General features: G+C 37.8%; 2 pseudogenes; both read right to left on the bottom strand.

Annotated features, from left to right (window-relative positions):
* Positions 1-33,168: 33,168 nt before the first annotated feature.
* Positions 33,169-37,162, bottom strand: LOC107772930 (uncharacterized; annotated as a pseudogene).
* Positions 37,163-59,823: 22,661 nt separating this feature from the next.
* LOC142169088 (uncharacterized) overlaps positions 59,824-72,089 on the bottom strand; it is a 15,638-nt pseudogene continuing 3,372 nt past the window's right edge.

Here is a 72,089-nt window from a genome sequence, read left to right on the forward strand (position 1 = left end):
TTCTCTACGTTCGCGATGCACAAAACCCTTGGGCAGAATATAAAGTCCTCTATTCCGAGGGTTTGCCATTTTTCACCATTTTTGGAGTTCTAGAGCTCGGTTTTGAGCGTTTCCTTGTGGGTTTTTCATATAAATCGATTGGATTTGGGCCATTCAGAGTCGGATAATTGAAAAAAAGGCATTCTTACAGACTGGTTGAGCTTGGTTTGAGGTAAGTATCTTGCCTAACCTTGTGTGAGCGAATTTTCCCTTAGGAATGAGTCTTCTATGTTGATTGTAGTCCATGCACGCGAGGTGACGAGTGCGTGCTCGGACTTATTTGTGAAAAGTTGGACTCTTAGGATTCTTAGATCCTTATATTCACTGAGTATGAAGTTGTTCTTGATATGATTAAGTTCCTATTTACTAGTTTCACCTCTACATGCTTTAATTAGAATTAATTGCTTTCAGGATTCACTCTTATTGCCTATTTCACTCTTACTTGACTTAACTGAAGATTTTACCTCCTCCATTTTCATGCTATCTTTTCATAACTGCTTATCATTATTTGAAATTATTATTATATCATCTTATAATTTGTTCAATTTTAATTGAAGTTATGATTATCTTTCCGCTGTTTATCCTTAATTAAATTGTTGAAAATCCTTAGTAATTCCTCAACATTAAAAGAAGTTTTAGATATCCTATATATTCGTCGACTTGTTTTATTTGGAATTATTTGACTCGTGTTAGTTTCCCTGTTGTTGAAATGTATATTATGGGATCATTGATACACATTAATTTTCCTTTGTTGAGTTGTTCTCTTTACGCCTTGCATTCTTTACAGTGGTTATTCCTTGTGATTTGGTCCCACATTTTCTTGTAATTTAATAGTTCTTGAGTTGATTTACTTGTCGTACTTTGTATTATTGTCATTGTTGTTGTGGTACTAGTTGTGGTGATGCACGAGGTTTTTGCCGTGCGATTTTTACTATGGGGTTGCACGAGGTTTCTGTCGTGATAACGTTGCCATTGATATTTGCACATGCGGCGTGAAAATGCGGGATATGTATATATATTTATGGGTTGCGCATGTGGCAAGACAAGGTTGGAACATTATTATGCACGTGTGGCGAGACAAGGCGGGCATTATGTTACTATTGCATACATGGCGAGACAAGGTGGGCTGTGTCAGGGATTGATTTGTGATGATTTATGGCCTGGGGGCATTCTTGTTGTTGATATTTATGTAGTGGTATACGTACCTGTGTGAGCTTTATCTTGTGAAAGCTGTGAGAAAATATTCTACGTGTTATCCGTTCTTCTTCTTCCTTATGCTTATTTGCTGGTATGGACTATGTTAGGACACTTGCACAAGCATACACGTAGTTAAGCACTCTTATCAGATAAGAGGTGTTCTTGATATTGTTGAGCATAGATGCTCACCCTTATTTACTTGTCTTCTATATGAGAATGGCTCTATTGGCACGTAAGTCGTCAGTGTGGTTATGAGTTTTTATGAGGGCACAGGATGCCAAGTGTTAGGGTTCAGGTATTGAGACCCGTGACTTGTAAATTGTCCGAGGTTCGGTACCTCGTGGAGTTATTGACAAAAACCTGATGTAAAGGCGGTTGTAATTACTGAGTTATTACTTGTCCTTGCTGTATACGTGATTCCAGATTTAGGTTGTGTTCCATTCACTTTGTCTATGTCATTTTCATGATATTCCGCTGATACTTGTTGTTTCTTGCTTTAATGCCATTACTGTATTCTGAGCCATATTTCATAGTCTTTATGTATACATTATACTTCTGTTATTCATGTACTTATATATGTTCAGTTTATTAGACCAGTGGGCGTCTTGACTGTTATTCATCACTACTCCACCGATGTTAGTCTTGATACTTACTGGGCACCACTGTGGTGTGCTCATGCTACTCTTCTGCACATGTTTGTGCAGATCCAAGTACTTGCTTGTTAGCTAGCTGTGTGAACTGTTGCTATGGAGACTCAAGGTAAACCTGCTGCTGCATTCGCAGGCTTTAGAGTCACCTTCCAGTTTTCATTTTGCACTGTTTATTCTTATTTCTGGACAATTGTATTTAGAAGTTTTTTAGCAAACACTATGTAGAGCTTATGACTTGTACTACTGGTTTTGGGAATTTTAAGAGATTCTATTTAAATAATGTTGTTGTTTTAATTATTGTTAGGCTTACCTAGTCCCTAAGACTAGGTGTCATCACGATACCCAACGGAGGGAAAATTGGGTCGTGACAAGTTGGTATAAGAGCTCTAGGTTCATAGGTGCTACAAGTCATAAGCGAGTTCAGTAGAGTCTTGTGGATCAGTACGGAGACGTCTGTACTTATCTTCGAGAGGCTACAGAATTATTAGACAATTTCACTTCTTTCATTCCTATCGTGTGAGCTTATTGATCTAGGAGTTTGAACTTTTATCATTCCATTCTCTCACAGATTGTGAGGACACGAGCTGTAATTATCGATGACGCTACTCCCGAAGTAGGTATCGCTAGGGGCAGAGGCAGAGGTCGATGAGGAGTACGTGCCGCAGCTAGAGCACCTACTAGAGCAGCAGTTGAGGTGCCGCCAGTAGTTCTAGTTAGGGAACAGGTACCGGAGGCGCCTGTTGTTACCCCCGGACTTCAGGAGACCTTAGCACAGTTCCTGAGCATGATTGGTACATTGGCTCAGGCGGGGTTGATTCCAGTTGCACTAGCTATTTCACAGACCGGGGGAGGAGCCCAGACTCCCGCCGCCCATACCCCATAGCAGCGAGTTCATGTTGGTCAGGTTCCAAGTGTCATGGCGACATAGCCTGTGGTCCCTGTTCAGCCCGTGGTCAGGGCAGCAGCATCTGAGAAAGAGCAACTTAGACTTGCAAGGTTCAAGAAATATGACCCTCCTACATTTAGTGTTTTGGCTTCAAAGAGTGCACAGGGTTTTCTGGAGGAGTGTCACCGCATTCTCCGTATTATGGGTATTGTGGAGACGAGCGGGGTTGCTTTTACTATGTTCCAACTTAGGGGAGCAGCTTACCAGTGGTAGCGGGCATATGAGTTGGGTAGCCCAGCCGAGTTAGCTTCACTTACATGGGTTCAGTTTTCAGAGATGTTCCTGAGAGAGTTTGTACCTCAGTCCCTTCGAGAAGCATGGCGTGCGGAGTTTGAGCAACTGCGTCAGGGAACTATGTCAGTGTCAGAGTATGCCGTGAGATTCAGTGATTTGGCTAGGCATGCACCTTCTTTGGTCGCCACAGTTAGAGAGCGTGTCCATAGATTCATTGAGGTACTCAGACATAATATTCGGTTCAGCATGGCTCGGGAGTTAGAGTCAGATGTTTCATTTTAGCAGGTGGTAGGGATCGCTCGCCGAGTAGATGACATGTGGGATCAGGAGAGAGGAGATGGGCGAGGCCACGAGAGAGAGTACAGGCGAGATCAGGAGAGAGGGGACAGGGAGGTGAGGAGACCTCGTAGACCGGAGAGATCTACTGGTCCTTATTTTGGAGGCAGGGTACGACATGGTAGAGGTTTTGTGGGTCAGCCAGTTCAGTTTGCACTTCAGGCTTCGCATAGTGCTTCAGGTGCTCATGGGTCTCAGAGTACCTGTACCGCACAGTTCCCACAGCCATGTCAGCAGAGAGGTTACTTCGAGTGTGGAGATACCAGCCACAGGGTGAGAGATTGTCCTAGACTCCGGACAGGTGTGTCACATCGGAGTATTTAGGCGAGCAGAGGGTGCCCAAGAGGGGAAGGACCTGCCCGTTGATTTGTTTCATATAGTAGGCTTGAGGTCATTTCTCCAGATGATGTCATACAGGTATGCTTTTGATTTGTTACAAAGGGGCACTATTTGTATTTGATTCGGTTCTGTTTATCAGGGCGAGCTTTCCCTATTTGTTGTTCCACCTATGGGTGAGTTTATGACTTAGTATTATGCTTAGATGTTTACCCCGTTGGGAGATTCTATGAGTGATAGCCATGTCTATCATTTGTTTTCTATCTATTATTGAACGTTACGAGGCTATAAGTGAATTCATGTTGTCCATTATGGCAGGTCTGATGTGATTCCTAAGTAAATTGGTTATATTTGTGATTTGATACTCTACCGGGGTGAGAATTTAGCAAGTGTTGAGATTTTTATTGACAGAATTGAGTTAGTGGAAGATTTCCATTGTTATGATGTGTATTCGACTTGTGATTCAGAGTAGAGGGCGAGACCCTCGCGATTCTATGTGATTTGATATGAGTCGGGATATGTGCCGCGGTGGAGGATGATACCAGGATGAGATCCTTATGATTTGTTCATGTACTTTGATTTTTCCTTTTGAATTGATTCGTAGTAGGGTATTGTTAGAAAGTTGTTCCTGTCAGACTCGTTTGATATTTATCTTATGTGTTTCCCTTTACATACTTAGTCAATTTCGTTATGTGCTTCTTGAGTTTTGGCTGCGGGGTGTGTGCCCGATGGTGTTAGTTGTGACTTGTTGAATTGGGTGTATAGTTATGAGGTCTTCGTGTTTCTTGCATCATTATCAATGTTGTGGAGGTTTGAAATGGGTTGCTAACGGATATGGGTCTATTTGTCGATGCTGGTTTTGATTTCGGGCAGCTATTGTGATCAGAAATGTGATTATGGGCCTATGTGTGGTGTTTTGCTGTGTGGTCGTACCTTGTGGGTGTAGGCATGAGTTGTTACAGCTGGTTGAGACTATTATCGGTTATGGATTTAGAATCGGGTTTTTTGAAGACAAATGGAGGTGAGAATTTTGACTCTAAGGCTCATCGGTGTTGGCAGAAAGGACGAATTACAGTTGGGATGGTGTCGTCAAGCTTATGTGGATTGGGGTGACGTGGAGTCGCCCGTAGGTGTGTGTTGGATATGTACCTTCAGTGATTTGAAGACTTCGAGGTGATTCTTAGCACGTTCGAGGACGAATGTTTGTTTAAGAGGGGAAGGATGTAACGACCCGGCCGATCGTTTTGAGACTTATGTCTCGTTAGGCGACATAAAGCCCTGAGCAGCTTCATATTATGTGTATTGACTTGCGTGCGTGATTGAATTCAGTTACCAGGTGATTCAGAGTGATTTGGGACACTTAGTCCCTAAAACGGAAGCTTAAGTCTTACGATTTTGACCGTAGTCGGAACTATGTGAAGACGACTCCGGAATGGAGTTTCGTCGGTTCCATTAACTCCGTTGGGTGATTTTGGACGTAGGAGCGTGTCTGGACTGTAAATCCGAGGTTTGTAGCTGATTTAGGCTTGAAATGGCGAAAGTCGAATTTTTGGAGATTTGGACCGGAAGTGGACTTTTTGATATCGGGGTCGAAATGCAGTTCCGAGAGTTGGAACAGCTCCGTTATGTTATTTGGGACTTGCCTGCAAAATTTGACGTCATTCCGGGTTGATTTGATAGGTTTCGGCACGGGTTTTAGAAGTTGAAATATTTAAAATTTATAAGTTCGATTCATAGTGCGATTCGTAGTTTTGACGTTGTTTGATGTGATTTGAGACCTCGAGCGAGTCTGTGTTAGGTAATGGGACTTGTTGGTATGTTTAGACGGGGTCCCGGGGGCCTCAGGTGAGTTTCGGATGGGCTACGAGTCTTTTTCCCCTATTTTTGAACTATTGTTATCTGTCATCTGGTTTCCTTCATCGCGTTCGTATCCTTGCCTTCGCGTTCGCATAGTGTTATTTTGGAGGGTGAAATATTTCCTCTTCGTGTACGCAGTCACCCTCTCGCGTTCGCGAAGTTCTGCCACCCCCCTTCTTCGCGTTCGCATTCCCTATCTCGCGTTCGCGAAGTGCAAACCAGGCCCTGGGCATTGGTGATCATTTTCCTCTTCGCGTTCGCGTGTCACTTACGCATTCTCGTAGTTATTCCATTACACTCTTTGTGTTCGCGTACTACTTCACGCATTTGCGAAGAGTAGTCGTTGGGCCATCATATTTTTCCTCTTCGCGAACGTGTTGTCGCGTTCGCGAAGAACAACTGGGCAGCTTTGTTTCTCTTCTTCGCGAACGCGTCCCTTTCTCCGCGTTCGCGATGCACAAAACCCTGGGCAGAATATAAAGTCCTCTATTCCGAGGGTTTGTCATTTTTCACCATTTTTGGAGTTCTAGAGCTCGGTTTTGAGCATTTCCTTGTGTGTTTTTCATACAAATCGATTGGATTTGGGCCATTCGGAGTCGGATAATTGAAAAAAAAGGCATTCTTACAGACTGGTTGAGCTTGGTTTGAGGTAAGTATCTTGCCTAACCTTGTGTGAGCAATTTTCCCCTTAGGATTGAGTCTTCTATGTTGATTGTAGTCCATGCACGCGAGGTGACGAGTGCGTGCTCGGACTTATTTGTGAAAAGTTGGCCTCTTAGGATTCTTAGGTCCTTATATTCACTGAGTATGAAGTTGTTCTTGATATGATTAAGTTCTTATTTACTAGTTTCACCTCTACATGCTTTAATTAGAATTAATTGCTTTCAGGATTCATTCTTATTGCCTATTTGACTCTTATTTGACTTAACTGAAGATTTTACCTCCTTTATTGTCATGCTATCTTTTCATAACTGCTTATCTTTATTTGAAATTATTATTATATCATCTTATAATTTGTTCAGCCTTAATTAAGGTTATGATTATCTTTCCGCTGCTTATCCTTAATTAAATTGTTGAAAATCCTTAGTAATTCCTCAACCTTAAAAGAAGTTTTAGATATCCTATATCTTCGTCGACTTGTTTTATTTGGAATTATTTGACTCATGTTAGTTTCCCTGTTGTTAAAACGTATATTATGGGATCATTGATACACATTAGTTTCCCTTTGTTGAGTTGTTCTCTTTACACCTTGCATTCTTTACAGTGGTTATTCCTTGTGATTTGGTCCCACATTTTCCTGCGATTTAATAGTTCTTGAGTTGATTTACTTGTCGTACTTTGTATTATTGTCATTGTTGTTGTGGTACTAGTTGTGGTGATGCACGGGGTTTTTGCCGTGCGATTTTTACTATGGGGTTGCACGAGGTTTCTGTCGTGCTAACATTACCATTGATATTTGCACATGCGGCGTGAAAATGCGGGATATGTATATATATTTATGGGTTGCGCATGTGGCAAGACAAGGTTGGAACATTATTATGCACGTGTGGCGAGACAAGGCGGGCATTATGTTACTATTGCACACATGGCGAGACAAGGTGGGCTGTGTCAGGGATTGATTTGTGATGATTTATGGCCTGGGGGCATTCTTGTTGTTGATATTTATGTAGTGGTATACGTATCTGTGTGAGCTTTATCTTGTGAAAGCTGTGAGAATATATTCTACGTGTTATCCGTTCTTCTTCTTCCTTATGCTTATTTGCTGGTATGGACTATGTTAGGACACTTGCACAAGTATACACGTAGTTAAGCACTCTTATCAGATAAGAGGTGTTCTTGATATTGTTGAGCATAGATGCTCACCCTTGTTTACTTTCCTTCTATGTGAGAATGACTTTATTGGCACATGAGTCATCAGTATAGTTATAACAAAGTACCATTTGTTATTCCTCGATTTGTGTGCGTAGTCCGTACAATTTTCCGGAAAGTTTTTATGTAAAAAATGGATTAAAATGTGAAATAGAGCTTTAAAACTCAATTGAGTTGACTTTGGTCAACAATTTTAGCAAACGGATCCGGATCAGTAATTTGATAGTTTCAGTAGCTCCGTATCGTGATTTGGGACTTGAGCGTATGCCCGTAATTTAATTTGGAGGTCCCTAGCTCTAGTTATGACCATTTAACGGAACTAGCAATTTAAAGGCTAAAGATTCCTAGTTTGACCACGGGGTTGACTTTATGATATCGGAGCCGGACTCCGATTCTGGAAATTTGAATAGCTCAGTTATGTCATTTATGACTTGTGTGATAAATTTGAAGTTATTCCGGATTCATTTAATATGTTTTGGCACGAGGTTTGCAAATTGAAAAGTTTAAAACTCAAAGTTTGAATCGGGGTGTGAATTATAATTTTAGCATTTTTTGACGTGATAGGAGACCCCGAGTAAGTCTGTATTATGTTATTGGACTTGTTGGTATATTCGTACGGGGTCCCAAGTACCCCGAGAATGATACGGATTGAAACGGATCAAGAATTGGACTTAAGCAAAATCTGAATTTTTTTCCTTCTGTTGTAATCGCACCTGCGGATTTTTGCCCGCAGGTGCGAGCTCGCAGATGTGCCCAGGCATGTCAAGGCTTCGATCGCAGAAGCGTGTCCGCAGATGCGCACCAAATCACGCAGATGCGGGACTGGGCTGGCCTGGGGTCTTCGCAGGTGCGGCCATTTTGCGCAGAAGCGGATGTCGCGGGTGCGACAGGACTGTCCGTAGATGCGAAACTTCACCTGGCAGCCTGGCATCACAAATGTGAGCTTTGTCTCAAATATGCGAGTACGCAAATGCGGAACTTTTATCCGCAGATGCAAAATTGAATGGGCAGAGCTCATAAACTAGGAAGTCGCCATTTTTACTCATTTTTGAGTTTCAAGTCACGGATTTGGGCGATTTCAAGAGGGATTTTCACGACTTTGAATTGGGTAAGTATTCTTTAACCAAAAGTAATTATATTTCACAAATCCATGTCTATATTCATCATTTATTTCGAATTTAGATGGAAGAAATTGGACTTTTAATAAAAATTTTCAAAAACGAAAAATTAAGATTTGAAGGTCCATTTGATATCGGAATTGGACAATTTTTGTATGGTTGAACTCGTAGCGGAACGGGTGTTCAGATTTCGCGAGTTTTTTCGGGATTTGAGATGTGGGTTGCACTGTCAAATATTTTAATGAATTTCGGATTTTTATCCGGAAAATTAGTAAATTCATATGGAATTAATTCCTATGAAGCTTTCAGAGACAAATTTAAAAGGAAAAGTTGTGGTCGAGTAATTGATTGAAATTTGCAAAGCGAGGTAAGTGTCGTGGTTAACCTTGACTTGAGGGAATAGAATCCTTAAATTAATTGTTATGTGAATTGTATGTGAACAACTTATGGGCGAGGTGACGAGTGTCTATACGTCGTCAAATTAATTGTTTGCCTGCTTACTTGAAAAATCATAAATTGTTTTAAATCATTAATTAATTACTATAATAATTATTTCTCTCCTATTCTTTGTCAAATATTAATTCTTGAATTCCTGCATTAATTGTTACATACTATTTGAATTATGTGCCTTAATTGTTATTTGACATTTAGCATATTAAATATTAAACTGCATATTTTCTCTCTGATTTCCATAATAACTTGTTATTTGCCTTTGTTTGTTTCATAATTAAATCATAATTATTGTATTCTTGTTGTCTTATAATTTTATATTAATTGTTGCATTTATTGGGGAATAAGAATTGGTAAATGAATATGTTGGAGGATCGGGTTGCATGCCGCAATAGAATTGATTATAATGAATATATTGGAGGATCGGGTTGCACGCCGCAACAGACTTATTAAAATGTCCATATTGGAGGATCGGGTTGCACGCCGCAACAGACTTGATTAAAATAAATATATTGTGAGAGCGGGTTGCACGCTGCAACAGAACCGAATGTGAATATATTGTGAGAGCGGGTTTCACGCTGCAACAGAACTGAATGTGAATATATTGTGAGAGCGAGTTGCATGCTACAACAGAACTAAATATGAATATATTGTGTGAGCGGGTTGCACGCTGCAACAGAATTGATGGAAATGATAATTGGTTATGACTGCTGCGTTGGCTTCAATTATTATAAACGAGTTACCTGATTTATTTCTATTATTGTTGTTGTTACTAATATTGCGTACAGGTAATGTAAGTGACCCGCCTTAGCCTCGTCACTACTTCGTCGAGGTTAGGCTCAGCACTTACCAGTACATGGGGTCGGTTGTACTGATACTACACTCTGCACTTCTTGTGCAGATTTTGGAGTTGGTCCCAGCGACGTAAAATAGACTTGCTCGGATTTCAGCTACTCAAAGGAGACTTGAGGTATAACTGCACGACGTTCGCAGTTCTGAAGTCCCCGTCTACTTAACCTTAGCTGTGTGTTTGTTTCTAGACATCTTTCTTTTATTCAGACCTTTATTTGTATTTATTCTAGAAGCTCGTGCACTTGTGACACCAATTCTGGGATGGTTATTAGACACCGTAATTTATTTATGGATTATTCACTATACTTTAGACTTTACTTCCGCATTTGTTCTTTGTTATTAACAAATTCAAAAATTATTTTAAAAATGGATAATATTATTCTAACGTTGGCTTGCCTAGCAAGTGAAATGTTAGGCGCCATCACGGTCCGAAGGTGGGAATTTCGGGTCGTGACAGTTGGTATCAAAGCACTAGGTTACATAGGTCTCACGAGTCACGAGCAAGCTTAGTAGAGTCTGAAGGATCGGTACAGAGACGTTTGTACTTATCTCTCAGAGGCTATGGAGTTTAGGAACAATTTCACTTCTTTCATTCCTTATCGTGCGGTATTGATTTATCTTGAAACATATATCTCATATTCCTTTATATCCACTTGTGTATGATATTGCGCACTCGGTATCAGTTGTGCGTCAACGGTTCGTAATGCCGCAGATGGATTACGAGAGAGCCATAGATGCTCAACATTGCCTCAACGTGTGGTTCTGACTGAAGATGCGGACGTATTGAGAGATCAACCAGTGAATCATGTGAGGGGTGCAACGGACCTTGGCATCTGATTGATTTATACGAGTTGTGAAGGTTATTGTTGTGGATCATCGGACGTGGTGAACTATGACTTCGCGCCGAGTGGGGGAAAATCCACTATCAATGGATCGATTGCGGGGTCATGAGTTATATCAGTTTTGGCCTGAAATGTATATATGTGGTACTGAAAGGTTCCTCAAAAATTTACACATGTTTAAGGCCTAAGATTTTATGGAGGATAAGGTTGGGACTTGCGGTATGTCCGCCTACTTAATAATCCTATACTTCAGTACCAAAGGAGTTAGAGAAACAACTTTAAATTTACAGAATTTCTACTCAACATGGACGTCATGGTTGCAGATTTTGGGGTGCTTCGGAGGAAGTACAGTGGTTGAGGAGGTTCTGGACTATGTGGTTCGTGCTAAGATTTGCCTGTATGGAGCTCTAATTTTGTGACCTTTGTGCATAAATAGGGGTAAGAGATAACCCCAAAGAAGATTCAAAGAGTATGTTAAGAAATGGGTCAGCTGAACAGTGGTGACTCAGCATAACAAAAGAAGAAATTGGCCTTGGGAGAGATAATTCTCCATAGGTGTCTGTGGCAAGCCTTTGAAGAGGGCAGACCAGCCAATGCAACACCGCCCACTTGGCTCAGTTCTCAGAATGCTTTTGAAAGAGTTTGTTTCCCGGACTCTCCGTAATGCGTGGACCATAGGGTTTGAATGGATGCATCAAGTCACCATGACAGTGTCATAATATGCCATCGGGTTCAATATGTTAGCCTGTCATATTCCTACTTTGCTTCCTATAGCCAGAGAGCGAGTCCACGGACTCATTAAAGGACACAATTATGATCGTAAAATTTTATGACTCAGGAGCTATAGCCTGATACTTCATTTCCACTAGTGGTAGAAATTGCCAAGATATTATAACGTGCTCGGGGTGAGGAAAAAGGAAACTAAGGAGGCCAAGACGTCTTGAGGTTTTGGGGGATTCAGTGGATTATACTCTGCGAGTATAAATCATTATGGCGGGGGCTCGGGCAGTCAGCTAGCCCAGTTCGCACATCGGATTAATCGAGGTGCTACAGTAATTTGTTTTTAATTCACCACTTACATGTGTTTCCTATAATGGTTATTCCAGTTATCTGGCATAGACTTAATATGAGCAGCCAAACCCGCGAAGGGGTTGTTATGAATACAGTGATACTAGGCACATCATGAGAAAATTGTCCCAGACTTGGGAGAGATTTCATCAAAGCACTCAGTCTACGTGCCCCATTGTAGTTACTACACCATCCACACTACCAGTTAGGGGTGGAGGACAGGCAGGTAGAAGGCGTCCTAGAGGTGGAGACCCAACTATTAGTATATTTGTTTTATGTTATGGCGGAGGTCATTACATCAGATGGTATCGTTATGGGTACGACCTCGATTTAAAATAAAGGAATAATTTCCTTAACTTGATTCGGTTTTGAGTATCAAGACGAGTCCTCTTATTGTGCTCCACTTATGAGAAAGCTTCGTAATTCTAATATCTACTTATGTGTTTACTCCTGTTGGGAGATTCTATGGAGATAACTATGCCTATCATTCCATGTTGGTCACTAATAAGAGTTGTGAGGCTAAATGTGGCTTCTGTTACATATTTCGGTAAGTTTTGATGTAATTTATGGATAATTAATTACAAATTATGAATTATATGCCCTATTGGTGTGAGGTTCATTATGTGTTGTGATTTTGTTTAACGAAAGTTATTTAAAAGGAGAAAATGGAAAGTTTCGATTGACAAGATGTGCATATTACTTATGTTTCAGAACTGAGGCCGAGGTCCTCGTATTTTAAAATAAATTGATATGTTTAAACCGGGCAATGCGCTGCGGTGGAAGTTATATAAGGACGAGATCCTTGTGATAAAAGTCCTTGTGTTTAAATCCTCCCTTGTGAAATTAAATTTGTACTATAGTACTAATAGGGAGTCCTGCCTGCTAGGCTTATTCAAAAATATTTGAATGAAATTCACTGTGCATACTTGCCAAATTCGTGTTGTAATATTGAGTTGTAACCTACGAGGTAGGTGCCCGCCCAGGTGGCGTTAAATGTGACTCATTTATTTGGGTAAACAATTATGAGGTCTTCATTCCTCGCATCTCGTTATTAGTATTGTGAAGGTTTGAAACAATATTTTTGTTAACATGAAGTTAATTGAAGATTCTGTAATTGATTATGAACAACTATTAAGACAAGATTGACCCAGAAGGGTGTCCCATTCAGATGGTCAAACGAGTGTGAGTTGATCATTCAGAAGCTCAAGACCGCTTTGACTACAGCGCCAGTGTTGGTATTACCCACAGGTTCAGGATCGTATACGGTATATTGTGACGCATCTCACATTGGGCTTGGTGCAGTATTAATGCAAGATGGCAAGGTAATTGTATATGCCTCGTGGCAGTTGAAAGTTCACGAGGAGAATTATCCTGTTCATGACTTAGAATTGGCAGCCATTGTTCATGCGCTGAAGATTTGGAGGCATTAACTCTACGGTGTCTCGTGTGAAGTATTTACTGATCATCGTAGCCTTCAGCACCTGTTCAAAAAAAAAGATCTTAATTTGAGTTAGAGAATATGGTTGGAGTTGTTGAAAGACTATGATATCACCATTTTGTATCACCCCGGAAAGGCCAATGTGGTGGCCGATACTTTGAGTAGGAAGGCTGTGAGTATAGGCAGTCTTGCGTATATTCCGGTTGGTGAGAGGCCATTAGTTGCAGATGTTTAGACTTTGGCTAATCAGTTCGTGAGGTTAGATGTTTTGGAACACAGTCGGGTTCTAGCTTGCACAGTCGCTCGGTCTTCCTTATATGAGCGCATCAGAGAGAGGCAGTATGATGATCTTCAATTACTTGTCCTTAAGGACACGGTGATTCCAAACAGGTTGTTGTGGGGGAAGATGGGGTTATGCAAATGCAGGGTCGTATTTGTGTGCCTAATGTAGATGGGCTTCGTGAATTAATTCTTGAAGAATCACACAGTTCCAGGTATTCTATTCGTCCAGGTACCGCCAAAATGTATCAAGATTTGCGGCAACATTATTGGTGGAGGAGAATGAAAAAGGATATAGTTGCATATGTAGCTCGGTGTCTGAATTGTCACCAAGTTAAGTACGAGCATCAGAGACATGGTGGTTTGCTTCAGAAGTTAGAAATTCCTGAGTGGAAGTGGGAGCGTATCACTATGGATTTTGTTGTTGGGCTCCCACGAACTCAGAGAAAATTTGATGTTGTTTGGGTCATTGTGGACAGGTTGACCAAGTCAGCACATTTCATTCTAGTGGCAGTTGTCTATTCTTCAGAGAGGTTAGCTGAAATTTACATTTGTGAGATTGTCCGTCTTCACGGTGTGCCCGTGTCTATTATTTCAGATCGAAGTATGCAGTTAACCTCATATTTCTGGAGGGCTGTACAGTGTGAGTTAGGCACGCGGGTGGAGTTGAGTACAACATTTCATCCACAGATAGACGGACAGTCAGAGCGCACTATTCAGATATTGGAAGATATGCTCTGTGCTTGTGTTATAGACTTTGGAGTTTTATGGGATCATTTCCTTCCACTTGCGGAGTTTGCTTATAATAATAGGTACAGTCCGAGCATTCAGATGGCTCCATATGAGGCATTATACGGAAGGTGATGCCGATCTCCAGTTGGTTGGTTTGAACCGGGAGAGGCTCGGTTGTTGGGTACCCATTTGGTACAGGATGCCTTGGATAAGGTCAAAATTATTCAGGATCGACTTCGCACAACTCAGTCTAGGCAAAAGAGTTATGCCGACCGAAAAGTTCGTGATATTGCATTCATGGTTGGAGAAAGAATATTGCTCCGGGTTTCACCTATGAAAGGGGTAATGCGGTTCAGAAAGAAGGGCAAGTTGAGCCTTAGGTATATCGGACCCTTTGAAATTCTTGTAAGGGTGAGTGAAGTAGCCTACAGGCTTGCATTACCACCTAGTTTATCAGCGGTTCATCCGGTGTCCCATGTGTCTATGCTCTGAAAATATCATGGTGATCCGTCCCATGTGTTAGATTTTAGCTCAGTCCAATTGGACAAAGATTTAACTTACGAGGAGGAGCCGGTGGCTATTCTAGCTCGGCAGGTCCGACAAATGAGGTCTAAGAGTTATCCTTTAGTTCGGGTGCAATGGAGAGGTCAGCCGGTAGAGGCATCTACCTGGGAGTCCCAGTCAGACATGCAGAGTAAATATCCACACTTATTCACCAGCTCAGGTACTTTTTTTTTCTAACTCCGTTCGAGGACGAACGTTTGTTTTAGAGGTGGAAAATGTGATGACCCAAAATGTCATCTTTAAATTTAATAAGTAATTTTGTGTTCTAAGACCTCGAAAAGCACCATTTGTCATTCCTCGACTTGAGTGCGCAATCCGTATAATTTTTCAGAAAGTTTTTATGTGAAAAATGGATTAAAATGTGAAATAGAGCTTTAAAACTCAATTGAGTTGACTTTGGTCAACATTTTTAGCAAACGGATCTGGATCAGTATTTTGATAGTTCTGGTAGCTCCGTATCGTGATTTGGGACTTGGGCGTATGTCCGAAATTTAATTTGGAGGTCCCTAGCTCTAGTTATGACCATTAAACGGAACTAGCAATTTAAAGGCTAAAGATTCCAAGTTTGACCACGGGGTTGACTTTTTTATATCGGAGCCGGACTCCGATTTTAGAAATTTGAACAGCTCTGTTATGTCATTTATGACTTGTGTGCCAAATTTGAAGTCATTCCGAATTCATTTAATATGTTTTGGCACGAGGTTTGCAAATTGAAAAGTTTAAAACTCAAAGTTTGAATCGGGGTATGAATTATAATTTCAGCGTTGTTTGACATGATACGAGACCCCGAGTACGTCCGTATTATGTTATTGGACTTGGTGGTATATTGGTACGGGGTCCCGAGTACCCCGAGAATGATACGGATTGAAATAGGATCAAGAATAGGACTTAAGAAAAATCTGAATTTTTTTCCTTCTATTGTAATCGCACCTGCGGATTTTTGCCCGCAGGTGCAAGCTCGCAGATGCGAGCCTTCCATCGCAAATGCACCCATGCATGTCAAGGCTTCGATCGCAGAAGTGGACAGCTTCTCGAAGAAGCGTGTCCGCAGATGCGCACCAAATCACGCAGATGCGGGACTGAGCTGGCCTGGGGTTTTCGCAGGTGCGGCCATTTTGCGCAGAAGCAAATGTCGCAGGTGCGACAGGAGTGTCCGCAGATGCGAAACTTCTCCTGGCAGCCTGGCATCGCAAATGCGAGCTTTGTCTCGCAAATGTGAGTCCGCAAATGCGGAACTTTCATCCGCAGATGCGAAAATGACTAGGCAGAGCCCATAAATTCGGAAGTCACCATTTTTACTCATTTTTGAGTTTCAAGTCTCGGACTTGGGCGATTTCAAGGGGGATTTTCACGACTTTGAATTGGGTAAGTATTCTTTAACCAAAAGTGATTATATTTCATAAATCCATATCTATATTCATCATTTATTTCGGATTTAGATAGAAGAAATTGGACTTTTTATAAAATCTTTCAAAAACGAAAAATTAAGATTTGAAGGTCCATTTGATATCAGAATTGGACCTTTTTTGTATGGTTGAACTCGTAGAGGAACGGGTGTTTGGAGGATCAGGTTGCACACCGTAATAGACTTGATTAAAATAAATATATTGTGAGAGCGGGTTGCACGCTGCAATAGAACCGAATGTGAATATGTTGTGAGAGCGGGTTGCACGCTGCAATAGAACTGAATGTGAATATATTGTGAGAGCGGGTTGCACGCTGCAACAAAACTAAATGTGAATATAATGTGAGAGAGGGTTGCACGCTGCAACAAAACTAAATGTGAATATATTGTGAGAGTGAGTTGCACGCTGCAATAGAATTGATGGAAATGATAATTGGTTATGACTGCTGTGTTGGTTTCAATTATTATAAACGAGTTACCTGATTTATTTCTGTTATTGTTGTTGTTACTAATATTGCGTACAGGTAATGTAAGTGACCCGCCTTAGCCTCGTCACTACTTCGTCAAGGTTAGGCTCAGCACTTACCAGTACATGAGGTCGGTTATACTAATATTACACTATGCACTTCTTGTGCAGATTTTGGAGTTGGTCCTAGTTGCGTACCATAGACTTGCTCGGATTTCAGCTACTCAGATGAGACTTGAGGTATAACTGCACGGCGTTCGCAGTTCTGAAGTCCCCGTCTACTTTACCTTAGCTGTGTGTTTGTTTCCAGACAACTTTATTTTATTCAGACCATTATTTGTATTTATTCTAGAAGCTCGTGCACTTGTGACACCAATTCTGGGATGGTATTTAGACACCGTCGTTTTTGTATTATGGATTATTCACTATATTTTAGACTTTATTTCCGCATTTGTTCTTTGTTATAATAAAATTCAAAAATTGTTTTAAAAATGGATAATATTATTCTAACGTTGGCTTGCCTAGCAAGTGAAATGTTAGGCGCCATCACGGTCCGAAGGTGGAAATTTCGGGTCGTGACATTAGGAGATACTTGTGATGACCCGATAGGTCATTTACAGTTTTAAACCTTAATTCTATATTTCAAAACCTCAAATATCTTATTTAAACCTTTTTCGATTTGCGTGTACAGTCCGTGTCTTTTTTCGGAAGGCTTTTATGTTCAAAAGTGATAAAAAGTGAATTTTTGCCTTAAAAGTCTATTTGAGTTGACTTCGATCAACGTTTTGAGCAAACAGACCTGTATCCATATTTTGATTGTCCCTGTGGGTTTGTATCGTGATTTGGGACCTAGGCATATGCTCATAATCTAATTCGGAGGTCCCTAGGTCGAGTTATCGCTTTTTGTCGAAATATGAAGTTTAAAGGTTTAAACAGTTTAAAGATTTGACCAAGGTTTGAATTTATTGCTACCGGGTGTGGATTTTTACTTTCGGAGCTTGGTATAGGTTCATTACTATATTTATGTTTGTCTGCAAAATTTGGTGAAAACGGAGTTGGTTTTACGTGTTTCGGACGTCCAGTTGTTAAAATAGATTTTCTTAAGTTTCATTGAAAATTTTATTTTATTTGGTATCGTAGTTCTAGGTGTAATTTTGGCGATTTGATCACGCGAGAGAGTTCGTATGATATTTTTGGACTGGTGTGCATATTTTGGTTTGGAGCTCCGAGGGCTCGGGTGAGTTTCGGATTGGCTACAGAGTGATTTTTGAACTTTAAGGAATGTTGGTGCATCAGGTTTGCGAGGTCTGGCTCGCAAATGTGAGCCTTGCATTTGCGAAGAAGTCTTCGCATTTGCGAGCAGGGGCTGGGGGGTTGGCTTTCGCATTTACGAGATCTGGGGTCGTATATGCGATCCCATCTGGTTCATATTTGCGAATATATTGTTCGCATTTGCGAAGGCAGCATGAATGTGAAAACTTCGCATTTGCGAAGGATTATTCGCAATTTTGGGGTTCGCAATTGCGAACCCTAGGTCGCAATTGCGACATTTGTGCCGGTCAAAATCTGAGTTAGACGGGATTTTCCTCATTCTTTCAAATTTTCAACCCTAGAAACCTTAGAGGCGATTTTTCCAAGAACTCTTCTTCCCCAATTCATTGGTAAGTGATTCTAACCTACTTTCTTTAAATAACCTAAAATCTAGGATTTTTATGGTAGAAATTGGGATTTGGGTAGAATTAGGGATTTTTGTAAAATTAGAATTTAGACGTTAAATTGAGGCCAGATTTCGAAATAAATTACATAACCGGGCTCATGGGTGAATGGGTAATTAGATTTTGGTCCGAATTTTCATTTTGGACCAAGCGGGCCCGGGAGTTGACTTTTGATGACTTTTTCAATAGTGACCTAAATTGAACATCTTTCATTCGTGGGTAGTTCCTAAGCCTTATTTTGAATTGTTTGGTTGATAAATTGCTAGATTTGATTGGTTCGGAGGTTTATTCGAAAGGCAAAGCCGAGGTTGAGCTTTGAGTCAGTTTTGGAGCGAGGTAAGTGTTGCGTTTAACCTTGATTTGAGGGAGCTAGGAACCCTCAGACTATGTGCTATGTGAAATTCATGTGTTGCGGCATATATGCGAGGTGGTGAGTGCTTATACGCCGCCGAATTACTTGTTTCCCTGATTTTTTGCTTTTCCTTAGTTATTTACTTCCATGCCTTAATTGTTATATACTTAATTGCCTCCCTTGTTAATCATTGTTTCTTGTGTTAAGGATGTTAGATCTTTCCATGTTTTTCATGACTCACTGCTATTTGCCCTAATTGACCTACTTGCACCTTTTAACTGTCATCTACTGGACTTGTCTTGCCGTGTAATATTACATATGTGAATTCCCAAGTTTGTACGAGGCTTCCTTTCTAATTCAGCTTCATATTCATCAATCGTAGAGGTTCTTGTGATTTGAGTTATTGATTTAATTGTACTCATTGAATATTTGATACTAATATGATGGGATTGAGTTGCATGCCGCAACAGGTGAAATAAGGGTGGATTGATATGGTAGAATAAGGGTGAATTTGTACTGTTATGGTGGGATCGGGTTGCACGCCACAACATTTGAAATAAGGGTGGATTGATATATTGAAATAAGGATGAATTATGATATTGATTTTGTTATATGGTGGGATCTGGTTGCATGCCGTAACATATATTTATTTATGATTGTTGATATTGTTACGATGGAATAAGGGAGGATTGAGTTGTACGGTGGGATCGGGTTGCGCACCGCAACAATCTATGTGTTTCTATTTCCTTGTGCTGTGTTGGTTTTCGGTATTTTTCGTACGAAACTCTTAGGATTGCTAATTCTCATTGTCACTGGTTTTCTTCGAGGATTTAGCTATTTTCTTAAGTTAACTGCCTTATTTTGCTCCGTATTTTCTTTTCCTGTATTTATTTTATACTACGTACAAGTTATAGTGTAAGTGACCCGCCTTAGCCTCATCACTACTTCGTCGAGGTTAGGCTCGACACTTACAGAGTACATGGGGTCGGTTGTACTCATACTATACTCTACACTTCTTGTGCAGATTTTGGATTTGGTCCCAACAGCGGTTATTAGCTTGCTCGGGTTGGCTAGCCTTGTGGATACTTGAGGTATATCTGCTCAGCGTCCGCATCCCCTAGAGTCCCCTGTCCTTTTTATTGGTTGTGTATCTTTCATCAGACAATTTTATGTTTTATTCAAACCTTTATTTGTACTATTCTAGTAGCTCGTGACACCGGATCCAGGGTTGTATTAGATATTTCAGTTGTTATGATTTGTTTGCACTATATTTCAGATTATTATAGTTATTTCCGCTTCTCTCTTATCATTTAATTTGAATTGTTAAAAATGGATGAAATGCTCTAACGTTGGCTTGCCTAGCAAGTGAAATGTTAGGCGCCATCACGATCCCGAAGGTGAACATTCCGAGTCGTGAGAAGTTGGTATCAGAGCACTAGGTTACTTATGTCTCACGAGTCACGAGCAAGCTTAGTAGAGTCTGGAGGATCGGTATGGTGACGTATTTACTTATCTTCCAGAGGCTATGGAGTTTAGGAATAATTTCACTTCTATTCTTCTCTGTCATGCGATTTTATTCTATCATTCATGATTGAACTCTTTTATTCTTGTTCTCTCGCATATGTCGAGAACACGTACTGCATCCTCAACTGAACAGCAGCTGGAGCCCCCAGTGGCAGCTTCTATGAGGGGCAGATATCGAGGCCGAGGTCACGCTACAGGCCGAGGCAGAGGCAGAGCTCTGCCTAGAGCTCGATCAGCAGCATCGGCAGTGGAGCCTCATGTGGATTTTGATGAGGAGGTTCCAGCTTAGGCTGTACCTGTTCGACCAGCTCAGGTTCCGGAGGGTTTCATCAGCACCTCAGTACTTCAGGATGCTCTAATCCGTTTGGTAGACCTTATAGAAAGTGTGGGTCAGGCTGGTACAATTCCTATGGCACCAGCCGTCTCTCAGGGTGGGGGAAGAGCACAGACTCCCGCTGAGAGAGAGAGACGGTGAGGAGGTTTATTGATGGACTCACTCACCCTATTAGGCTATAGATAGCCAAGGAGACCGGGGTGATATTTCTTTTTAAATAGATACAAATGTTGATTTGCGGATCTAGATGGTTCTTACACAGGATAGAGGGTAGGGGTCTGATAAGAGGCCTTGTCATTCCGATGGTTTCAGCGGTCCTCATCTGGAGGCAGGGGTACTTTTGGTAGGGGCCATCCTCCCAGGCTATTTCAGTCGGCGCTTCAGGCATCCCACAGTGCTTCAGGGAGTCGTGGTCCTTATTGCCTTATTCATGGTAGCCAGCCTACAGTGCACCATCAGCTCTTATCAGTGCACCTCCAATTAGGAGTTATCACCGTGGTTATTCGGCCCGTTTGGATCAGCCTTAATTTCAACAGCCCCAGCAGTAGAATGGATGTTTTGAGTGTGGTAGTTTTGCGCATATCAGGAGGACTTGTCCAAGATTATTAGGCGGCACGTGATAAGTGGGGATTTCGATTGCTTTTTAGAGCCTTTTAGTTTTTGTTTTATCCTAAAAGCATTGAATTGTATTTCCGAAACTGATGAAATTGTGCAAATTTGCAGGAATGATGGAAGTTGAGCTCCATAGATGAAATCCGACTCAAAAATGAGTTTCCAAAGCACAAGGAAATGAAAGGCACAGAAGCATAAATGTGCGGTGTGCAGAAGGAATTCTGCGGCCGCAAAAGAAATTGCGGACTGCAGAATTCCATTTGCAGCCGCAAACCAAGAAGACAAGTTTAGCAGACATTTGCGCAAAGTGCGTACCGCACATGATTTGTGCGGCGGTAAAGCTTGGCTAAGAGTTGAAGATCAGAGAGTATGCAAAAAGACCAAGTCTAAAGCTTCTGAAAATTGTGGACCACACAAGAATTCTATGGCCACAGTCCTACTTGTACGGACCGCAAAAGAATTGCCTTGCGGCTGCATTCCAGAATTGTGCGGCTGTAGAGCTTCAGTTCCTGTCAGATGAAGATATCTGATGACCGCACATGGAATTTTGTGGCTGCAGAACCTCTCGAGGGGCATTTTTGTCCGAGATTTTCAGCCTTGTATAAATAGATGAGTTTTACAAATTTAGGTCAAGTTTGAACATATGAAAGTACTGCAGCCGTTTTTCTGAAGTTTTACATTATTTTGGTGTCTTAACATTAGATTTCTTTATTTTAATATTCCAATATGAGTTTAATTAGTTCCTTTCTCTATTTTCTGTACTTTCTATCATGAGTAGCTAGATTTCTACTAAGGTTGTGACCCAACCCTAGTGTGTAAAACTTATGGGTGATTAATTTAGTACTTGTTTATGATTGGATATTTATTATTTAGCCTAAATTCTTGCTTCAACTGTAGAATTGATGGTTGAAAACAATGATTCATGCGTATTTGACTTAGTCTATACTTGAGAAAGAGGTACTTGGTCTATGATATCTTAGCTAACAAGGAATTGGGTCAATTGAGAGATTGATTAACCTAGTTAAAGGGTTCAACTCAGAGATAGTAATAACCCGACTTGAGCTCTTATCAACCGTTTTGGTAGATACCCATTTGGTCTTGAGAAAGCCAAAAATAGGCAAAACCACTCTTTGATCGAGAAGTATTAAGTGGGTAACATATAGTTGTGAGCTATAATACACCCCAATCATCTACACGAGCACTAAAGTCTTTACCCTATTAGGCAAACACCTAGGTCATGGTCACAACCCTAGGCTTTTTATATACTTGGAAAAACCTCAAAAATAATTATCTCTAGTCTTCTATCTTTAATTTGCAATCGTTAGATTAATATTAGATGTAGAAATAAAAACCTTATTGTGGAAGTATAATCTAGATACTTCACTTGTTCATTCTGAATATATACTCCTAGCTCCCATCTTAGCTCCATGTGGATTCGACCCCAATTCTTAGTTGGATTTTATTATTGCATACGACCGTGTAATATCTCTTTTGAGGTGTGCATTTGGATGTGATCATTTTTTGGCGCAATTGTCGGGGAGTTAAAAATGGTATTAGCTATATGGCGGCGAACAATGAACTCAGAAACATGCTTTTGGGGGATGTGGACATTGATGATGACCAAGTTGAAGAGGTTCCTCTTGAACCTCATGCCAATAGAAGAGGTCGGGCGCCTCATGACAATGTCCCGGTTCCACCCCCACCTCCACCACGAGAAGCTCCACACCGGGTGTTACCCAATGAAGGGTATGCAAGTGTAATAATCCCTCCGCGTATTAGGGCGGGCAACTTTCAAATCACCAATGTGATGCTCACTTTGCTAGAGCAACGATGTTTCTTCACCAGAGCTCCAAGTCAAAATGTGTATAAACACTTGAAAGGATTTGTGGACACTTGTTGGGGGAGCAAACAAACAAATGTCTCCGAGGATGCATTGAGGCTAAGGCTTTTTCTCTTCTCTATACGGGGGAAAGCTTTAGATTGGTTGGAACGATTACCGAACGATTCCATTCGTACTTCGGATAAGTTGGCGGAGAATTTTATTGCTAAGTTCTTCTCTCCCGGCCATATGGCTATACTTCGAGATGAGATTTTAGCATTCAAGCAAGAGCCCTATGAACCACTACACGAGATATGGGAGCGGTATAGAGCAATGGTCAAGGAATGTCCAAATAACAATATGATAGAGAATATGATTCAACAAACTTTCTATCATGGGATTAACACGACCAACCAATGTATAGTGAATCAACTTACCGGTGGAAGTTTTATGACTATGCTTTATGTAGAGGCTTCTGAGATTTTGGATGAAATGGCGGAAACATCATCGGCATGGCAATCCCGGGCTAATGTTCCACAAGGTGATTTGAACATGATTCACCTCCATAAAGCGTTGCATGGCCATGGGCAAGCCATTGCCGAATTAACTACTACCATGAATCAACTAGAACAGGCGCAACTTCATCAAGTGCAAAATCCTAAGCAAGTTAATTCCATGGAAGGGGTGAACATGATAGTGAACAAGAGAAGAACAAAGGGTCCACAAGTGCAAAATCGAGTGGAGAATTATGTGCAAGAGGATAGTTGGTTTGATCAAGATGACTTTTATAATGAACAAGAAGAGGAGGTATAATATGTGAACAACTTTCAAAGGCAAAGAAACAACTTCCAAGGCTCGAATCAACAACAATGGCGACCTCAAAACAATCAAGGTAATTGGAACTCTAACAATCAAGTAAATTGGAGTGGTGGCAACAACTAAGGTAATTGGAGTAGTGGAAAAAATCAAGGGAATTGTCATAACAACAACAATCATGGAAATTGGAATGGCAATAATCAAGGAAATTGGGGGGGGGGTAACAATCAAGGCGGATGGAACAATAATCAAGGAAACCGGAGGTCGGGTTTTCAAAGGCCCCCGAAGAATCAACAACCAAGCAACCCACCTCCTTATCCTTCCTGTGGTCCAAGTTCTTCCAACAAAGAAATAGAGCGTGTTGAGAATATGTTCAAGCAAATGATGGAAAAAAATTCCAATTTGGATTCCCAACTTGCCTCACACAATACATCAATCCGCAACTTAGAAGTTCAAATGGGGAAAATCTCCCAAGCTCTAAATACTCGTTCTAAAGGGGAACTACCAAGTGACATGATGGTAAACCCAAAGGGTGGTAACAACACGGGGCATGCCATGGCTATTACTACAAGAAGTGAAAAGGGTGGGAATGCACCTACCTCGAGCCAAAGGCAACTTGTGGACGAAGAGAAAGTGGTGCAAGAAAAAGAGATCCCGAACAATGTAGAACAATCTAATGATGAGGTTCGGACTGATATTGATGATAGTGTGAAAGCGACTCAAGAGGAGGTGAACTCGTCTAGGGATCACATTATTGACATATCGGAACCGGTAGTGCAAAGGGCTAAGGCACCATTGCCTAAGCCTCCACCTCCATACCCTCAAAGACTTGCAAAGAAAAATGGTGAAAACCAATTCAAGAAGTTTATCAATAAATGTGCAATTAGTTGAAGCTTTGGAACAAATTTCCGGTTATACAAAGTTCATGAAGGATCTCGTGACCAAGAAGTGGTCGAATGAATTTTGAAACTATCAAAGTCACTAATCAAGTGAGTGCAATTGTGCATTCAATGGCTCCCAAGTTGGAGGATTCCGGTGCTTTCACGATTCCTTGTACAATTGGAATTGTCGAGTTTTCTAAATCTCTTTGTGATCTTGGGGCAAGTATCAATTTGATGCCCTATTCGGTTTTCAAGACATTGGGAATTGGGAAACCGAGGCCCACCTCTATGAGATTGCAATTAACTTATTATACTATGAAGAGACCTTTGGGAGTGGTTGAAGATGTCTTTGTTCGTGTTGTTAAATTCATTCTTCTGGTAGATTTTGTCATCCTAGATTGTGAAGTTGATTATGAGGTGCCAATTATACTTGGAAGACCTTCCTTTCTACGGGGAAGGCTCTTTGTGATGTTGAAGCCGGAGAACTTACTTTCCGGGTTGGTGATGAAAAAGTGGTTTTCCATGTGTGTAAGTCCATGCGGCAACCCAATAGCAATGAGGTGTTCTCTTTGGTGGACTTGGTGACCGATGTTATTGTCGATGAAACAAGTGCGGTGATCAATGATACTCAATGAGGCTATGCAAGAGGTCAAAAAGAAGATTATCAAGTGGTTGGATGTCGGGGTTGTCTACCCCATCTCTAATAGTTCATGGACTTCTCCGGTTCAATATGTCTCGAAGAAGGGTGGCATGACGGTGGTCACCAATGACAACAATGAGTTGATTCCTACAAGAACGGTGACCGGTTGGAGAGTGTGTATGGACTATCGTAAGCTCAACAAAGTCACAAAAAAGGATCATTTTCCACTTCCCTTACTAGATGAAATGCTTGATAGATTGGCCGGTCGTGCTTTCTATTACTTTCTTGATGGGTATTTGGGATACAAACAAATTCTTATTGCTCTGAAGGATCAAGAGAAAACAACCTTTACATATCCCTATGGTACTTTTGCCTTCAAGCGGATGCCATTTGGTTTATGCAATGCACCGACGATTTTTCAAAGGTGTATGATGGCTATTTTTACGGACATGGTGGAGGATTACCTTGAAGTTTTCATGGATGATTTCTCGGTGGTTGGAGATTCTTTTGATGACTGTCTTGCAAATTTGGATAAAGTGTTGGCAAGATGTGAAGAGACTAATTTGGTGCTGAATTGGGAGAAATGTCATTTCATGGTCAAGGAAGGCATTGTCCTTGGCCACAAAATCTCAAAGAATGGAATTGAAGTTTTCAAGTGAAAGATTGAGGTGATTTTTAAACTTCCACTTCAAACTTTAGTAAAGGGCGTGCAGAGTTTCTTAGGTCACACGGGCTTTTACCGACGCTTCATCAAAGAGTTTTCTAAGTTGGTGAACCCGTTGTGCAAGCTTCTAGAAAAGGATGCTAAGTTTAACTTCAATGATGATTATATGAGAGATTTTGAATTGTTAAAGTTCAAGCTGACAACTACTCCCATCATCACCGCTCCAAATTGGAGTGTCCCTTTTGAGCTCATGTGCGATGCAAGTGACGTAGTGGTAGGGGATGTTTTGGGGCAACGTATCAACAAGATTTTTCACCTGGTCTACTTTGCTAGTAAGACCATGAATAGTTCCCAAGTCAACTATAGCGTTACGGAGAAAGAACTCCTTGTTATTATGTTTGCAATTAAGAAGTTATGCCCGTACTTGATGGGTGCAAAGTCCATTGTCCACACGAATCATGTGGCACTTCATTATCTTATGAGCAAGGAAGATTTTAAAGTTTTATTGATGATATGGGTGATTTTATTGCAAGAGTTTGATATTGACATCCAAGATAGAAAAGGGAGTGAAAATCAAGTGGCGGACCACTTGTCTCATTTCGAAGAGGAGGGGAGGCCGCATGATGGCCTTTAAATCAATGACTCCTACCCCGTTGAGCAACTATTGGCTATTTCAATGAAAGAGGTTCCATGGTTCGCGGATCTAGAAAATTTCCTTGTATGTGGTATCATCCCGGATGAGTTTTCTTTAAACTAGAGGAAGAATCTCAAACGGGATTGTCAAGATTATTATTGGGATGAACCATACCTTTTCTGGATTTGTACGGATGGGGTAATGAGAAAATGTGTACCAGAAGAAGAGTAAGGTGAAATTCTTAGGTCTTGTTATTCTTTGCCTTATGGTGGTCATCATGGTTGAGCTAGAACGGAAACCAAAGTGCTTAGTTGTGGTTTTTATTTGCCCACTTTCTACAAGGATGCAAGTGATTTAGTGAAAAGGTGTAATGAATGTCATCGGACCGGTGGAATCTCAAAGAAAAATGAAATGCCTCTCACTACCATTTTAGAGATTGATATTTTTGATGTGTGGGGTATTGACTTCATGAGTTCTTTTGTGAGTTCTTGTGGAAACACCTACATCTTGGTCGCGGTTGATTACGTGTCCAAATGTGTTGAGGCAATTGCTCTACCCAATAATGAGGCGAGAAGTGTGGTGGCGTTCTTGAAGAAGAATATTTTCATACGATTTGGTACTCCGCGGGCTATCATAAGCGATGGGGGTCACATTTTTGCAACAAGGCTTTCGACACCTTACTTACCAAGTATGGTGTTACTCATAAAGTCACGACTCCCTATAATCCACAATCTAGTGGTCAAGTGGAAGTCCAATACAGTGAATGCTAACCGGACGGATTGGTCTAAGAACCTTGATGATGCATTATGATCTTATCGGACGGCTTACAAAATGCCTATCGAAATATTTCCATACAGGTTAGTGTTCGAAAAAGCTTGTCATCTTCTAGTATAACTTGAGCATAAAGCCATATGGGCTCTAAAGAAGCTGAATCTTGATTGGGATGTAGCCGCATACTTTAGGGTTGCACATTTGAATGAATTGGATGAGTTCCTGTATCATGCTTATGCAAGTTCATTATTTTACAAAGAAAAGATGAAATATATTCATGACAAATACATTTGGAACAAAGATTTCAAGGTGGGTGATCTTGTGTTATTATTTAACTCGCGGTTGAGGATGTTTCATGAGAAGTTAAAGTCTAAATGGAGTGGCAATTTTGAATTTGTAGGTGTAACACCTTTTGGTGCATTGGATTTGAAGAACAAAAACAATGAGATATTCTGAGTCAATGGTCACCGAGTGAAGCACTATTTGGGAAAAGTTGGAGATAGCCATGTCATGGCGGTCATTCATTTCAATTGATGGTATTCTGCATCGTGCCGCGACGTTAAATCAGGCGCTTCTTGGGAGGCAACCCATGTTTCTTTTTCCTTCTTTTTTTTGTTTCTTTTGTAGTTAGGTGTTACTTTTGTGTTAACTTGATTTGAAGTGTGATGCAGGGATGAGTATGCCTTACAGGAATTATGGATAAAAAACTAGTTAAGTGTTGTAAGAATTGCAGACCGCAGTTGCATTGTGTGGACCACACAATTATGGTTGCTGCAACAACAAGTACTCTATGTCCGCACAATTAACTTGTGGACCGCACAAATGGAAGATGGAAAATGACAACTCTCTGAAGTTCGTCTGTCAAAAAAATGGTCGATCCACGGCCGCAACAAGAGATGTGCGGACCACACTTCACATATGTGGCCGCACACAAAATCCTGCGGACCGCAGACAAAATGACACCTTAAGCTCACAAGGTAACAGAGTGCAGACCGCAACTGGAATTGTGCGGCCGCACTCGCTCCTTCTTCCCATAGAAAATCGATGAGTATAAATAAGAGGACTAGGGATACTATTACAATTTTCCCTCTCTCAGCACATACACAACACAAAAATTGAAATCTCTTGGTGACTCATCAGCCCACACGCCTAGCAATTGTTGATCACTCATTCCTTGCACTCATTCATATCTGGTATGCTTTAATTACCTTGCATTTTTGGAGGGCCGTACAATGTGAGTTGGGCATGCAGGTTGAGTTGAGCACAACATTTCATCCTCAGACGGACGGACAATCAACGCACTTTTCAGATATTGAAGGATATGCTCTGTCCTTGTGTTATAGATTTTGGGGGTTCTTGGGATCAGTTCTTTCCACTTGCGGAGTTTTCCTACAATAATAACTACTAGTCGAGCATTCAGATGGCTCCTTATGAGGTATTATACGGGAGGCGGTGTCGTTCACCAGTTGGGTGGTTTGAGCCGAGTGAGGCTCGATTATTGGGTACAGATTTGGTACATCATGCCTTGGATAAGGTCAAGATTATTCAAGCTCGACTTCGCACAGCTTAGTCCAGACAGAAGAGTTATGCCGACCGTAGAGTTCGTGATGTTGCATTCATGGTCGGAGAGAGGGTGTTGCTTCGGGTTTCACCCATGAAGGGTCTGATGAGGTTCGAAAAGAAGGGAAATTTAATCCCTAGGTATATCAGACCCTTTTAGATTCTTGAGAGAGTGGGCGAGGTGGCTTACAGGATCGCATTGCCACCTAGTTTATCAGCGGTCCATCCAGTGTTCCATGTGTCTATGCTCCGGAAGTATCACGGTGATCCGTCCCATCTGTTAGATTTTAGCTCAGTCCAGTTGGACAAGGATTTGACTTATGAGGAGGAGTCGGTGGCTATTCTAGCCCGCCAGGTTTGACAGTTAAGGTTAAAGAGTTATCATTCAGTTCGAGTGTAGTGGAGAGGTCGGCCAATCGAGGTAGCTACTTGGGAGTCCGAGTCAGACATGCGGAGTAGATATCCACACCTTTTTACAGTCCAAGTACTTTTCTATGTTCGTTCGAGGACGAACGACTGTTTTAGAGGTGGAGAATGTGATGTTCCAATAGGACATCTAGAGTATTTAACCTTAATTAGGTGTTTCGAAACCTCAAATATCTCATTTTAGCCTTCCTCAATTTGTGTGCGCAGTCCGTGTCTTTTTCGGAAGGCTTTTATGTTAAAACTTGATAAAAATGGTGTGCCTTAAAAGTCCATTTTAGTTGACTTCGGTCAATATTTTGAAAAACAATTGACCCGGATCCATGTTTTGACAATCCCGGTGGGTCCGTATCGTAATTTGGGACCTGACCGTATGCCCGGAATCAACTTCGGAGGTCCCTAGCTCGAGTTATCATTTTTTGTCAAAATTTAAAGTTTAAAGGTTTAAAGAGTTTAAAGATTTGACTAAGGTTTGACTTTATTTCTACCGGTCCGGATTTTAGTTCCAGAGCTTGGTATAGATTCATTACTATATTTATGACTTGCCTGCAAAATTTGGTGAAAAACGGGGTTGGTTTGACATGATTCGGAAGTCCGACTGTTAAAATAGAAATTCTTAAGTTTCATTGAAAATTTCATTTTATTTGGTATCTAATTCGTAGTTCTAGATGTTATTTTGGTGATTTGATCGTGCGAGCGAGTTCGTATGATATTTTTGGACTTGTGTGCATATTTGGTTTGGAGCCCCGAGGGCTCGGGTGAGTTTAGGATATGCTACGGAGTGATTTTTGAACTTTAAGGAATGTTGGTACATCAGGTCTTCATACTTTGCATTTGCTAGGTCTGGCTTGCAAATGCAAGTCTCACATTTGCGAAGAAGACTTCGCATTTTCGAGCACGGGCTAGGGCGTTGGCTTTCGCATTTGCAAGATCTAGGGTCGCATTTGCGAAGGCAACAGGAATGTGAAGACTTCGCATTTGCGAAGGATTATTCGCATTTGCATGAGAACCCCAGGTCGCAATTGCGATATCTGCGCCTGGTCAAAATCTGAGTTAGACGGGATTTTCCACATTCTTTCAAATTTTCAACCATTGAAACCTTAGAGGCGATTTTTCCAAGAACTTTTCTTCCCCAATTCATTGTTAAGTGATTCTAACCTACTTTCTTTCAATTACCCATTACTTTTCATAAGATTTCAACCTAAAAGCTAGGATTTTTATGGTAGAATGGGGATTTGGGTAGAATTAGGAATTTTTATAAAATTGGAATTTAGAACTCAAATTGAGGTCAAATTGCAAAACAAATTATATAACCGGGCTCGGAGTGAATGGGTAATCAGTTTTTGGTCCGAATTTTGGGTTTGGACCAAGCAAGCCCGGGAGTTGAGTTTTGTTGATTTTTTTAATAATGACCTAATTTGAACCTCTTTCATTTGTGGGTAGTCCTAAGACTTATTTTGAATCGTTTGGATGTTAAATTTCTAGATTTGATTGGTTCGGAGTCTTATTCGAAAGCCAAAGCCGAGGTTGAGCTTTGAGTAGGTTTTGGAGCGAGGTAAGTATTGAGTTTAACCTTGATTTGAGGGAACTAGGAACCCTCGGACTATGTGCTATGTGAAATTCATGTATTGCAGCGTATATGCTAGGTGACGAGTGCATATACACCGTCGAATTACTTGTTTCCCTGATGTTTCGCTTTTTCTTAGTTATTTCCTTCCATGCCTTAATTGTTATGTGCTTAATTGCCTCCCATGCTTTATTTTCTACTTGTTAATAATTGTTTCTCGTGTTAAGGATGTTAGACCTTTCCATGTTTTTCATGGCTCGCTGCTATTTTCCTTAATTGACCTACTTGCACCTTTTAACTGTCATCTACTGGACTTGTCTTGCCGTGTAATATTACATATGTGAATTCCCAAGTTGGTACGAGGCTTCCTTTCTGATTCAGCTTCATATTCATCAATCGTAGAGGTTCTTGTGATTTGAGTTATTGATTTGATTGTACTCATTGAATATTTGATAGTGATATAATAGGATCGGGTTGCACACTACAACAGGTAAAATAAGGGTGGATTGATATGGTAGAATAAAGGTGAATTTGTACTGATATGGTGGGATCGGGTTGCACGCCACAACAGGTGAAATAAGGGTGGATTGATACGGTGAAATAAGGGTGAATTATGATATTGATTTTCTTATATGGTGGGGTAGGGTTGCGCGCCGCAACATATATTTATTTATGATTATTGATATTGTTACGGTGAAATAAGGGAGGATTGAGTTGTACGGCGGGATCGGGTTGCGCGCCGTAACAATCTATGTGTCTCTATTTCCTTGTGCTGTGTTGGTTTTTGGTATTTTTAGTACGAAACTCTAAGGATTGGTAATTCTGATCGTCACTGGTTTTCTTCGAAGATTTAGCTATTTTCTTCAGTTAACTGTCTTATTTCGCTCTGTATTTTTCTTTCCTGTCTTTATTTTATATTGCTTACAGGTTATAGTGTAAGTTACCCGCCTTAGCCTCATCACTACTTCGTCGAGGTTAGGCTCGGCACTTACAGAGTACATGGGGTCGGTTGTACTCATACTACACTCTGCACTTCTTGTTCAGTTTTTGGAGTCGGTCCCAGCGGCGATCATTAGCGTGCTCGGGTTGGCTAGCCTTGTGGAGACTTGAGGTACAACTGCTTAGTGTCCGCAGCTCCTAGAGTCCCTTGTCCTTTTTATTAGCTGTGTATCTTCCCTCAAACAACTTTATGTTTTATTAAGACCATTATTTGTATTATTCTAATATCTCGTGCACTTGTGACACCAGGTTCAGGGTTGTATTAGATATTTCAGTTGTTATGATTTTTCCGCACTATATTTCAGATTATTACAGTTATTTCAGCTTCTCTATTATCATTTAATTTGAATTGTAAAAAACAGATGAATTGTTCCAACGTTGGCTTGCCTAGCAAGAGAAATATTAGGCGCCATCATGGTTCCGAAGGTAAAAATTTCGGGTCGTGAAAATACTGTAGAATATAGGAAGTTCTGTGATCAAGGCTTAAAGCCTTCTTTAAAAGATATAGTTCGGACATGGCAGGACTGTTTGCAGCAGAAGTGTAAAATCAAGAAATTAAATCTTAGAGGTAAAGAAAATAAAAAATAAAAATTGATGCTGCATTTATTTTCTTTACTGCAGTTTTTTTTTTCTAACATAAATCTTCTTTTTTTTAAAGGGGAGCCTTTGAGCAACGGTCAAATTGTTTCCGTGTGACCTATAGGTCACGGGTTTGAGCCGTGGAATCATCACTAATGCTTGCATCAGGGTAAACTGCCTACATCACACCCTTGGATGCGGCCCTTCCCGAACTCTACGTGAACGTGGGATACTTTCTGCATCGGGCTGCCTTTATATAAATCTTCATCTTTGTTTTTTTGAACTTTTGAGGGAGCTAATATTTTTCTAGTCTTATTGGTTGAAGTTTGGTGGCTGATTTTCTGCTTCATTAGAGTATTAATTTGATTAGACAATATATATTATGGCCACTAAGTTGATCAAATATATCTTTCTATAACTAAATTACTTGTTCTTGTATTTAATGGTAATCATAGTAATATTCAAATGGTTGGTTTGTTCCATACTGGTTTATATCACTAACGTCGTCAGTTTCCAATTATTTGGTTTAGATTGATATTATTATATAATTATTTCCCTTTGTGGATTGTGTTCCACCGTTTTACAATATTAGTAAGATTTATTGCAAAGCTAAAACAGAATCTTGCACAACGTAACTCAAGTACTAAAACATATGCAACAAACAAGTGATTTGGATCAAGAGTTTCCAAGAACATGCTCAACATGCAAGAAATTGAATCTTGATCTTCTGTAGCATCCCCATGACACTTTTCATGTTGATCCTTCTTGCAGGAGATTCAACACAGCAATCTAGTGCCACTTTCATGATCGATGCCACACAATCTAGCTTCTTATTTAAGTGATTATCCTGTGGTGTTACTAAGTTGGCATCTACAACATTTACTATTGCCTCTGGGAGTGAATAACTCACCCATTGCTTCAAACTAAGATTTCCCTCGAACATTTCATCATTAGGCTTTCTCCTTGTAAACGTTTCCATCAACATGATCCCGTAACTATAGACATCACATTTTGTTGACACCAATCCATCCAGTCCATACTCTACTCTCAAACAAATTAAAAATGTTAACATTTATATTGGTGGAAAAAGTAAAGGAAATCAACGTTCAAAGCATAAAAAAACGCACCTGGTGCAATATAACCCAATGTTGCTAAGGTTTTAGTGTATAAATCACTCTCATCCTCACCAAGCAGTTTTGAAATACCAAAGTCGCTAAGGTGGGCTACCATATTCTCATCCAACAAGACGTTACTAGGCTTCAGATCACAATGAATCACGGGCGATGAGCACTCATGGTGGAGATATTCCAATGCACATGCCACGTCTATCATTATGTTCAGTCTCTGCTTGATGTCTAAGAAGTAGTTGTGTGAATACAACCACTTATCGAGGCTTCCATTGGGCATGTACTCTAGTACTAAAGCCTTAAAATCAAGGTTGGAACAACTAGTGATGATTTTCATGAGATTCCTATGGCGGAGGTTACACCAAACTTCACATTCTGTATCAAAACTCTTGAATGCCTCTTCCAATTGCAGATTGAACACCTTAACTGCAATAGGAGTCCTACTTCTGAGAATGCCTTTATAGACAGAGCCAAAACTCCCAGAACCAATTAGATTACTCTCGCTAAGCGCATCAGTTGCTTGGAGCAGTTCATAATATGAAATTCTTCCTCTTGTTGCAATAGACAATGAATTCGTTTGTTGAGGAGCTCTTTTCCCTTTTCTATACCTTATCCATACAAACACAAAAGTGATAGGAACATATACCAGTGCAATTCCCAGTGAAAGAAATAGAAGTAGCATTCTATTCCTATTTGATCTATGCTTTGAAGAAGTGGGGCATGGCGGGACACTAAATCCTTTCGAACCACATAAAGCTTCGTTGAAGAGAAAAAACTGACTTGAGAGGTTCTTGAAAGGACCCCCAGAGGGGATTTCACCATACAACTTGTTATAAGAGACATTGAAATACTTCAGGTATTGAAGTTTCTCAAAAGACTTAGGAATGGTTCCTGATATATTATTATGAGAAAGGTCTAGGAGTTCTAAACCTACCATATTGCTCATTGAGTCAGGTATAGATCCGTGCAACTTGTTGTGTCTCAAAGAAAGGTTCACCAGATTTTGCAAGCCTCCGATTTCTCTAGGAATGCTATTTGAAAATTGATTCATTGACATATCAATCTGTATCAAAGCCTTTAGATTTCCAATTTCTGGAGGTAAAGAACCGCCCATGTTATTTGACGATAAGTCAAGAACTATTAGATCCTTAAGGTTCCCTAAGCTTGTTGGTACATTGGAACTCAATTTATTAGAACCCAGACATATCTCCCTAAGGGAAGTGTTCCCTAAACAATTAGGAAGTGATCCTGAAAGGTGATTTTGGCTCAAGTGTATGCTACCCAATCGCGGCAATTTATAGAGGTTATCACCAATAAATCCTGTAAGTTTGTTGTCATTCAAGAACAAGCGTTGAAGGTTTCTCAAGTTGCCAATTGATGTGGAAATTGATCCAACCAAGTCATTTCCAGAAATATCAAAGTCAAATAAGCTGCTTAAGTTCCCAACTTCATTTGGAATTCTCCCTTTAAATTTGCAACCACTTGCCAAAAATATTGTAAGAGATGTGGAAAGGTTACCTATGGAAAGTGGAAGCATGCCATTTAGAGGGTTCTAATTTAGAGAAAGAATTGTCAAATTTCTACAATTGGTTAAGGAAGTGAGGAAGCTTAGAGATGAGTCGCAAGTTAAATTGTTTTCCTGCAAGTTTAGGTACTGTAGATGAGTCAAACATCCAAGAGAGTTGGGAATAAAGCCACTGAGTTTATTGCTAGAAAGCTCTAAAATAGTAAGTTTTGAACAATTGGAGATTGAATGAGGAATAGTCCCAACAAGATTGGCCAATTCACCCAGATAAAGACATTCAATATTAGGTAAGATCGAACCTATGTTTGATGGGAGGGTTCCTGATATATCATTGTCTGCAAGATTAATAATTCTTAACCCTGATATGTTGAAAATCATCATTTGAAGTAAGCCACTAAAACTGTTTTCCCCTAGACTTAATTCCTCCAAGTCAACGAGATTGCTTATCTCTTTGGGTATTTCACCTGGCAACACATGACAAAAGAAGGATTATTGCTAACGAGTTTAACTAGTTAGTTAAATCTAGTTTAAGTTGTACTTTTTGCTATCACTTTGAATACGTACCAGTAAACATATTTTTCTCAAGATCTAGAACCTGCAGCTTGGTTAAGTTGCCAATCTCTTGTGATAAGGATCCATTGAGATTGTTCTTCCATAGTGCCAAAAGTTGCAATGAGGAGGTATTGAATATGGAGATTGGAACAGATCCGGTAATCTGGTTTTTCTCCATGCCTAAATCCACCAAATTAACAAGATTTCCGATTTCCTGTGGAATTATCCCTGCAATTCATGTGTAATAAAAATTTTGTGGAAGTAATTAGATACAATACTATTAATATTAAAAAGATAATGCAGCAGGAACACACCTGTGAAATGGTTAGATCCTAGATACAAGACCTGCAAATTACGTAGACTTCCAATTTCTCTATGTATTGCTCCATCAAACTCATTTCCAGATAAAGACAACATTTGTAGTTCTGAACAATTTGATAAGCTTGTAGGCATTTGACCATGAAGCTTGTTTTGGGATAGATAAAGCCCTTTGAGTATTGGGAGACGACTGCATAAACCATTGGGAAGACTTCCTAATAAGCTATTATTTGTTAATGCAATGACTTCAATTCTGGAAACGTTGAAAACTGACAATGGTATAGAACCCGTAAGCTGATTAAATTCTATCGCCAAAATGTTCAAGTTGTGAAGATTGCCTATCCCTTCTGGGATGTTTCCTTGAAGGAAATTGCGAGAGAGTGTTAAAGTCTCCAACATTGAGGCATTCGAGAGTGACACAGAGATAGAACCTATGAGTTTGTTTCTGGTCAAGTCTAAAATCTTCAAATTTTCAACATTTCCAATCTCTTTTGGGATTTGACCAACTAAGGAGTTGGATCTCAAACTCAAAGTTTCGAGTTTTGAAAGATTAGAAAATGAAGAAGGGATGGATCCAATGAAACTATTATTCCTAAGAGTTACAACTTGAAGTTGGTTTAAAACCCCAAACCAAGAAGGAACCTCCCCGCTGAAGTTGTTAATACTTAAATCAAGAAACCTTAGTCGACTCAAACGTGCCATTTCTTGAGGCAATTTTCCATAGAAATTGTTGCTTCCCAAGTCAAGAGTAACAAGAAATGTGAGGTTTCCAAAATCTTGTGGAATTCTTCCCATAAGAGCCATGTTGGAAAGATTCAACGACTTAACTCTGTGATGGCGAGAACCACAAATGACTCCAACCCAATGGCAAACAGAAGTAGTTGAAAACCAGTTTTCATCAAAGAAGTGAAAAGGGTCTGAAATGATTTGGGATTTTAAAGAAAGAAGAGCTAATTGATCAGTGCTAATGTTGGTATGAGTCATGGCTGAAGTAGCCATAACATAGTAAAGCAACAAGAGTGTTGAGATAAAAGAGGTAAATGCTTTCTCCATAATTGCATAAAATTGCAGGAAATGGTATGGCTATTAACGTTGTTGTTTGAGACTTTAAATAGCCATGAGATCTTGCTTTTTGGTCTTCATGATATTTAAAATGTCTTTTTAGGAGATTTTTTTCATTTAAATCTCTTTTTTAAAGAAAAAGGAAAATTTACTTTTCTTTAATCATTAGGCATATCAGTAAGCAATGAGCTATATGTGCTAAAACTATGTACACTAGCTATAACTATCGAGTTTTTACGTGATAATAGTTTAATTGATCGTACGTAATATGTTTATTATCCTCCTTTCTTATTGTTTAGTCAAGTTTTTAGTCTCTCAATGTGCGATTTTGTTTTTCCAAATTCGGTTGTTAATGTTGCAGTTAGGGCTGCTTATCGGGCGGATTGGGCGGTTATTTATTCCTAACGGTTTGGCTTATCGATTATCGTCTTTTAAATGTATTAATCCGCTAGCCACCCGATAAGATATCGGGCGGATTGGTATCGGTTTAGCTCTTATCGGGCGGTTATCAGAGCGGTTATCGGATTGTTTGCTGACCGCTGTGACTCAATAAAATTTCTATGCTCGGCAAACTACATTCCAGTCTATAGAATATGGTACCTAAGAAGAGAGCTAAATAGAAGAAATAAAGAGCTACATTCCAGCGTATTTCCCAGTAGAATCATCTCTGGGGATGAACCTATTAACAACTTATAACTATCAGAAGAAATAGAATAGAACACTGGGTATAACACATGACATCAAAATTATCTAATAGTAACTAACTTGAATAGTAAATTATAACTAAATATCTAATAATAAATTAGTAATAGATAGAGTATTGGAAGTGGAAGAAGGGTTTTTGATTATTTAATATATATATATATGAATAAAATTAATTATATTATATATATAATCTTCTTATATATATATATTCTTAACGGGTTAACAGATTATCCAATAAGAAAATTGAATAATCCGCCCCCAAACCGATAAGCCGTTAATAAAAAAAATTTAATCCGTTCCCCGTCCGTTAAACCATTAAACCGATATCAATAAGCCATTAAGCTTCGGTTTCGGTTCGGTTTTCGGTTTCGGTTTGGTTTTGAACACCCCTAGTTGCAGTAGCATTCTTTGAACATTTGAGTCTCGTTATGCATTACCCCTTTTATCTCATTTTATGTGGCATACTTATTTTTAGTATTTTCAAAAGAATGACATATTTTTATATTTAAAAATAATTTAATTTAAACTTTTCATTTCACTCTTACAGCTTGTTTGAATGTTTCATAATATATCGTATTGTATTATATTATATTATATTATTTTAATTTTTAAAATATTTGGATAGATTGTATTGTTTGTCGACGTTTCATAATGGCATGCACCAATAATATGAAGAATAAACCTGCAATAGTACAAAGAAAAAGTAAGGTACAAGTTAGAATTATTAAATAAGAATATAGAATAAATAATAAAATAGGATTATTTTGTAATAAGGAAGGAGAAGATGAGAAAAAAAAAAGGTAACTATGCAACCACACAAATCGGTCGTTATATAAAGGGGCACTTTTCGTCATTACATAATGACAGATTTAATAATATGATACAATAAAATAATTAACAATCAAAACAAATTAAAGTAACAATATAATACGATACAATACAATAGTTGATAATCATCCAAACAAGTTGTTAATTACATACTTTTAATAGACAATAAAATAAGGAAAAACTAGGTGGGCTTAACCCAAAGTGAATAATATCATGCCTTGTTAATAGTGTCTTTGGACCATTTTAACCTTATACGTTTTTTAGCTTGAGCTCGTAGTATGGACACTACTGTTGACGAATAATAGACCAATAAGTCTTCTTGTGTAAACTATAAATGTCATTTTTCTAGATGCTTTCTTTGCGAAAATTGCGGCAAATGTGAAAGAAGAGTAAAAGACGATCCAATTTCTAAAAGCTAAAGGAACTTGTTTTGGAATTCGTGAAGCAATTTCGTTCTTATATATACCTCCCCTTTTAACCACCCTTAGAGGGTGACTAAAAGATAGACAGCTATCAGCATCTAACATTATTGGAGAAGATATAACAATTCATGGGCTAGTTATATTAGTGGGAACTTGTGGAATTAGTATCTAATAGATAGGGTATGAATCTGATTCTCACATAAACAAATTTCTTAAGCGATAGTTTAAATAATAAGTCAATGGTCTATAGTAAATAACATCTTTATTTCAAACAAGGTACAAGCAAAGTTTGCGTAGATTTCATCTTTCTCAGACCTACTTATAGGATTACACTAGATATATTATTATTGTTATTATAGCTTAAATAATATAAGGTGAAGGAACGTGTATTAGAAATGTTGAAGCAACTTAGTTCTTATGCTACTCTTTTTAACCACCATTGGAAGTGGAAGGGAGTAGATTCACGTGCACCCATGCTTCACTTATTAAACTATATATAGCAATATTATATATCTTCAAAATACTTAATATATGTGAATATGCCCTAGCTCAAAGACTCCAATATTGCAGTTAGTGTTTACAGTGGAAATTGGTATATCTGCTTTAATAGTTATTTTAATAAAGGCAAGTGAATCACGAACGATCCAAAAAAAAATTATTTTAGAATGATCCGTAGAACACGTATGAAATCTAAGATAGTAATTATGACACAAGAATGCAAGATAATACAACAGTTAGCTTTGTGTATCTGCTAGTGTTCTTTGTTCCACAGATAATAACAAAGTAACAAATGCTGAAATAAAATGATTAATCTATATTAATAGCGATGTCTAAAAATCATTGCAGAACTGGTATCACAAGTGCACGAGCTGTACTAGAATAATACAAATAAAGGTCTGAATGAAAATAAAGTTGTCTGAAAGAAATGCACAGTTATGATAAACTGGAAGGGGACTTCAGAGTTGCGAACGCCGTCCAGCTATACCTCAAGTCTTCTGCGAATAGCTGAATTCGAGCAAGTCTATTGTGCGCCGCTAGGACCAACTCCGGTATCTGCACAAGAAGTGTAAGTGTAGTATGAGTACAACCAACCCCATGTACTGAGTAAGTGCTAAGCCTGACCTCGACGAAGTAGTGACGAGGCTAAGGCAGGTCACTTACATTAACCTATATGCAATAATAATAATAACAATAATAGGAAGACATGCACTACAACAAATGTGATATTTAGCTACGAAATTATTAGCTACAACACAAAATTCGTCATTAATTGTTCATTTTTTATGACAAAAAATATAATTCGTCTTTAAATACATGAACTACATACTTTTAGTAGCTAAGTTTCGTCCACTAAAGTTTCCCACCAAAAAATGAGTTGGCGCCATTTATTGAGTAATATTAGTGACAAATTTAAAGTTATCATTGACACATTATTTTGTCAATAATGATGTACCTAATTAGCGACGAACCATTATTTGTCTTAGAAATAGGTAAAGTTTGGAGACAAAAAAGTTTCGTCACAAAAAATATGCTGTTGCAATGGCGACGAATTAGAATTAGTAGTTAAAAATTGTAAACTTTAGCCATAAAATTTTACATTTAATTGTGACCTTCATTTTTGTCACTAATAGTGCAAACAATTAGTGACAATTATTGTACTATCTCTAATTACCCTACAATTTAGTTACAACAAAATTTTGTCACAAAATATACAATTTTAAATGGTGACGACTTAACTTTGTAGTTGAATCATGCGATTATTGGCGACGGAAAAGATTTGTAGTTAAAAACTAAATGATCATACTTTATGTTTAACTATGAATCTGAAGTTTTGTTCATGCAAGATACATATACTTACTTTTAGACTAATTGAACTTGTGATTAAAACAACCATTTTTTGAAAAACCTATCGAGTTCGAGAAACTAAAATCCCATTTTCACTTATATTAGAAATTTTAGGAATATTTTTCTTTCTACTTAGCTTTGAGCACAATTCACTTTCTTATTGAAAGGTATTAAGTTTATTTATATTCATATCGGAGACGAGCCATTTACTTTGGTTCTTTATAAAATTATTTATGCCATAAATTTGATGCTAAGTTTCAAAATTAGTGTACCTTTTATCTGATTTCGTCCGAACAGTTACTTTTTAAAGCAAATAAAAATTTACTTGTTGAAAACAATTGTACATATGTCCTTCATTATTTTACCAATTTAAAGTATATGTCATATCGAACAAAATTATAATTCCAACTAATATTTGTTTAATATTTTTATATTAGAGATTATTACGAACAAGGGTGGATGCAGAATTTCGAGAAGATGGTTGCACTATTATGAAGAGGTGTATCTAGCTAGGATATAAATTTGACGGGTTCAACTTTTAAATTCTTACCGTTGAGTCTATTCTATACTTTTTTTTAAAATTATACGTTCAAATCAATTTTCTTTTTAAAATAGAATTTTTTTATTATTTACATATATCTATATTCCATGTCGAAGAAGTTTGGACCATTCAAAACTCATTAATTATATGTTGCATCCTCCATTTTTACTTATTTTCATATACACAGTTGATTTAATTATATAAAATTTTAAGGTGACAAAATGAGAATAGGAATTTCATGTGTTAGACTTGAAAAATTTGAAAGAATAAACAAAAGAAAGAAAGAAAAATAAAAATAAAAAGTAAATTTCAAAATGCAAGAAGGGACAACAAAAAGATTAACATAAAGTTCAAGAATGAAGAACAAATCAAGATTCTAAGAGTATGAGTCCAAATTATCTGCTCGTTGAATTCGAAATAATTTTTCGTGGCAGCCATAAAGATTTACGATTAAGATCAAAAGGCCCTTAATTTGTTTTTGAAAAGAATAAACGAGTGGAATAATAGATATTGTAACATTAATAATTTTGAAATAAATTACTACACTTCTTACAGTATTTTCTAGTCTAGATTATGTTTTTGATGCAAATTTATTGTACAACTAGTCTATACTATATTAAAAGTACAAACACCTTTAGCGAAATGTTATTCGCCTTTTTGCCCCTTAAAAATAAATTTCACACTAGATAAAATAATTATTTTATTATTTTCCTATTATTTAGGACTTTAATAATTTGTCTAGTATTTAGGGCTTTAATTATTTCCCTAATATTTAAGACTTTAACTATTTTTCTAATATTTAGGACTTATAAATTTACTAAATTTTGTGTATTAGTTTTTCCTTATTTTTTTTATATAACATATACAATATTTAAAAAAGAAATCGTGTTTCTAGGTTTAGAAGCTTAAAAGGCCATTGCAAATTCACATAATCAGTACTTCCAAGACATAAAAAATCACGTTTCAAGACATATAGGACATTCGCCTTTTTTACCCTTAAACAATAAATTTTACAATTGATAAAATAACTATTTTCCTAGTATTTAGGAATTTAATTATTTTTCTAGTATTTAGGCTTTGATTATTTAACTAATGTTTAAGACTTTAATTATTTTTCTAATATTTAGAACATATAAATTTACAAAATTGTGTGGATTGGTTTTTCCTTATTTGATTTATATAATATATACCAAATTTATAAAAGAAATCGTGTTTCTAGATTTAGAAGCTTAAAAAGCCATCGTAAATTCACATAAGCAGCATTTCCAAGACATTAAAATCACGTTTAGAAATATTTTTGTAGGTTTAGCAGTCTATGTTGTTTATTTTTGTTTTTATAATTTTAGAACTTTCAAAACATATAGGACATTCGTCTTTTTTACCCTTAAAAAATAAATGTTATACTCGATAAAATATTATTTTATTATTTTCCTAGTATTTAGGATTTTAATTATTTTTTTAGTATTTAGGGATTTAATTATTTCCCTAATGTTTAAGACTTTAATTATTTTTCTAATATTTAGGACATATAAATTTGTTAAAGTTTGCGTATTAGTTTTTCCTTATTTGATTTATATAATATATATACCAAATTTGTAAAAGAAATCTTTTTTCTAGATTTAGAATCTTAAAAAGCCATCGCAAATTCACATAATCGGTACTTCCAAGACATTAAAAATCATGTTTCGAAATATTTTTGTAGGTTTAGAAGTCTATGTTTTATTTAAAAAAATGTTATAATTGACATTCGCCTTTTTTAACCTTAAAAAAATTTCACACTCGTTGAAATAATCATTTTATTATTTTCCTAGTATTTAGGACTTTAATGATTTTTCTAGTATTTAGGGCTTTAATTATTTCTCTAACGTTTAAGACTTTAATTATTTTTTAATATTTAGAACTTATAATTTACTAAATTTTGTGTATTAGTTTTTCCTTATTTGATTTATATAATATATACAAACTTTATAATAGAAACAATGTTTCTAGGTTTAGAAGCTTAAAAAGCCATCGCAAATTCACATAATCAGTACTTCCAAGACATTAAAATTTACGTTTTCAAATATTTGGGTAGGTTTAGAAATCTATGTTTTTTTTAAATGTTATAATTTTAGAACTTTCAAGACATATAGGACATTTGTCTTTTTTACCCTTAAAAAATAAATAATTATTTTATTATTTTTCTAGTATTTAGGACTTTAATTATTTTTCTAGTATTTAGGGCTTTAGTTATTTCCTTAATGTATAAGAATTTAATTTTTTCAAATATTAAGAACTTATAAATTTACTAAATTTTTTGTATTAGTTTTTCCTTATTATATAATATATACAAAATTTATAAAAGACATCGTGTGATGACCCAAAATGTCATCTTTAAATTTAATAATTAATTATGTGTTCTAAGACCTCGAAAAGCACTATTTATCATTTCTCGACTTGCGTGCGCAACCCGTAAAATTTTTCAAAAATTAGAACTTTAAAACTCAACTGAGTTGACTTTGGTCAATATTTTTAACAAACGGACTCGGATCAGTATTTTGATAGTTCCGATAGGTCCGTATCGTGATTTGGGACTTGAGCGTATGCCCGGAATCAAATTCCGAGGTCCCTATCCCGAGATATGGAATTTTGATAAAACATAAATGTTTAAGTTCAAATAGTGATCGGATGTCGAATTATATGCAAACGATCCCGGAATAGAATTTTAATGATTCTAACAGCTCCGTATGGTGATTTTGGACTTAGGAGCGTGATCAGAATTTTATTTCGAAGTCCGTAGTGAAATTAGGCTTGAAATGGCTAAAACAAGAATTTAAGTTTGGAAGTTTGACCGGGGAGTTGACTTTTTGATACCAAAACTTTTCATAGCTCCGTTATATCATTTATAACTTGTGTGCAGAATTTGAGGTCAATCGGACTTGATTTGATAGGTTTCGACCTCGAATGTAAAAGTTGAAAAGTTTAAGTTTCATTAAGCTTGAATTGGAGCATAATTCTTGGTTTTAGCGTCGTTTTATGTGATTTGAGGATTCAAATAAGTTCGTATGATATTTTAGGACTTGTTGGTATATTTGATTGAGGTCCCGAGGGCCTCGGGTGAGTTTCGGATGGTTAACGGATCAAAAGTTGGACTTAAAACAGTTGCTGCAATTTTTCTCTTCTGCTGGAAATTCTGGGTTGTGATCGGACTCCACATGATCGGACTCCACATGATCGGACTCCATGATCGAGGTCCAGGATCGAGGTCAGCCTAGACAGATCTGTAAGTTATAAAAACAGGGGCATTCGTCCTATTTGCCATTTTGACGAACTTGAGCTTGAGCAGAGGCGACTTCTGACAGATTTTCAAGGAAACGATATTGGGGTAAGTGATTCCAACTCGTATTTGGTCTATATAAACAAATATATCATTATTTTTACTATTTAATTAGTGTTTTGAGATTGAAATTTGGAAAATTTTTGAAATCTCGTAGAAACGAATTTTCGAGATTTCGGTATCGATTCGGAGTCGGATTTGAGTGAAATTGGTATGGTTGGACTCGTAATTGAATGGGTTATCTGATTTCTTAACTTTCGTCGGATTCCGAGATGTAGGCCCCACAGACGAATGTTTAATTAATTTTGGGATTTTTATTAAAAATGTAGTATTTTCTTATAGAATTAATTCCTATAAATTTTAGTGATTTTATCGAATTATTTTTAGTTAGATTCGAGCCAATCAAAGTTGGATAATCGAGGAAAGGGCCTTCTAGTGGATTAAATTGGAGCAAATTGAGGTAAGTCTCTTGTCTAATCTTGTGAGAGGGAAAATTACCCCATAGGTGATTAAATTAAATAATTGTTGCTAATTGTGGGGGCTACGTACGTACGAGGTGACGAGACCGTGCGTAGCTACTATTAATGCTAAATTCCAGGTAGTTTAGGACTCATAAGCATGAATTACTTATGTAAATTGTAGTCTTTTTACTTAATTAAATTATATATAAATTATATATATATATATATATATAGAAGATATTAAAGGATGGAAATCTCATATGCTTAAATTTTCTGTTTAAATTAATTAATTGTTAAGAGAAATTGTTCTTCCTCCTGAATTTATCTTATAATAAATATACTCTTGTGATGACCCAAAATGTCATCTTTAAAGTTAATAATTAATTCTGTATTCTAAGACCTCGAAAAGAACTATTTATCATTACTCGACTTGCGTGCGCAGTCCGTAAAATTTTTCGAAAAGTTTTTATGTGAAAAATAGATTAAAATATGAATTAGAGTTTTAAAACTCAAATGAGTTGACCTTGGTCAACAGTTTGAGCAAGTGGACTCGGATCAGTGTTCTGACAGATTCAGTAGGTCCGTATCGTGATTTGGGACTTTGGCGTAGGCCCGGAATCAAATTCCGAGGTCCCTAGCCCGAGATATGGAATTTTGATGAAAAATTAAAAGTTTAAGTTCAAATAGTGACCAGATGTCGAATTATGTGCAAACGACCCCGGAATAGAATTTTGATGATTCCAACAGCTCCTTATGGTGATTTTGGACTTAGGAGCGTGATCAGAATTTTATTTGAAAGTCCGTAGTGAAATTAGGCTAAAAATAGCTAAAATAGGAATTTAAAGTATGGAAGTTTGACCGGAGAGTTGACTTTTTGATATCAGGGTCGGAATCGAGTTCCAAAATTGTTTATAGCTCCGCTATGCCATTTATGACTTGTGTGTAAAATTTGAGGTAAATCAGACTTGATTTGATAGGTTTCGACATAGAATGTAGAAGTTGAAAATTCTTAAGTTTCATTAAGCTTGAATTGGGGTGTGATTTGTAATTTTAGCATTGTGTGATGTGATTTGAGGTTTCAAATAAGTTCGTATGATGTTTTAGGATTTTTTGGTGTATTTGGTTAAGGTCCTGAAGGCCTCGGGTGAGTTTCGGTTGGTTAACGGATCAAAAGTTTGACTTAAACAGTTGCTGCAAAAAGCTGCTGCAAAATTTCTTTTGCTGAGCAATCGAGCCCAGAAGTCGAGCCCAAAAATCGAAGTCCAGAAGTCGAGCCCAGAAATCAAGCCCAGAAATCGAGCCGAGGATCGAAGGCAAGGCTCGAGATCCATAATCGAAGGCAGGCTCGAGAGCCATGATCGAAGGCAAGGCTCGAGTGCCATGATCGAAAGCAAGGCTCGAGGGCCATGATCGAAGGCAAGCTCGAAGGCCCAGGATCGAGGGCTATGACCGAGGCCAGTGATCGAAGGCCATACGGATCGAATGTATGATCAATAGCCAGGATCGATGGCTGTGATCGAGCCCCAGGGTCAAGGGCCATGATCGAAGCCATGATCAAAGGTGTAATGACCCAACCAGTCATTTTAACTTTAAAACCCCGTTCCCTAAAAATAAAACTTTTCGTAGGTGCTTGTAATGATTTATGACTTGCGGGGATGGTTGGTTCGGGATTTGGAAGTGTTTGAGGTGAAACCGGAACACTTGGTTCCTTAAGTTGGCCTTAAAGTGCTAAGTTTGACTTCGGTCAACATTTTGAGAAAATGACCCCGGAATAGAGTTTTGATGATTTCAACAGCTCCGTATGGTGATTTTGGACTTAGGAGCGTGATCGAAATTTTATTTGGAAGTCCGTAGTAAAATTAGGCTTGAAATGGCTAAAATAGGAATTTAAAGTTTGAAAGTTTGACCGGGGAGTTGACTTTTTGATACTAGAGTCGGAATCCATTTCCGAAAATCTTCACAGCTCCATTATGTAATTTATGACTTGTGTGTAAAATTTGAGGTCAATCGGACTTGATTTGATAGGTTCCGGCATCGAATGTAGAATTTGAAAACTCTTTGTTTCATTATGCTTGAATTGGGGTATGATTCATGGTTTTAGCGTTGTTTGATGTGATTTAGAGGTTCGACTAAGTTCGTATGATGTTTTAGGACTTGTTGGTATATTTGGTTGAGGTCCCGAGGACCTCGGGTGAGTTTCAGATGGTTAACGGATCAGAAGTTGGACTTAAAAAGCTATTGTAATTTTTCCTCTTCTGTTAGGCATTCTGGACTGTCATCGAGCCCAGGCATCGAACACAGGCATCAAACCCAGGCATCGAACCCAGGCATCGAGCCCAGACATCGAACCCAGGCATCGAGCCCAGACATCGAACCCAGATATCGAGCCAGAGTTGACGAAGCTCAGGCTTGAGCTTGTGTATCGAAGCCATGATCGAAGGCCCATCTCGAGGGCCATGATCGAAGGCAAGGCTCAACTGCTAGGATCGAGACCCAAGATTGAGGGTCACAATCTAAGGCTCAAGCTCGATGTCATGATCGAGGCTATGATCGAAGGACCGGACTCGATGCCATAATCTAGGCCATGATCCGAGGTCCCGGCTCGATCCTGTGATCGAAGCCACAATCGAGGCCTGATCGAGGGCCATGATCGAAGCCTGATCGAGGGCCATGATCGAAGCCTGATCGAGGCCCTGTTCGAGGCCCAGTTCCGAAGTGCTGGGCACTGTTATAAAAAGAAGGCATTCGTCCCATTCGCCATTTTTAACAAATTTGGACCTGGAGCAGAGGCGATTTTGGCAGATTGTCAAGGAAAGACAATTGGAGTAAGTGATTCCAACTCGGATTTGGTCTATATACACAAATATATCATTGTCTTCACCATTTAATTAGTGTTTTAAGATTGAAATTTGGAAAAATTTAGAAATCTCATAGAAGCGAAATTTTGAGGTTTCGGTATCGATTCGGAGTCGGATTTGAGTGAAATTGGTATGGTTGGACTCGTAATTGAATGGGTTGTCGGATTTCATAACTTTCGCCATATTCCGAGATGTGGGCCCCACGGGAGAATATTTAATTAATTTCGGGATTTGTATTAAAATTTTAGTATTTTCTTATAGAGTTGATTTTCTATAATTTTTAGTGATTATATTGAATTGTATTGGCTAGATTCGAGCCGGACAGGGTTGGATAATCGTGGAAAAGGCCTTCTAGTGGGTTAAATTAGAGCAAGACAAGGTAAGTCTCTTGTCTAATCTTGTGAGAGGGAAATTACCTCATAGGTGATTAAAAGTTAAATAATTGTTGCTAATTGTGGGGGCTACATACGCACGAGGTGACGAGAGTCCGTGCGTAGCTACTATTAATGCTAAAGTCCGGGTAGTTTAGGACTCAAAGCATGTATTACTTGTGTAAATTGTATTCTTTGATTAATTAATATTAATTGATATATATGAATATATTGTGAATTGTTTGATAAAGATATTAAAGGATGGAAATCTCATAGGCTTGATTTTCTATTTAAATCAATTAATTGTCAAAAGAAATTGTTCTCCTCCCGAATTTACCTCATAATAAATATACTCTCCTTCCGAAGGTACATAAGAAAATGTCCTCCTTTCTTGTGGAGCGGGCCGAACGCCTCGGCAGGATAGATGCATCTATGGATCGCGCCGCACGTCCCTCGGCAGTGTACACGACACTCTGGATCGGGCCGTACGTCCTCGGCAGAAATCGTGCTTAATAATAATAATTACACGATACTTTAATAATTTATTTCAGCTTGTGAAGCTAATTGATAAATTGGAAAAATCCTTGGGAATTTAATGAATTATTATTCTTGCTTGTTAAGGAATTAATTGATACTCCTGTAAATGAGATTTAATTGATAAATTGGATATTATTTGAATTGAAGGAATTTGATTATTTTCGCTGATTAAATAAATTATTGTGAATTTGTAATTCATGCTGATTTAAATATCCTAGTTTTATTTCAGTTATTATTATTGACTCATAGTGAGTGCCAAAGTCGGCCATCTCGTCTCTACCACTTCGAGATTAGGCTTGATACTTACTGAGTACACGTTGTTTACGTACTCATACTACACTTTCTGCACTTTTTGTGCAGGATCTGAGATAGGTACTAGTGAATGACCTATCATCCCATATCCACGTCATACCGAGGCCTAGTGGTGAGCTGCCTTCCTGAGCCGTTCTGCAGCTACCAGTGCCTCTCTTTATATTTACATTCTGTCTATTTCATTTCAGACAGTATTTGGAGTTTTGTATCATCTACTAGATGCTCATGCACTTGTGACACCAGGTCTTGGCACACACATTGGTAGAGTTTGGGATATTCTTGGTTTTAAATTTTATCAAAGTATGTTTAATTTATTAGTTGGCTTGCCTAGCTGTAGTGTTGGGCGCCATCACGACCTACAGGTACAATCGGGTCGTGACAGAAGGCCATGACCGAGGTCCATGATCGAGGTCCATGATCGAGGGCCATGATCGAGCCCCAGGATCGAAGGTCCATGATCGAGGTCCAGCCTGGACAGATCTGTAAGTTTATAAAATTGGGGATTTCGTCCCATTTGCCATTTTTGATGAACTTGAGCTTGAGCAGAGGCGATTTTTGATAGATTTTCAAGGAAAGACATTGGGGTAAGTGATTCTAACTCGGATTTGGTCTATAAACACAAATATATCATTGTTTTCACCATTTAATTAGTGTTTTGAGATTGAGATTTTGGGAAATTTTTGAAATCTCATAGAAATGAATTTTCGAGATTTCGGTATCGATTCGGAGTCGGATTTGAGTGAAACTGGTATGGTTGGACTCGTAATTGAATGTGCGTTCATATTTTGTAACTTTCGCCGGATTCCGAGATATGGGCCCCACGAGCTATTTTTGAGCTAATTTCGGATTTTATTGAAAAATGTAGTATTTTCTTATGAAATTGATTCCTTTAATTTTTGTGGATTGTATCGAATTAATTATGACTAGATTCGAGTCGATCGGAGTCAGAAAATCGAGGAAAAGACATACTACTTGGTTAAATTGAAGCAAGTCGAGGTAAGTGACTTGTCTAACCTTGTGTGGGGGAAATTTTCCCTAGGATTGGTATTAATTGTAATGTGATGAAAGTCGTGTACACGAGGTGACAAGTGTATACAGAGGTTAAATGTGAAGGATTATGTTTTTAAATTTTGTAGATCACTGTTGCATATTAATTAAATAATTAAATCTTCTTATATTCTCCATCATTGATTTGATTTATATACTTTAAATTTGTTTGGCCTTTTTCCTACTAATTGTTTTTACATATTTAGTTGAAACTTGGTTTCTTTTATTCTGTGCATTATTTGAAATTGATTTTCTTTAAATTAAATATTATTAATATGAAGTATTTGACATTTTTAAATTTGGTATTGAAGCAACGTATTAAAAATTTTAAAATATTATTTTGCTGAATTATTTATTCCTGAATATTTTTGTAAGATTTTCATACTCATTTTGATGGAGCCGTGAGCTCTTTATAGTGGAAAAATATTATTGATGATTTATGTTGGCATGATCCATGAGCTCTTTATTGTGGAAACATATTATTGTTGAAGTATTTTGGCAAGTTAAATTATTTGAGCACTTGAGGTGTAAATTGTGATATATTGTGATGTTGATACGCGTACGGTGGTATAAGGTCTGGGTATTGAAACACATGCGGTGAGATAAGGGTGGCTTGATACGCTTGGCTAGTAGGAGGAACTACTAGAAGTCATGCGGTGTGATAAGGATGGCTAAAACGCGAGATGCTATTTCGGGAAAAATATTTTCTTTAAAATAAATTGTGAAGGCTCCCGCGGTGAGATAAGGAAATGAGATATTGTGAATTTATTTATGATTTGGGACTACGAGGCGGTACCTCGTGAGTGCCCTTGTTGATATTGATTTATGGCCATAGTTGTCTTTGATTATTTGTTGTGATTTTTTTAAAGTTGAAAGAAATTCTGTTTTGATTCCACGAGATATTATTTGCCATTATTTTGTGTAATTAAATGGTGACATGCTACTTGATTCATTTCCATTGTCATTTTATTTTATTATATTGTTAAACATTCATGACCTGACTTCGTCACTACTCTATCAAGATTTGGCTTGCCACTTACTGGGTACCGCTGTGGTGTACTCATACTATGCTTCTGCACATCTTTTTGTGCAGATCCAGGTACTCCTTACCAGCCCCGACATCAGTGAGTTACATGTACACGGAGACTTCGAGGTATATCTACCAGCGTCTGCAGACTCCGGAGTCCTCTTCTATCATTATTGTATTGCTTTCTTATTTTCTTTAGACCTTGATATATATAGAGACATTGAGGATAAATTCTTAGAAGCTTGTGACTTATTTCTACTGAGTTTTGGGAGTTGAAATTGTTTGAATTATAGTTTATTTATTTCATATTTAAATTTTTATTCCGCATTGATAGGCTTACCTAGTCTTAGAGACTAGGTGCCATCACGACATCCTACGGAGGGAATTTGGGGTCGTGACAACTCTCATTCCGGAGGTACATAAGAAAATGTCATCCTTTCTTATGGAGCGGGCCGAACTCCTCGGCAGGATAGATGCATCTATGGATTGTGCCGCACGTCCCTCGGTAGTGTACACGACACTTTGGATCGGGCCGAACGACCTCGGCAGAAATCATGCTTAATAAAAATAATTACACGATACATTGATAGTTTATTGCAGGTTGTGAAGCTAATTGATAAATTGGAAATCTTTAGAATTTAAAGAATTATTATTCCTGCTTGTTAAGGAATTATTGTTATTCCTATATATGAGACTAATTGATAAATTGGAAATTTTATTGGAATTGAAGGAATTTAATTAATATATTGAGAATTGTTGCATTTGAAGGAATTTAATTATTTCTACTGGTTAAATAAATTATTGTAAATTCTGTGAATCATGCTGATTTAAATATTCTAGTTTTATTACAATTATTATTATTGACCCATAGTGAGTGTCAAAGTCGGTCATCTCGTCTCTACCACTTCGAGATTAGGCTTGATACTTACTGGGTACACGTTGTTGCGTACTCATACTACATTTGCTGCACTTTTTGTGCAGGACCTGAGGCAAGTACTAGTGGGGGACCTATCGTCTTACACCCACGTTATCCAGAGGCATAGTGGTGAGCTATTTTTCTGAGCCGTTCTGCAGCTACCAGTGTCTCTCCTTGTATTTTTCATTCTATCTATTTTTATTTCAGACAATATTTGAGGTTTTGTATAATCTACTAGATGCTCATACACTTGTGACACCAGTTCTTAGCACACACATTGGTAGAATTTGGAATTGTATTATTTCTTTTTCTTAGATTTAAGTTAATCGGTATCTTTTCTAATTTCTTAATATTGCTAGTAAAATAATAAAATTTCTTAGAAAATTATTCTGAAAATAATTGATATATGTTTAATTTATTTGTTGGCTTGCCTAGCTGTAGTGTTGAGCGCCATCACGACCTATAGGTGAAATTGGGTCGTGACACATCATGTTTCTAGGTTTAGAAGTTTAAAAATCCATCGCAAATTTACATAATCAGTACTTCCACGATATTAAAAATCACATTTTGAAATAAGTTTTTTAGGTTTAAAAGTCTATGTTTTGTTTAAAAATGTTATGATTTTAGAACTTTCAAGACATATAGGACATTCGCCTTTTTACTCTTAAAAAATAAATTTCACACTTGATAAAATAGTTATTTTATTATTATTCTAGTATTTAGGACTTTAATTATTTTTCTAGTATTTAGGGCTTTAATTATTTCCCTAATGTTTAAGACTTTAATTATTTTCCTAATATTTAGAACTTAAAAATTTACTAAATTTTGTGTATTAGTTTTTCCTTATTTGATTTATATAGGAGTAATATATACCAAATTTATAAAACAAATTGTGTTTCTAGGTTTAGAAGTTTAAAAAGCCATTGCAAATTCACATAATCAGTACTTCCATAACATTAAAAATCACATTTCTAAATATTTTTGTAGGTTTAGAAGTCTATGTTTTGTTTAAAAAATGTTATAATTTTAGTTCTTTCAAGACATATAGGACATTCGCCTTTTTTCTCCTTAAAAAATAAATAATTACTTTATTAATTTTCTAGTATTTAGGACTTTAATTATTTTTCTTGTATTTAGGGCTTTAGTTATTTCCCTAATGTTTAAGGCTTTAATTATTTTTCTACTATTTAGAACTTATAAATTTACTAAATTTTTGTGTATTAGTTTTTCCTTATTTGATTTATATAACATATACCAAATTTATAAAAGAAATTGTGTTTCTAGGTTTAGAAGCTTAAAAAGCCATCGTAAATTCACATAATCAGTACTTCCACGATATTAAAAATCACGTTTTGAAATATTTTGTAGGTTTAGAAGTCTATGTTTTGTTTAAAAAATGTTATAATTTTAGAACTTTCAAGATACATACAGAACATTCGCCTTTTCTACCCTTAAAAAATAAATTTCACATTCGATAAAATAATTATTTTATTATTTTTTTTAGTATTTAGGATTTTAATTATTTTTCTAGTATTTAGGGCTTTAATTATTTTCCTCATGTTTAAGACTTTAATTATTTTTCTAATATTTAGAACTTATAAATTTACTAAATTTTGTGTATTAGTTTTTCCTTATTTGATTTATATAATATATACCGAATTTATAAAAGAAATCGTGTTTCTAGGTTTAGAAGCTTAAAAAGCCATCGCAAATCACGTTTTGAAATATTTTTGTAGGTTTAGAAGTCTATGTTTTGTTTAACAAATGTTATAGTTATAGAACTTTCAAGACATATAGGATATGTATATATAAATTTATAGGGATTTACTATATCTACAATTATCCTCATATTAAGCTTGATCTTGTGTATACATAATAACAATCGTAACATTTTTTCCAAATAAAACCCCTCCATCAAAAAAGTGTTGAATCATATTAATATAAAAAATTATAAAGATAAAAATATAATCTTAATAATTTTAATGGAAAGTCATTAAAAGGAGGGAAGACTTTCAATTATTTTAACTTCCCTCCAATATTTTCGTGTAAAATTCTCTCTCACTCATTCCCTCCATGTAAACCCACAATAGCCTCCCACAAAGATAAACTTAAGTATCCAACTCAAATACAACTACATACTCCAAGAAAAAAGAAAAATTCCTGCTTGTATTTTCTGCCTATTCTTCTTTTTCTATGAATAACTTTTTATTACCGGGTAAATCAACACCTATCTCTCATCTGGTTTTGATTTGCTTAATATCTCTATCTAATAAAAGTTCCTAACAACATTTTTATCAATACTCTATTAGTCTCTATGCAGGAGTTGAATAGCACAAGAGCAATTCCACAATCTTTTGTTGTGAAAATTGTCTTTTGCTATAACTTGAGGGCCTTGATTCATCGCTTAATGAAGTATTTCTTAACATTCTTTTGATGAGGAGGTAAGTTTCTATATATGTCGAGTAGATCGTGATAATCTACTAGTTAACGATTTTGCAAAGAAGTTACTATATATTTCTCATTTTATTACTACTATTTTCTTCACTAATTAATGTTAGTTTTATCATTTAAGTTTGAAAATATATTTTGTTTAAATCATGAAATCAAAAAGTATATATTCATTTTTTCCCTTTTAATACAGGTATATGAAGGTGCAAAATGCGTCTATAGAGTTAAAAGATAAGGGACGCTGCGTCGGCACATGATCTGTAAGCAACATACTTTTGTTTTTTTAAGTTTACTATTATTCATGTATTTCAATTAGACTTTTTATGTTTGAGTGCTTTCACTTTATTTACTCAGTGAGTTTGTACTCAGATGTTATCTCATTGTAGATGTAATTAATACTATATGTTTTGTATGAATTTTGGTATTACATTTTTCGTGATGTTTTTTTATTTACATAAGCTAATTTTAAAAAATTAAAATATACACGTAATTAATAACAAACCATTTAACTATAACTTTAAATGTTATATATATAATTTGTCATAAAAAAATATTTAAACATCTATGTATTTTAGGATCACTACATTTTCGTCACAAAAAATGTCCCTTTTATCTATAGAAAGTAAGTCATATTGCTACATTTTCATTCGTCATAAATTGATTACATTTAGTGACAAGAAATAATTTGTCCAGAAATGGTCTTTATATTATAACATAATTATATTTTTATATATAAATTAACTTAATGCTTGACGACAATTGAAATTGTCACTAATTAAGACAACATATAGCGACAAATTAGTATTATCACTAATAGCACCATTTGTCGGGACATAAAAATAGTTTCAACGACGAAATTGTTGTCCTTTTTGGACAAACAAATTTGTTGCTAATTTATATATTTAGAGACGAAATTTTTTTTTGCACATAAAGCATAACCATTTAGTGACATAATCACATTCTTTTAACTACAAATTATGTATAACTTTAAAGACAGTCGCCATCGTCACTAATCAAAATTATAGTTAGTGACAAAATAGATTCGTCGGTATTAAAGACCCTTTTAGCGACGATTCAATTTTTTTAACTACAAAATGTTTACTTTTTTTTTTTATGACAAACAAGTTCGTCATAAATAATATATATTTGAGGACGAAAAAAAAAATCGTAGTTAATGTAACTTTATTTTGCGACGAAACGCAAAGTTGTCTTTATATATTATTAGTGACAGTGTTTTAGAGACGAAAGACTGACAAAAAAGATTTTGTCACAAAAAGTCTTTTGCGACGAAATATGAATTTTAGGCGACAAAATAATTTATCACTAATAATCAAATTTGTTGTAGTGATGGATAGAAATAAAACAGTTAACTCATATCAACAATCAAAACCAACTCGGCACTCATAATCAATTATTACTTCAATCAATTTTCGTTTCGGTGTGCAACCCGATCCCACAATATATTCATATTCAATTCTGTTGCGGCGTACAACTCGATCCCACAATATATTCAATTTTATTTCTGTTGTGGCGTGCAACCCGATCCCACAATATATTTATTTTTATTTAATTCCGTTGCGGCGTGCAACCTCATCCTCAATATATCTTTTCAATCAATTCTGTTGCGGCGTGCAACCCGCTTCTCCAATATTATAATTTACCAATTCTTATAAAAGAAATTACCCCAATAAATACAACAATTAATATGAAATTATAAGACAACAAGCATACAATAATTATGATTTATTTAGGAAATAAGTGATGACAAGTAGGAGTTAATTGTGAAAATTAAGGAGGAAATATGCAATTTAATATTTAGCTTATTATGCTAAAGATCAAGTAACAATTAAGTCGCATAAATAAAATAAGCATGTAGCAATTATACCATGAAGTCAAGAAAAAATATTGAGCAAGGATTATGAGAGAAATAATTAATATAATAATTAATTCATGATTTAAAATAATTTATGATTTTTAGATAATTATGCAAACAATCAATTTGACGATGTATAGGCACTTGTCACTATGCCTATACGTCGTTACGCTTGAAATTTTCGTAACAAATAATTCAAGGGTTCTATTCCCTCAAGTCAAAGTTAACCACGACACTTACCTCACTTTGAAACAAAATTCAAGATTCCACTAAACGTTTTCCTCGCGAATTCGTGTCCGAAAGCTTCAAATCTAGTCACAAACAATTCAATATACTCAATACGAATCGTAGGATTTAATTCCATATAAAATTACTAATTTTCCGGATTAAAATCCGAAATTTATTTCAAATATCGACAGTGGGACCCACGTCTCGAATTCCGAAAAAACTCACAAAATTCGAACACGCGTTCTGATATGAGTTCAACCATCGAATTCTCACATCGGATTGCCTTTCAAATCTTCATTTTATATTTTTGGGAGATTTTATAAAAATCTTATTTTTCTTCCATAAATTCACGGATTCACGGTGTAAATGAGTATGAAATCGTGGAATGTAATCAATATAGGATAAGGAACACTTGCCTAGTGTTTCCCCATGAAAATCACCCAAAACTCGCCTTACTCGAGCTCAAAATCGTGGATAATGAAAAATGGGATGAAATCCCATTTCAGAACTTAAGTTCTGTTTCCCAGGTATTTGTTCATTGCGATCGCGGAAATTCCTTCGCGATCGCGTAGCACGTTTTCTGCTAGTTCACTTTTACTCTTCGCGATCGCAGACAATGTTTCGCTATCGAAGCACATTTTTGGCTCCCCCAGAATTAACTCTTCGTGAATGCGGCAGTGCTCAAGCGAACGCGAAGCACAATTTCGCAGCCTTTCGTGATCACGGACTGCCTCATGTGATCGCGTAGTACTAATTGTGTGCTTTAGCTTTTCCCTCATTCCTTCTTCGCGAACACGGCTTGGCCCTCGCGTTCGCGATGCTTTAGCTGCTGCAACTGTGCAATCTCGGACTTCACCTCGCGATCACATAGAACAAGTTTTCCTCAATGACCATTAAGCCTTCGCGATCGCGGACATATTCATGCGATCGCATAGAAGGAAACGAGAAGTGTGAAGCACTAGATTTTTAGCATTGTTTTCTTGAACAAAAATAGTCTAAAACTCACCCGAGCCCCTAGGTACCTCGTTCGAATATTCCTACAAGTCCTAAAATATAATGCGGACTTACTCGGGGTCTCAAATCATGTTAAACAACGTCAAATTACAATTCATACTTCGATTCAGACTTATGAGTTTCAAACTTTTCGATTTACAAAACTCGTGCCGAAACATATTAAATGAATCCGGAATGACTTCAGATTTGGCATACAAGTCATAAATGAAATAACGGAGCTATTCTAATTCTCAAAATCTCAATCCGAGTTTGATATCAATAAAGTCAAATCCGCGATCAAACTTTGGAAATCTTTAGCCTTTAGATTTCTAGTTTCCGTTAAATGGCGATAATTTGAGCTAAGGACCTCTGAATTCGATTCCGGGCATACGCCCAAGTCCTAAATCAAGATACGGACCTACTAAAACTGTCAAAATACCGATTCGGGTCTGTTTGCTCAAAATATTGACCGAAGTCAACTCAATTAAGTTTTAAAGCACTATTTCTCATTTTAATAAATTTTTAATATAAAAACTTTCCGAAAAATAACATGGACTGTGCACGCAAGTCAAGGAATGATGAATAGTGCTTTTCAAGGTTACAAAACACAGAAATAAATATTTAAATTAAAGATGACATTTTGGGTCATTACAACTAGATACAAACACATGATTAACTTTCTCTTCTCTAGGATTAAGACAACAAGAGGATCAATAGATACAATGCTAAACTTAAGAAATACTTCATCAATAGGTACTTCACAACTCTCTAAAAAGAATAAGAGATTTTAAAAGGTACTATAGATACTTCTTCCTTAAGTGATTATATGTTAGCGTTCACAAGTTGGCATCTACAACATCTATTACTGCCTCTGGGAGCGAACACCTATTGCTTCAAGCTAAGATTTCCCTTGAAAATTTCACCATTAGGACTTTTCCATGTAAACGTTTCCATCAACATGATCCTGTAACTATAAACATCTAATCGACCCCCCAAAGACTTATGCAAGACTACAAGTCATCCAAGTCTTGCTTTCTTTTCAGTGTACTTCATCGGAGAAAACCTTTATTCCATTTTCTCTACAACTGTGCGGTGAAAAGCAGTGTTATATCTACTAGAACATCATATACACTAGTTATATCGAGACCAAAATTTCAATGGATGAGAAGAAATCACCTTTTGTTAGGATTTGAACCTAATTTTCTATGATTTTTATTCATTTCATTGACCAACTTATTAAACTTCTAATGATTGTATTACAATGGTAAGAAATTGACTCTCCATGCGGATTAACTGAATCTCGATATATATCAATAATATTGGAAGAACACACAAAATATGAGCCCGGGATTGAGTTGAGAGTTATTTAGCATCGGTATCATTTATACAATAATCATCAATACCGATATCATTTGTATCGTAATCATTTATGAGCAGCACAGAAGATTTCTCGAGAAGATACATAATAAGTATACACTACAAGAGAAGTGCCATTTACCTGGGGAATAAAGCCGGATTTAATAATTCCATGATACAGATTCTTAGCGTAATGTTCGGAGAAGACAGTTAATGGGGGATAACGGGCAGGTGAGATATTAAGGGGAGTAGCAGTTACAGATAGTTTTACTATTTAAATTCCATATTCATCCACATTGTATCCCATCTAAGAAATCAATCTCTTACTCTCTAATTAGAGAATTGTATTTCTGGATAGTCAAACAAAACAAGATACAAGAAAGAGGTTGTCTTGATCAATAAGAACTCTCTGTGATATGTTTTTTGTTTTTTTTGCTATTGTCATTAATTAGTTTGTTGTCTTGCTGTTATATTTCTGCTAATAACTCGTTGGAAATTTTTATTAATTATTTTTCAATTGTATCATGTAAATGTCTTTCCCATGTCAAACATTTATATTTTAACTTGTCTATTTGTATTCACGGAATTCAACTAAACAATTTAAACAACTCACAACCAAAGGTTGTGATTGCGGTGGAGTGAATCACAGGTGATGAGCACTCATGGTGGAGATATTCCAATGCACATGCCACATCCATCATTATGTTCAGTCTCTGCATGATGTCTAAGAAGTAGTTGTGTGATTACAACCACTTATCGAGGCTTCCATTGGGCATGTACTCGATTACTAAAGCCTTAAAATCAAGGTTGGAACAACTAGTGATGACTTTTGTGAGATTCCTATGACGGAGGTTATGCAAAACATCACATTCTGTATCAAAACTCTTGAACGCTTCCAATTGCAGATTGAATACTTTAACTGCAATAGCAGTCCCACTACTGAGCATGCCTTTGTAGACAGAGCCAAAACTCCCAGAACCAATCAGATTGCTCTCGCTAAACGAATCAGTTGCTTGGAGCAGTTCATAATATGAAATTCTTCCTCTTGTTGTTATAGACAATGAATCAGCTTGTTGAGGAGCTCTTTTACCTTTCCTATACCTTATCCATACAAGTACAAAGGTGATAGGAACAAATGATAGTGCAGTTCCCACTAGAAGAAATATAAGCGTTTTTCTCCTATTTGACCTATGCTTGGAAGAAATGGGGCATGGCGAGACACTAAATCTCGGAGAACCACATAATGCTTCGTTGAAGAGAAAAAATTGACTTGAGAGGTTCTTGAAAGGACCCCCAGAGGGTATTTTACCATATAACTTGTTGTAAGAGATATTGAAATACTTCAGGTATTGAAATTTTTCAAAAGACCTTGGAATGGTTCCTGATATATTATTATGAGAAGGATTTAGGAATTCCAGACCTACCACGTTGCTCATTGAGTCAGGTATAGATCCTTGCAACTTGTTGTGTCTCAAAAAAAGGTACATCAAGTTTTGCAAGCTTTCAATTTCTTTAGGAATGCCATCTAAAAATTGATTCATTAACAGATCCATCTGTATCGCGGCCTTTAGATTTCCAATTTATGGAGGTAAAGAACAAACACATATTGTTTGAAGATAAATCAAGAATCATCATATCTTTCAGGTTTCCTAAGCTTGCTGGTATATTGGAACTCAATTTATTGGAACCTAGAAGTATCCTCCTAAGGGAAGTAACGTTTCCTAAACAATTAGAAAGCGATCCTGAAAGTTGAATTTGACCCAAATAAATAGCTCCCAAATGTTGCAATTTTTACATAGATTTTCTAAAATAATTCCTCTAAGTTTGTTTTCATAGAAATCCAAGCGCTGAAGGTCTCTCAAGTTATGAATTGATGCGGGAATAGCTCCAGCCAAATCATTAATAGAAAGATCAAGGTCTAATAAGCTGCTTAAGTTCCCAACTACATTTGGAATCCGCCATTTGATTTTGCAAGTACTGGCGTAAAACTTTGTAAGAGATGTGGAAAGGTTCCCTATAGAGACTGGAAGTTTACCATTTAGAGGGTTAAAAGATAGAGCAAGATATATCAAATTTTCGCAATTGGTTAAGGAAGTCAGGAAGCTTAACGCTGAGTCACTCATTAAATTGTTTTGCTGCAAGTTTAGTAATTGTAAACGAGTCAAATATCCAAGATAGTTGGGAATCAAGCCAGTGAGTTTGTTGTCAGAAAGCTCAAGAATAGTAAGTTTTGAACAAGATTGGTTAAGCCATTCAAATAAAGATCTTCAAGGTTGGGTAAGAGAAAACCTATGTTTGATGGTAGAGTTCCCCATAGGTTGTTGAATGCTAGATTAATCGATTTCAGCCTTGATATGTTGAAGATCTCCATTTCCAGTGAACCACTAAAATTATTAAATCCAAGACTAAGGTCTGCCAACTCAATGAGATTTCTTATCTCTTTGGGTATTTCACCTGGCAATATACAAAGAAAGAAGGAATACTAGTGAGTTTAACTAGTTGGTTCAATCTAGTATAAGTTGTACTTTTCGCTACCACTTTGATTACATACCAGTAAACATATTATTGTCAAGATATAGAACCTGCATCTTGGTTAGGTTGCCAATTTCTCGTGGTATGGATCCAATGAGATTGTTATTCCGCAGGGACAAATATTGCATCGAGGAAATATTGAGTATGGATATCGGGAGAGAGCCTGTTATTTAGTTTTCCTCCATGCCTAACTCCACTAAATTAACAAGATTTTCGATTTCTTGTGGAATTATCCCTGCAAATCATATGCAATAAATTTTTTGTGGAAGTAATTAAATAGAATACTTCTAGTATTCATATGATAATGCAGTATTATACCTCTGAAATGGTTATATCTGAGTAACAATATCTGCAAGTTACTCAATCTTCCGATTTCACTATGTATCGATCCATCAAACTCATTTTCTGATAGAAACAATATTTGAAGTTCTGAATAATTGTGATGGCCTAAAGGTCATCTTTAAATTTAATAATTATTTATGTGTTCTGAGACCTCAAACAACACTATTCGTAGATCCTCGACCTGCGTGCGCAGTCCGAATAATTTTTCGGAAAGTTTTTATATGAAAAATTGATTAAAATGTGAAATAAAGCCTTAAAACTCAACTGGGTTGACTTTGGTCAATATTTTGAGCAAACAAACTTGGATCAATGTTTTGACAGCTCCGGTAGGTTCGTATCGTGATTTGGAACTTGTGCGTATGGCCGAAATTTAATTTGGAGGTCTCTACCTCAAGTTATGGCCATTTAATGGAAACTAGTAATTTAAATGCTAAAGATTTTCAAAGTTTGACCACGGATTTGACTTTTTGATATAGGACTCGGATTGAGATTCCGGGAATTGGAATAGCTATGTTATATCATTTATGACTTGTATGCCAAATTTGAAGTAATTCCGGATTCGTTTAATATGTCTTGGCATGGGTTTTGCAAATTGAAAAGTTTGAAACTCAAAAATTCGAATCGAGGTGAAAATTATAATTTTAGCGTTGTTTGACGTGATATGAGATCCCCGAGTAAGTCCGCATTATGTTATGGGACTTGTTGGTGTATTCGGACGGGGTCCTGAGTACCCCGAGTGTAATTCGAATCGATATCAAAAAAAAAAAGGACTTAAGCAAAATCTGGAATTTTGCTGCTTCTGGTGCCTTCGCTTTCGCAAAGCCTTGGCTGCAGAAGCGGCTCCGCAGAAGCGAGAAATTCCTCGCAGAAGAGGCCTGGGCAAGTTGGGCAAAGAGCCGCAGGTGCGGAACCTTGAACGCACCCACGCGTCTGCAGAAGCGGACCCTTCGATCGTAGAAGAGAAAGGCAGCGCAAATGAGCATTTGGTTCCGCAGAAGCGAGACCGCATGCGTGGTCAAGTCCACCGCAGAAGCGAAAATCTCTGGGCAGTGTATAAATCGAAGAGTGAGATTTTTCTCATTTTTAGACATTTCAAGCACGGATTTAGGCGATTTCAAAGGGGGTTTTCACGATTTCGACTTGGGTAAGTATTCTATATCTGAAAGTGATTATATTTCATAGATTCATGTCAATATTCATCATTTATTTCGGATTTAGATAGAAAAAATTGGAATTATTGTCAAACTTTCCAAAAATGAAAATTTAAGATTTGAAGGTCTATTTCACATCAGAATTTGGTAATTTTTATATGGTTGGACTCATTTCGGAACGGGTGTTCGAATTTCATAAGTTTTTCTGAGATTCGAGACGTGGGCCCCACTATTAATTTTTGAGATGAATTTCGGATTTTAATTCGGAAAATTAGTAAATTCATATGGAATTAATTACTACGATTTGTATTGAGTATATTGAAATGTTTATGACTAGATTTGAGGATTTTGGACACGAATTCGCGAGGCTAAGGTTTAATTGATTCTTGAATTTGGTTGCAAAGGGAGGTAAGTGTCGTGGTTAACCTTGACTTGAGGGAGTATGACTTATTTGTCTATTTGCTACGTGATTTAATGTGCGGGTACAACGTATATGTGAGGTGACGAGTACTTATGCGTTGTGGTTGAGTCAAAGCATGCGGGTGGAATTTATTTATCGAGAATAATTTCCCATTTAATTAAGATATTCCTTCTTAAGTTTATTATTGATTATTTGATCATTATTCATGAAATTATTATTCATTTAATTATTGTTGATTATTTTTGAAGGTGAAGTCGGTATTTTGGCACTGAATTGATTGATAAGTGTATATCCCCGCATTTAAATACTCTTCCGAATTTATATTATTATTATTTTTATGGTAAGGAAGAGTGTAAAAGCACGAAGGGTGATGCCGTACCATTTGTGAGTGTAAAAGCACGAAGGGTGATGCCGTGTCATTTTTAGAGAGTGTAAAAGTATGAAAGGGTGATGTCGTGCCAAAAGAGAGTTAAAGCACGAAGGGTGATATCGTGCCAATTATTATTATTTATTTATCAGTTTATGGAAGGAATGAGAGTAAATGTACGAAGGGTGGTGCCGTGCCATTTTCATATTATCAGTTGCTCATTTTATTGTTAAAGAATTAATTGGCTGCTAAGTGATAATTCTCTTGCTAAAATTATTACATCAACCCCCTTCGCATGTTCCCTCCTAAATTTATTAAGTGTTATTTATTCTTTTATTGTTGCTTCATATTTGTATATACTTGTACATATTGTTTAAGTATGTATCTTATCATAGTCTTGTCACTACTTCGTCGAGGTTAGGCTAGACACTTATGAAGTACATGGGGTCGGTTGTACTCATACTACACTCTGCACTTCTTGTGCAGATTTTGGAGTTGGTCCCAACAGTGTACCATAGACGTGCTTAGATTCAGCTACTCAGAGGAGACTTGAGGTATAACTGCACAACGTTCGCAGTTCTGAAGTCCCCTTCTATCTTACCTCAGTTGTGCATTATCTTTCAAATAGCTTGAATTTTATTCAGACCTTTATTTGTATTATTATAGTAGCTCGTGCACTTGTGACACCAGATTCGGGGATGTATTTTGATAATTCAGTATTTATGGTCTTTCGCACTTTATTTCAGTAATTGACTTTTATTTAATTTAATTTGCTTAAAAATAGTTAAGATTATTTTAACGTTGGCTTGCCTAGTAAGTGAAATGCTAGGCGCCATCGCAGTCCTGAAGGTGGGAATTTCGTTCCATGATAAGTTGGTATCAGAGCATTAGGTTACTTAGGTCTCACAAGTCACAAGCAAGCTTAGTAGAGTCTGAAGGATCGGTACGGAGATGTCTGTACTTATCTTTCAGAGGTTATGAAGTTTAGGAACAATATCACTTCTTTCTTATTATGTCGTGCGATTTTATTCTATCATCGATGATTGAACCATTATATTCTTATTCTCTCGCATATGGTGAGAACACGTAATATATCTACCGATGAGCAGGGACGAGAGCCCTTGATGGCAACTATGACCAGGGATAGAGGTCGAGGCCGAGGTCGTGCTAGAGGCCGAGGCAGAGGCAGAGATAGAGGTCAATCTAAAGCTCGAGCAGTAGCACATGTTGTAGAACCTCATGTGGATCTTCAGGAGGAGGTTCCAGTTCAGACTGTACCAGTTGGACCTGTTCAGGTCCCGGAAGGATTCATAGTTACTCTAGTGCTTCAGGATGCTCTAGTCCGTTTGGTGAGTCTTATGGAGGGCGTGGCCCAGAAAAGTATGTTTCCAGTGGAACCGGCCGTCTCACGGGCTGGTGGAGGAGCACAAACTCCCACTACTCCCACTCCGGAGCATATGGCTCCCCAGTATCAGGCTCCAGCAGCCTCGCTAGTTGGGGTAGTTCAGCCAGTTGTTGCGGCACAGGCTGGTGATAAGCCTGCCATGTCTTCTGAGGCCTTATTGAGACTGGATAAGTTTACCAAGCTCTTTCCAGTTCACTTCAGTAATACACCTTCTGAGGACGTACATGATTAGCTTGACCGCTTTCATGAGGTGCAGCAGGACATGGGTATAGTTGAGACCAATGGGGTCAATGTTGCTGTATTTCAGATGACGGGTTCTGCCAAGAGGTGGTGAAGAGATTTTATGTTGACCAGACCAGTTGGGTCGCCTACGCTGACTTGAGAGAAGTTCTCACGGCTATTTCTAGAGAAGTTCCTCCCTATCGCATTGAGAGAGGATTTCCGCAGGCAGTTTGAGCGTCTCCAGTAGGGCAGTATGACTGTTACTCAGTACGAGACCCGTTTTGTGGATCTAGACTGTCATGCTCTCCTTTTACGTCATATCGAGGGAGAGAGAGTGAGGAGTTTTATTGAGGTACTTACTCACCCTATTAGGCTTTAGATGGCCAAGGATACCGGAAGTGAGATTTCCTTTCAGGCGGCTTCTAATGTTGTTAGGAAGATCGAGATGGTTCTTGCACAGGAGGCCGGATAAGAGGCCTCGTCAGTTCGGTGGGTTCAGTGGTGCCTCGTCTGGAGGCAGGGGTAATTTTGGTAAGGGTCATCCTCCCAGGCCATTTCATTCAGCGCTCCAGGCATCCTAGAGTTCACCACCAGCTCCTATCAGTGCACCTCAGATCCAGAGTTTTCAGGGTGGTTATTCAGGTCGATAGGGACAGTTTCAGGGTCAGCAGTCACAACAGCTGAGGTCCTGTTATACTTGTGGTGATCCGAGGCATATTGCAAGATTCTGCCACAGGTCTCATGGTAGCATGCAACAGGAGGGTTCTCGTGCTATGGTTCCAGCACCGGTTGCATCACCTCCTGCTCAGCCAGCTAGAGGTAGGGGTCAGGCAGCTAGAGGTAGGGGTTAGGCAGCTAGAGGTACAGGTCAGCCCATTAGAGGTGGAGGTCAGTCCGTTAGAGGCCGTCCCAGGGACGTAATTCAGAGTGGTAGGGCCCAGCCTCGATTTTATGCTTTTCCAGTTAGGCCTGAGGCCTAGTCATCCGATGCCGTGATTACAGGTATTGTTCTCGTTTTCCATAGAGATGCTTCATTTCTATTTGGTCCATGATCTACTTATTCCTATGTGTCCTCTTATTTTGCTTCATATCTGGTGATGCCTCGTGATTCTCTAAGTGCTCCTGTGTGTGTCCACTCCGGTGGGAATTCTATCATGGTATATCATGTCTAACGTTCGTGTGTGGTAACTATTGGGAGTCTTGAGACTAGTGTGGATCTTCTACTTCTCGATATGGTAGATTTTGGTGTCATCTTGGGTATGGATTGGATGTTACCTTATCGTGCTATATTGGATTGTCATGTCAAGATGGTGACCCTAGCCATGCCGGGGTTACCTCGATTAGAGTGGAAAGGAACTTCTGGTCATTCTACCAGCAAGGTTATTTCTTATATGAAGGCTTGACGTATGGTCGAGAAGGGTTTTCTTGCCTATTTGGTTTATAGTCGTGATCCTAGTACGGATGTTCCTTCTATGGACTCAGTACCAATTGTTCATGCATTTCCAGAAGTATTTCCTGCAGATTTGCAGGGGATGCCACCCGACAGAGATATAGACTTTTGTATTGATTTGGCTCCGGGCACTCATCCCATTTCTATTCTATCATATTGTATGGCCGTGCCGAAACTGAAAGAACTGAAGGAGCAGTTATAAGACTTGCTTGATCAGGGATTTATTAGACCTAGTGTCTCGCCCTGGGGTGCACCAGTGTTATTTGTAAAGAAGAAAGATGGTTCAATGTGAATGTGTAAAGATTATTTGCAGTATCCACTGCCAAGAATTGATGACTTATTTGATCAGCTTCAGGGTGCCAAGGTGTTTTCAAAGATTGACTTGAGGTCTGGTTACCATCAGTTGAAGATTAGGGGATTTGATGTCCCTAAGACAGCTTTTCGGACTCGGTATGGGCATTACGAATTCCTAGTGATGTCATTTAGGCTGACAAATGCCCCAACAACATTTATGGATTTGATGAATCTGGTGTTCAAGCCCTATTTGGATTCTTTTGTGGTTGTATTAATTGATGATATCTTGATTTACTCCAGCAGTCGAGAGGAGCATGAGCAGCATCTTCGGAGTGTGCTTCAGACTTTGAAGAATAATTAGTTATATGCCAAATTTTCAAAATACAAATTTTGGTTAGACTCAGTTGCCTTTTTGGGGCATGTTGTATCGGCAGAAGGCATAAAAGTGAATCCTAAGAAGATTGAGGTAGTTCAGAATTGGCCTAGACCTACTTCAGTTACAGAGATCCGGAGTTTCCTGGGTTTGGCAGGTTATTAACGTCGGTTCGTGGAGGGGTTTTCATCTATAGCAAGCCCATTGACCAGACTGACCCAGAAAGGTGTTCCATTTGGATGGTCAGACGAGTGTGAGTTGATCTTTCAGAAGCTCAAGACTGCTTTGACTACGACGCTAGTGTTGGTATTACCCACAGGTTCAGGATCTTATATGGTGTATTGTGATGCATCTCGCGTTGGGCTTGGTGCAGTATTGATGCAAGATGGCAGGATGATGACATATGTGTCGCGCCAGTTGAAAGTTCACGAGAAGAATTATCCTATTCATGACTTAGAATTGGAAGCCATTGTTCACGCGCTGAAGATTTGGAGGCATTGCCTATACGGTGTCTCGTGTGAGGTATTTACTGATCATCATAGCCTTCAGTATCTATTCAAACAAAAATATCTCAATTTGAGGCTGAGAAGATGGTTGGAGCTGTTGAAAGATTATGATATCACTTTTTTGTATCACCCCGGAAAGGCCAATGTGGTGGTAGATTATTTGAGTAGAAAGGCCGTGAGTATGGGCAGTCTTGCGTATATTCCGGTTTGTGAGATACCGTTAGCGGTAGATGTTCAGACTTTAGCTAATCAGTTCATGAGGTTAGATGTTTCAGAACCCAGTCGGTTTCTAGCTTGCACAATCGCTCGGGCCTTTTTATATGAGTGCATCAAAGAGAGGTAATATGATGAGCCTCCTTTACTTGTCCTTAAGGACACGGTGCAGCACGGTGATGCCAAACAGGTTGTCGTGAGGGAAGATGGAGTTCTGCGAAGGAAGGGTCTTATTTGTGTGCCTAATATGGATGGGCTTCGTGAATTAATTTTGGAAGAGGCCCACAGTTCCAGGTATTATATTCATTCAGGTGCCGCCAAAATGTACCAAGATTTGCGGCAACATTATTGGTGGAGGAGAATGAAGAAGGATATAGTTGCATATGTAGCTCGGTGTCTGAATTGTCTGCAAGTTAAGTACGAGCATCAGAGACCTGGTGGTTAGAGCGTATCACTATGGATTTTGTTGTTGGGCTCCCACGGACTCAGAGAAAATTCGACACAGTTTGGGTCATTGTGGACAGGTTGACCAATTTAGCACATTTCATTCCATTGGCAGTTACCTATTCTTCAGAGCGATTAGCTGAAATTTACATTCGTGAGATTGTACGCCTTCACAGTGTGCCCGTGTCTATCATTTCTGATTGAGGTACGCAGTTCACTTCGCACTTCTGGAGGGTTGTACAGAGTGAGTTAGGCATGCGGGTTGAGTTGAGTACAATATTTCATCCACAGAAAGCTAGACAGTCTGAACGCACTATTCAGATATTGGAAAATATGCTTCGCGCTTGTGTTATAGACTTTGGAGGTTCTTGGGATCAATTCTTGCCACTTGCAGAGTTTGCCTATAATAATAGCTACTAGTCGAGCATTCAGATGGCTCCGTATGAAGCATTGTACGGGAGGCGATGTCGTTCGCTAGTTGGCTGGTTTTAACCGGGAGAGGCTCGGTTTTTGGGTACCATTTTGGTACAGGATGCCTTGGATAAGGTCAAAATTATTTAGGATCGACTTCGCACAGCTTAGTTTAGGCAAAGGAGTTATGCCGACCGTAAGGTTCGTGATATTGCATTCATGGTTGGAGAAAGAATATTGCTCCGGATTTCACCTATGAAAGGTGTAATGAGGTTCGGAAAGAAGGGCAAGTTGAGCCCTAGGTATATCGGACCCTTTGAAATTCTTGAAAGGGTGGGCGAAGTAGCCTACAGGCTTGCATTACCACCTAGTTTATCAGCGGTTCATCCGGTGTTCCATGTGTCTATGCTCCAAATATATCATGGTGATCCGTCCCATGTGTTAAATTTCAGCTTAGTCCAATTGGATAAGGATTTGACTTACGAAGAGGAGCTGGTAGCTATTCTAGCCCGGCAGGTCCGACAATTGAAGTCTAAGAGTCATCCTTCAGTTCGGGTGCAATGGAGAGGTCAATCGATTAAGCTACCTGGGAGTCTGAGTCGGACATGCGGGGTAAATATCCACACCTTTTTACCAGCTCAGGTACTTTTCTAATTCCGTTCGAGGACGAACGTTTGTTTTAGAGGTGGAGAATGTGATGACCCAAAAGGTCATCTTTAAATTTAATAATTATTTCTGTATTCTGAGACCTCAAACAACACTATTAATCATTCCTCAACTTGCGTGCGTAGTCCAAATAATATTTCGGAAAGTTATATAAAAAATTGATTAAAATGTGAAATAGAGCCTTAAAACTCAACTAAGTTGACTTTGGTCAACATTTTGAGTAATCGGACTCGGATAAGTGTTTTGACAACTCCGGTATTTCCGTATCGTGATTTGGTAGTTGGGCTTATACCCGAAATTTAATTTGGAGGTTCCTAGCTCATGTTATGGTCATTTAATGGAAACTAATATTTTAAAGGCTAAAGATTTCTAAAGTTTGACCATGTATTTGAATTTTTGATATTAGACTCGGATTGAGATTCCGGGAATTAGAGTAGCTCTATTATATAATTTATGACTTGTGTGCCAAATTTGAAGTCATTCTGGATTCGTTTAATATGTCTGGGCACGAGTTTTGCAAATTGAAAAGTTTGAAACTCAAAAAGTAGAATCGAGGTGAAAATTATAATTTCAGCGTTGTTTGACGTGATATGAGACTCCGAGTAAGTCCGTGTTATGTTATGAAACTTGTTGGTGTATTCGGGCAGGGTCCCGAGTACCCCGAGTGTGATTCGAATCGAAATCGGAACAAAAATTGAACTGAAGCAAAATCTTGAATTTTGTTGCTTCTGGTGCTTCTGCGAAGCCTTGGCCGCAGAAGCGAGAAATCCCTCATAGAAGCGGCCTCGGCAAAGAGCCGTAGGTGCGGAACCTTGAACGCACTCGCGCGTCCGCAGAAGCGGACCCTTCGATCGCAAAAACGAAAGGCAGCGCAGATGCGCATTTGGTTCCGCAGAAGCGAGACAGCAGGCGTCAAGTCCACCGTAGAAGCGAAAATCCCTGGGCAGTGTATAAATCGAAGAGTCCGAGATTTTTCTAATTTTAGACATTTCAAGCACGGATTTAGGCAATTTCAAAGGGGGGGGGGGGGGGTTTACGATTTCGACTTGGGTATGTATTCTATATCTGAAAGTGATTACATTTCATAGATTCATGTCAATATTTATCATTTATTTCAGATTTAGATGGAAGAAATTGGAAATTTTGTAAAACTTTCCAAAAACGAAAATTTATGATTTGAAGGTCCATTTGACATTGGAATTTGGTAATTTATTTATGGTTGGACTCGTCTCGGAACGGGTGTTCAGATTTCGTAAGCTTTTCCGAGATTCGAGATGTGGGCCCCCTTGTTGATATTTTAGATGAATTTCAGATTTTAATACGAAAAATTAGTAAATTCATATGGAATTAATTCCTACGATTTGTATTGAGTATATTTAATTGTTTATGACTAGATTTGAGGATTTTGGACACGAATTCGCAAGGCAAAAGTTTATTGGATTCATGAATTTGGTTGCAAAGCGAGGTAAGTGTCGTGATTAATCTTGACTTTTGGGAGTATGACTTATTTGTCTATTGGCTACGTGATTTAATGTGCGGGTACAACGTATATGTGAGGTGACGAGTACATATGCGTTGTGGTTGAGTCAAAGCATGCGGGTAGAATTTGTTTATCGAGAACAATTGCCCATTTAATTAAGATATTCCTGCTTAAGTTTATTATTGATTATTTGATCATTATTAATGAAATTATTATTTATTTAATTATTGTTAAATATTTTGGAAGGTGAAGTCGGTATTCTGGTACTGAATTGATTGATAAGTGTATATCCCCGCATTTAAATACTCTTTCGAATTTATATTATTATTTTCATGGTAAGAAAAAGTGTAAAAATAATTTTTATTATTTATAATATCATTGTCATGGTAAGGAAGAGTGTAAAAGAACGAAGGGTGTTGTCGTGCCATTTGAGAGTGTAAAAGCATGAAGGGTGATGCATGTCATTTTCAAAGAGTATAAAAGCACGAAGGGTGATGCCGTGCCAAAAGAGAGTTAAAGCACAAAGGGTGATGCCGTGCCAATTATTATTATTATTATTATTATTATTATTATTAT

Source organism: Nicotiana tabacum, chromosome 14 (assembly GCF_000715075.1).
Source record: "Nicotiana tabacum cultivar K326 chromosome 14, ASM71507v2, whole genome shotgun sequence".
In the NCBI taxonomy this organism is placed as follows: domain Eukaryota; kingdom Viridiplantae; phylum Streptophyta; class Magnoliopsida; order Solanales; family Solanaceae; genus Nicotiana; species Nicotiana tabacum.